Below are 72089 nucleotides of genomic sequence, written 5' to 3'. Positions count from 1 at the left end.
ACTTAATCTAAGAAATAATATCTTGCATAATCTATAATCCTAGGAAGTATTTCATCTCTCCTATCATGCTCATTTCAAATTCCTTCTTAATTTCTTCTACAAACTTGTAACTTTCATCATCATTTCCTCCAAATATGATATCATCAACAAATATTACTAGAATCATTAATCCATCAACTATTTTTTTTTAGTATAGATTAATGTCTGCTCATTTGGTGACCAATTCCCATGTCTCGTTCTTTACTATCTGATCTAATTCTTCTTTCATAGCTTGCTTCCAATAGTCATCTTTACATGCCTCATTTGCATTCTTTGGTTCAACTTGAGATATCATACATAGTTCTTCATTGATTCTGCTTCTTGTTGTCACACCTTTACTCTGCTTCTAATGATTTGCTATGGTGGATGATTCTTTGTCATATTCTTACTAGAAGTAGGAGTTATTATCTCAAATCTTATCTCTATTGAATGTTCTGAGCTTTGTTCCTACCTTTTCTCACCTTTATTCTACAAATCATTATTAGTCTTAAAGAATATTTCATCATTCCTTGGTTTAGTGATAATATTCTCATCATTAGAATTGTAATCAACTACTCCTTCTTGTATCTTAAATTTCTCATCAACTCTTACATTTTCACTTTCAACAATAGTCTTAGTTCTCATATTATAACATCTATAAGCTTTGTTGTTCAATGAATAACCAAAAAACATACTTTCATCACTTCTAGCATCAAATTTACTAACATTGTCATCTCTTTTGATCTAACATTTGCAACCAAAAAATCTATAATACTTAACTGTAGGTGAGTGACCAAACCATAGTTCATAAGGAGTCTTGGTTTAATCTTTCCTAACTTGCACTTTGTTCATAGTGTAGACTTCTATATTTACAGATTCTCTCCAAAATATCTTGGATACAACATTCTTAGATAACATAGTTCTTGTTGCTTCTATTACTAACCTATTTCTTCTCTCTGCAATGCCATTTTGTTCAAAGGTTCTTGGAGCTAAAAACTATATTTTGATTTCATTAGCTTCACAAAAGATGTTAAACTCATTTGAAGTAAACTCTCCTCCTCTATCTAATCTTAAACATTTAATCTTCATACCTTATTCATTATCAACTCTATTCTTGAATATCTTGAACTTGTCAAATGCTTTAGATTTTTCTTTAATATGTGTGTACAATCTCTAATTTTTCTGCAATACAATCTCTAATTTTCCTATAGTAGTAAACTTCTTGCTAGGAAAAGAAGTTCTAGTATGCTTTGCTAATACACATTCCTTGCAAATTGTGTTAGTAGGCTTTACAATCTTAGGCCAATCTCTAACTGCAAACATACTACTATTTTTCATGATGCTATCAAAGTTTATATGACAAAATCTCTTATGCCATAACCAACTGTCACCTACTTTTGCAACCAAACATGTCATTTCAATGGGATTCAACTAAAATACATTACCTCTAGATCTAGTTCTTGTTCCAATTACCTTTCCATCTTTGTCTCTAATCATGCATGTCTTCTCTATGAACCGTAACTAATAACCTTTATCCACTAGTTGTCCAACACTCAAAAGATTGTGTTTCAAACCATCAACAAAATATATATCCTTAGCATTAGTCTTACCATTGAGATTTATATATCCAATACCTTTAACATGGCAAGCTGCATTGTTTCTGAATCTAAAAATGCCTCCATCATGACTTTTGAAATCAACAAACTTGTTCATATCACTAGTCATATGATGTGAACAACCATTGTCAATTATCCAATTAAATTTCTTTTCAACCTATGATACCAAAGCCATTTTCTCTGGACTTTCTTCTTTAATAGCTACAAATCCTATTTCATCATCACTAGCACTTATTGCTTGTTCATCAGAATATTCTTCTTCATTTGCATACAAAAAATCTCTTTCTCTTCTAGGTTTTAACTTTTCTTTATACTTGGTATGCTCATGATGGTGAGCAGAAGTGGAAGTGGCATGAAGGGATCGGGCAGGAAAGTGAATTTCAATTCTGTGGGATCTATGCCAGGACTGCGATCACTATCAGCTAGTGATTCCTCTATTTTAGGTTTTGTTGCTAAGGATGGAGGTACACTAGACCTAGGAGGAGGCAAGCTTTTGGAGAACTTGGGAGGAAGTCCCAAACTGATTAAAAAATGGTCAAGCTTTTTTGGAGTATGACCTACAGGAAAATCGAGCTTTTTGCCAGTTAAAGATACGTCAACTAAGGATAAAGATAAGTTTTCCATTGAAACCCCTGACCATATCATTGATAAAAAAATTGCGAGCAAGGATTCGACTCTGGTTGGGAGTTTTATTGGGGCTAGACCCAACATTAATGATTGTAAGGAGTTTTTTGCACAAGAAATGGAGCTTGAAAGGTCAATTTGATGTCTTTGCGATGGCTAAAGGGTGTCTCTCTTTTTGTTTTTCTTGTGATGAGGATAAACGGGACATCCTTTGCAATAGTCCTTGGGTGATGGGGAAGCATACTTTGGTTCTCCAGAAATGGTCCCCTAATCTTTATGCTATGGATGACTCTACTATTCAAGCCCCAATTTGGGTTTGATTACCAGGACTCCTCCTTGATTTTTGGGTGGAAGATGTTTTTCAGGGCATAGCCAATACCTTTGGTGAGCTCCTTTCCTTAGATCCAGTGACAGTGTCTCGAAAAAGGATGAACTATGCTAGATTCTATGTTGGAGTTACACAAGGAGTGGATATGCCTAAATCTATCTCATTAAAATCCAAACTAGGTATATGGGATCAATGCATTGAATTTGAATCATTCCCCTTTGTTTGCTTTCACTGTACGAAAGCTGGGCATTGGGCCAAAAAATTTCCCTCTTTAAGAGAGAAGCCCAAAAAGAAAAATAAAGTGTGGTAGTGGAAGGTTATGAATAGGATGTGGTAGTCAAAGGTTATGAATAAGGATGTTGGTTCTATGAAGGGTGATGAGGTTATTCCAGATGGGGCCATTTCCTCAAAGGAATAGCACAAGGTTGTTGTGGTTGCTAAGACAAATGGAGAGGTAGTAGGTAGTGGGGGCGTGTAGTTGGAACCTCCCATTCAAAAGCAACATGTCAGTATTCCATCAGAAGTTTTGGTGAGAGGCTTGGAGATTAATGCTCAAAATAGGATAGAGATATCCAATATAGATGGGTTGAAGAAGACCCCTATTAATAACGATGGTATTCCTAAGGATGAGGAGGCAGGTCTTTCTAGGCAAGTTCCATTAGAGTCAATGGAGAGTGACTTAGATATTAATGCTCAAGACATGTTGGATAATTCTAAAAGAGATAACCTGAAGAAGGCCCTAGGTGATAAGGATGTTATTCCTAAGGATGGTATGGCTCTTGTGGGAGAGGGGACCCAATTGGTGTTTGTTCTGCCTTCAGGTCCTGTTGTCAAGGAATCTTTAAAGAAAGGAAACTTTGTTAAAGGAGAGGTTGAGGACTTGCTTTCTATTTTTCAAGATGAGGAAGCTTAGTGAGAAGACGAGGCCTCTACTGCTAAATGGATTCTGGTTGATAAAAAAAACCAAAGGTAGAAATAAGGGCAAGAAAAATGAAGGGGAGAAGGCACCTTCTAAGAAATCAAAGAAAGGTCCCAAGCCAAAGGGGGAGATCATATAGAGTGGGTCAGAAGGTCCCTCTTCTAGTCTATTGGGACTACTCTTAAGAATGGGGATGTTGGGTCTTCCCTTTCTCCAGTTGGTGAACCCTCTAACCAGTAGAAGAGAATAGCTAAGACCATTAGGAGCATTGCTGATGGTAGTCAGAGAACCATCCTAGAAGAAAAAAATTTCCATAAATTATGAAGATAATTTCATGGAATATTCGAGGGTTAAACAACCCTCATAAATAGGATATATTGAAGAATATGATCAGAGATAATAGGCCAGATATTTTGGTTATTCAAGAAACTAAGATGCTTAAAGATAAGGTGGAATGTCTCTCAATTTTTAAGAATGGAAAGATTCTTGGAAATGATTCAGAGGGAGCTTCAAGTGGTATGGTTTTTTTTTGGTCTAATAGATGGATTCAAGGGGAGATTATCTCCCAAAACTCTAATTTTATGAATATTAGATTCAAAAATTTGAAAGATGACTTTAGCTGGGTCCTCACCAAAGTCTATGCTCCTAACTCTAAATGGGGTAGGAAGGCATTATGGACTGAAATCTCTAATTAGAGGACATTTTTTGTTGATGAGAATTGGATTGTTACTGGGGACTTCATTACTCCGCTAAAAGAAAATGAAAAATGGGGGGGCAGTCAGACTAATCTGGACAATAGAATTGATTTAATGGAGTTTATTGATCAGCATCTCTTTCATGATATTGATTTACATGGGATTGACTTTACCTAGACTAATTAAAGGTCGGGTAAGGATCTAATATAGGTCAGGTTGGATCATGCTCTCATTAGCAATGACTGGCTCCTAAAGTATAAATGTTACCTAAGTGCTCAAGTGAGGGTGGGATCAAATCATTACCCTATTGTTCTAGTTGCTGAAAAGATTAATTTTCATAAGAACTTCCCATTCAGGTTTGAAAAACTGTGGATTCTCCATTCAAACTTTGAGTCTCTTATTAAGGAGTGGTGGGATATTCAAGTTGAAGGCACAACAATGTTTAAAGTGGCTGCTAAACTGAAGAATGTTAAGAAAATAATTAAGATATGGAACAAAAATACTTTTGGTAATATCATTGAGAATAATAAAAAAGATCTTGGAGGAACTTAAGGACATTCAAGATAGGATTCAGACTGAGGGCTATGAGACTTTTTCTAGGGAAGAGGAAAGTGGCAAATTGGTTGAACTACATGATATCATCTCTAAAGTGGAAATTTTTTGGAGGTAGCATTCTAGAAAGGTCTTTTTAAAGGAAGGTGATCATAATACAAAGTACTTTCATGTGACAACTCTCAAGCATAGGATGGCCAATAGGATTTGCAGACTTAATACAAATGAGGGACCTACTAATAATGAAGAGATCATCAAAAGGAAGGTAATGAATTTCTTTAAAACTTTGTTACAAGAATCTGACCTGGATCTAGAGAAGCAGGATTTGTTTCTAGAGTGCATCCCTTCTTGTGTCTCTGAGGATCAGAACATGTTTCTCACATATATTCCTTCATCTGATGAGATTTATAACATTGTTTTTTCCTTTGAAGGAGATAAAACCCCTGGTCCTAATGGATTCTCACTCTTGTTCTTTCACAAGTATTGGCATATTATTGGGGCAGATATCTGTAATTGTGTGAAGGAATTTTTTGGATCTAGGAACATCCTTAAAGAGCTGAATGGTACCTTCCTTGCTCTTATTCCTACAAATTTGGGAGCTTATAGCATGGACTTGTTCAGTCCCATTAGTCTATGTAACTCATTTTATAAGATCATTTCTAAGGTTCTTACTTTGAGGACTTTGTCACTTCTTCATAACATTATTTCTAGACATCAAAATGGGTTTTTTCGTGGGAGACAGATTGTGGATTCCATTATTTCAGTGCATGAAAATATTCATTCTCTCTCAGTGTCTAAGAAGGAAGGTTTTTTTCTTAGATTGACCTTTCTAAAGCTTATGACAAAGTGGATTGGCACTTTCTTCTCTGTGTTCTAAAAGCTTTTGGTTTTAATAAAAGATTTTAGGATCTAATCTTTATGCTAGTATCATCGGCATCTTTCTTGGTGCTTGTGAATGGTTCCCCCTATTGGAAAATAGAGATGGAGTAACTGAGAAGGGAGGGTTGAATCAGTTACCACAAAAATAAATCCACAGATCCTAAGATGTCTTAAAATATAGTTGTTGCTGATACTCGGTAACCACACAAATGAATGCTAAAACTTGATAGATGTTTTGTTAACTTATTGAGCATTTAAAGTGATTAACATGCATGCATAAAGAAATAACATGAACACAAGAGACACCAGATTTAACGTGGAAATCCAATTTGGGAAAAACTACCAAGTAACTAGTTACCAATTTTCACTCTTCTGAAGTGAGCCCTGTTAGGAGCCAACCCTATTAAAGGTTACAAAACACACTGTTAGGTGTGACCCTTTTAGAGGATTTAATCACCCTGTTAGAAGTGGCCTTGTCAGAGGTCTTTAAAACAATTCAACTAAATTGTCACCTTGTTAGAGGATTTACAAAATGGTTGTCAAACCAACTCTGTTAAGAGGTTTTGAATCAATGTTACAATGATTAGAAAGAAAAAATGAAGTGATCTAAAATATATACAACTTATCTTTGCTGAATACAGATCTCTGTTCTGCTTCACTAGATCCTCACTGATCGAATACAACTTTGCAGCTCCATAAGCATATCTAATCCTTCTTCAACATTTGCTCATATATTCAATATTCGCTCATTCCATATCCATACATTCGCACTCTTATTCATCCACACTCTTACATCTTATAAATTCACATCTTGACCTTTCATATATACCTTACAGATTGTCAAGTCAGCTCAATTACAAGTTACAACAACTGAAAAACATTAAATCAGTCGGCTGCACAAAACAATTAAACTTAATTTTTTAGAACAATAAAATTCTTCGTTGCCCGACCCAGCTCGGTGACCACTGCACCAGAATGGTTTCCCTAGTATTAACCAAGTGAAGCTCGGTAAACACTACAAACCTTGCAACTTCCTTTGAAGACCGAGTTAACTTGGTAAACATTGACCTTCCTTTGCTTACCGAGTGAGCTCGGTAAAAGCTAACCTTCCTTCGCTTACCGAGTGAGCTTAGTAAAAGCTAACTTTCCTCCGCTTACCGACTGAGCTCATAAAAGCTAACTCTCTCTTCGATAATCGAGTGAACTCGGTAGACGTTGAACTCGATAAACATTGAATTTTCCTTTGTTAACCTTGGGAGCTCGATTAACATTAACTTTTTGCTACAAGATCCTTTGATGCCCGATTGAGCTCGATAAGAGCTAACTTACTGTGTAATGTTCAAGAACATTCAATAGACATTGTAAATTGCTTTGTTGACCATCTGAGCTCGGTAGACTCTGTCTGATGGCTGATATGACATTTGTGTAATATCAAAGATAATACACAATTAACAATTGTATCCAACAATCTCCCTCTTTGGCATTGATGGCAACACAACACGTCATAGCAGAAATGAAATTTGAAAACAGGTCTTTCTCTTATATGGAAACACAACATGTCAACATAACAATTCTCCCTCTAAGATAGAAAACTCTCCCTTTTACAGTAATCTCCCTCTGTGAAGGAATTACATAGCAAACTCTTTATATTTTGAAGAAATTTCAAAGAGATATGACAATAAAACTCTCCCTCTTTGACAACACATGCCAAAGACAACTCAACTCAAATGAATTTTAGTGTACCTTTAGTACTGATTCATATGCTATATTTCCTAGTTATGTTGTATCAACTGATAGATCTTCAATCTAGTATGAGTTGATGCATCACTAAAACTTTATTTTAGTGAACTTCAGATAGGGGAGTGACCCCTAACTTACCTCTTAGATATAAGAATGCATCCTTAGGTAATGGTTTTGTGAATATGTCAACAATTTGTTCCTTTGTATGAACATATTCCAATCTAATCTCCTTATTTTGCACCAATTCTCTGACAAAATGATATTTTATTGCAATGTGCTTAGTTTTGGAATGCATCACTGGATTCTTAGATATGTTAATTGCACTTGTATTATCACAGAACATAACAATTGGTTCTTTGATTTCCATCTTCATGCCTTCCAACAACTATTTAAACCAAACAATATTAGAACAGTTTACTACTACAGCAACATACTCTGCCTCTGCTGTAGATTGAGATGTACAATTTTTCTTTTTTCTTGTCCAAGAAACCAACCTCTTTCCAAGAAAGAATGCACCTCCACTTGTACTTTTTTTGTCATCAAGGTTTCCTACCCAATCAGCATCAGTAAACACTTTCAAATCCAAATTTCCTCCAAACTTATACCATAAACCATACTCTTCAGTTCCTTTCAAATAACTTATTATTCTTTTGATTGCCATCATGTGATTTTCTCTTGGTTTTGCTGAAAATCTTGCTACAATACCAACTGCAAGGGCAATATCTGGCCTAGTATGAACTACATACTACAACTTTCCAATCATAGATCTATACAACATTTGATCTACGTCTTTTGATTCATCTTCCGTGATAAGTTTTAATCCGGTACACATAGGAGTCCCAACTGGTTTACAATCTTCCATTCCAAACTTTTTCAATATCTCCTTGATGTATTTTGATTGAGTAATGTAGATACCATTTTTATTCTGTTGAATTTGAAGACCAACAAAGAATTTGATCTCACCAAACATAAACATTTCAAATTCCTTGTTCATTTGTTCTAAGAATTCTTTGCACAGATCATCATTCCCTGTGAACACAGTATCATCTACAAATATTTCTTCCAAGACAATCTTATTATCTTGTCCTTCCTTAATATACAAGCTATTGTTATCATTAGTTCTTTGAAAACCAATCTGAATAAGATAGTTGTGCAATCTTTCATACCATGCTCTAGGGGCTTGTTTCAAACCGTACAATGCCTTGTGTAATTTGCAAACCATGTTCTTCTCATCTGGATCAACAAAACCTTTAGGTTGTTCAATGTAAACCTCTTCATCTAGTATACCATTGAGGAATGCTGACTTGACATCCATCTAATAAACTTTGAATCCTTTGTGAGCAGTATATGCTAGTAAGGTTTTGACTCCTTCCAATCTTGAAACAAGAGCAAAAGTTTCTCCATAGTCTATTCCTTCTTCTTGAGTGTATCCTTTGCATACTAGTCTAGCTTTTTTTCTTGATACCTTACCATCTTCATCCAACTTGTTTCTGAATACCCACTTGGTTCCAATCACATTTTTATCTTTAGGCCTGGGTACAAGAGTCCATGTCTTGTTTTTCTCTATTTGCTCTATCTCTCCATTCATAACCTCAATCCAACTATCATTTTCCAATGCATCTTTGACATTTCTAGGTTCAAAATCAGCAAGTAAACAAGTACCTTTCAACTTATTTCTTGTCATGGTTCCTTTAGATTTATCTCCAATGATCTGATCTGCTGAATGATGTCTCCTAAAATACTTAGCTACTACAGGTTCCTTGCCTTTTGAATGGATTTCAATATTATCTTCTTGCATTTCAACTCCAGGTTCTATCTGTTCTGGCTCAATAGATACTTTCTCGGTAGACACTGAATTTAACTTGGTTTGCTGTGGCTCGATTTGAACTTCCTGTAACTTGGTTACAGATGACTTAGGAGTAGAAGTTTCCTGATTCTCTGATGTAACTGGTACTGTATTAGGTTCACTGAAGACAAACCTTTTATAATCTTCTGGTTCCCTTTTGCTTTCTTCTTCAGTCCTTTCTGCAAACTCATCAACTTTCACATGTGCACTTTCTATGACTTTGTGACTAGACAAGTTCAAACATCTATATGCCTTACTTTTGCATGAGTATCCAAAGAATATACCTTCATCACCTTTCACATCAAATTTTCCTTTTCTAGATTATTTCAAAATGTAACATTTACTTCCAAATACTTTAAGGTAACTTATATTAGGTTTATAGCCATACCATAACTCATAGGGGGTTTTGAATGAGTCTTTCTTCAGCTGTACTCGGTTCAAGGTATAAACTGCAGTGCTGATAGCTTCCTTCCAGTATTTGATAGCAATGCTCTTTTTAATCATTAAAGTTTTTGCACAATCCATGATGGATCTGTTTCTTCTTTCAGCTATTCCATTTTGCTGGTGTGTTCCAAGGGCTGATACCTATCTTTTGATTCCTCTTTCAATGCAAAAGTTATTAAACTCATGTGAAATGAATTCCCCACCTCTGTCTGACCTCAAGCATTTTAATCTTTTCCCTGTTTCCTTTTGTACTCTAGCCAAATACCATCTGAACTTTTCAAATGCTTCTAATTTGTTTCTTAGATACATGACTGTCATCATTCTTGAGTAATCATCAACAAAAAGAATGAAGAATTTTTCTCTAGTATAGCTTTCAATTCCAATGGGTCCACATAAATCAGTATGCACAATTTCTAATATATTTTTAGACTGATATTTTTTACTTTTAAAACTAGTCTTTCCCATCTTTTCAATTTGACAATTTTTGCATAGACCAACCTCAAATTTTTTATGTTAGGAATGCCTCTTACTTTCTTGAATTTGCTTATTTTTACCAAATTATCAAAATTTACATGACACAACCTTTTATGCCATAACCAACTTTCTTCTACTTGAGCAATGAAACATGAACATTCACCTAGTTCAAGATAGAACAAGTTACCTTTAGTTTGAGTACCTAATCCAATCAGCTTTTCATTGCCATCCAATAGTATTTCTTTACCATGCATGAATTCTACTTTGAATCCATTATTGAGTAGCTATGTCACACTTAACAAATTATGCTTTAGTCCTTCTACCCAATAGGCATTATCACATATAAGTTCTTGGGTTAGAGAGATTCTTCCTCTTCCTTTTATACAACAAGGTTCATTGTTATCAAATCTTACACTGCCACCATCGTAGTCTTCGAAGTATTCAAACTTAGTTTTTCACCAGTCATGTGATGAGAACAACCACTATCTATGATCCATGTATCATTTTTGCTCATATGAGAAATGAGTGTCATTTCCTCATCATTATCAAATTCATCTTTCATAACAATGTAGACAATTTCATCTTCTTCTTCATCATTAGAATCATTAGAATCTTTAGCCATAAAACATGTTTTCTTACCTTTATCCTTGAATGATTTAAAATCTTTCTTGCCATTCCATTTGTGATCTTTCTTTTCATCTTTATTCTGCTTGTTTGGACACCTAGCAGCAATATGACCAACTTCTTCACATGAAAAATAGATTAGGGGTACTTTACCTTTGTATTTTCCTCTGCCTCTAGAATATTTCCTTGCTAGAAGGGCTTCAATTACTTCAAGATCACTGTCTGAACTTTGGTCTTATTCATCTTCACTTTTTGACTGAGATTCCTTTTTCTTTTTGCCTTTCTCCTTGAGTGAAAGTTTGGCTTCAAATGATGATTCAATGTTCTTGGAAGCTGGAACATAGTTATCAAAGTTGTCCAGTTCAAATGCAGTCAATCTTCCAACTATAGCCTCTAGATTTATCTTGTGATTTGCTTCACATCTTCTTTCTTGAATTGTAGAAACTCTGATTGCATAAATGGGAAGTAGAGTTTTGAGAACTTTACTTATAACTATCTCTTCACTGATATCTCCTCTAGAAGCTTTGATTGCATTGACACATGCTTTAACTCTTTCAACATATTTTTCAATATTTTCATCCTCTCTCATCCTCATTTGATCAAATTGTCCTCTCAAACTTTCTACTTTGGCTCTTCTAACATTATCATCTCCTCCATAGATCTCTTTCAGCCTTTCCCACATTTCAAAGGCAGATTTGCAATCCTTGATATCATCGAATTCTTCATAACTTAGAGCAGATGCTATATCTATCATCATAATATTGTGAGTCTTCTTTTTAGTAATATCATAAATAGATAGTGTACTAGCTAGTTCTGCATATTTTTCATCAAGGTATTTTAGTCCTGTGTCTCCAATAGAAGCTAGATGAAGTGTCATCAACCCTTGCCATGCTGAGAAGTTATTCTGGTTAAGCCTTAGAATTTTCCTCTTGTAAGACATTCTGATCTTTAGCTTAGATCCTTGAAATCTTTCCTACAAGAACCAAAAGCTCTAATAGCAATTTTTGAAAAATAGAGATGGAGTAACTGAGAGGGGAGAGGTGAATCAGTTACCACAAAAATAAATCCACAGATCCTAAGATGTTTTAAAATATAGTTGTTGCTGATACTCGGTAACCACACAAATGAATGCTAAAACTTGATAGATGTTCTATTAACTTATTGAGCATTTAAAGTGATTAGCATGCATGCATAAAGAAATAACATGAACACAAGAGACACTAGATTTAACGTGGAAACCCAATTTGGGAAAAACCACCAAGTAACTAGTTACCAATTTTCACTCTTCTGAAGTGAGATCTGTTAGGAGCCAACCCTATTAAAGGTTACAAAACACACTGTTAGGTGTGACCCTATTAGAAGATTTAATCACCCTATTAGAAGTGGCCTTGTCAGAGGTCTTTAAAACAATTCAACTGAATTATCACCTTGTTAGAGGATTTACAAAATGGTTGTCAAACCAACTCTATTAAGAGGTTTTGAATCAGTGTTACAATGATTAGAAAGCAAAAATGAAGTGATATGAAATATATGCAACTTATCTTTGTTGAATACAGATCTTTGTTCTGCTTTACTAGATCCTCACTGATCGAATACAACTTTGCAGCTCCATAAGCATATCTAATCCTTCTTCAACATTCGCTCATATATTCAATATTTTCTCATTCCATATCCATACATTTGCACTATTATTCATCCACACTCTTACATCTTATGAATTCACATCTTGACCTTTCATATATACCTTACATATTGTCAAGTCAGCTCAATTACAAGTTACAACAACTAAAAAACATTAAATCAGTCGGCAGCACAAAAAAATTAAACTTAATTCTTTAGAACAATAAAATTCTTCACTACCTGACCCAGCTCAGTAACCATTGCACCAGAATGGTTTCCCCAGTGTTAACCAAGTGAAGCTCGATAAACACTGCAAACCTTGCAACTTCCTTCGAAGATCGAGTCAACTCGATAAACACTGACCTTCCTTTGCTTACCGAGTGAGCTCGGTAAAAGCTAACCTTCCTTCGCTTACCGAGTGAGCTCGATAAAAGCTAACTTTCTTTCACTTACTGAGTGAGCTCAGTAAAAGCTAACTCTCTCTTTGATGACTGAGTGAACTCAGTAGACATTGAACTCGGTAAACATTGACTTTTCCTTTGTTAATCTTGGGAGCTCGATTAACAGTAACTTTCTACTACAAGATCCTTTAATGCCCGAGTGAGCTCGGTAAGAGCTAACTTACTGTGTAATGTTTAGGAACATTTGGTAGACACTATAAATTTCTTTACTGACCGTCTGAGCTTGGTAGACTATGTCTGATGGCTGATATGACATTTGTGTAACATCAAAGACAATGCACAATTAACAATTGTATCCAACACCCCCTCCTCTTTTTTCAAGGCTTCCAAGGGCCTCAGACAAGGTGACCCTATTTATCCTATTCTCTTTATCATTTTGGCTGATTGTTTGGGAAGATTTATCAATCGAATGGTTCTTAAAGGGGATTTTGTGGGCCTCAATCCTTCCTCTTCGGCTCTAATGTGTTCTCATCAACAATTTGTTGATGATTCTATTGTAATGGGAGAAGCTTTGGTGAAGAATGCTAGGAGTATTAAGAAGGCTTTGGTGGATTATGGTAATGCTACTGGTCAAATTATTAATTGGAATAAAAGTCTAATTTATTTTATGAATGTCAGTGTGGAGAGGCAAATGAAGATAAAAAAGATTATCGGCTACAAGATAGGCTCTTTGCTTGGTTCTTATCTATGATTACCTTTGGGATTATCTCCTCCTAACAATTTTTGGAACTCTTTGATTGAAAAAATCCATTTGAAACTTGCGAGATGGAAAGGTTCCTTGCTTAGTCAGGCAAGTAAGGTTGTTGTTCTTAAATCTATTTTGCAAAGTGTACCACTTTATGCTTTGAGTCTTTTTAAAATTCCTAGAAAATATGTTCTTGCTATTGAAAACATCAAAAAAAAATTCTTATGGACGGGCATCGAGAATTAAAAAAGACTCCCTCTCATTGCTTGGGAAAATGTTTGTATGCCTTATAAGAAGGAAGGACTTGGTTTACGAAGGGTTACTTCTATGAATGATTTTTTAATGGAAAAATTGTTATGGAGATGGCACAAAGAGGATGGGGAATGGAAGGATATTTGCAATGATAAATACAACTTTGATAACTTGACTTTTACCATTTCCTTAACAATAATGTGAATCAATGGGGATCTATGATCTAGAAATATTCTCAAAAACTTAAAGATATTATTAGAAAAGGGATTAAATAGAAGGTTAGTAATGGTAGGAGAGTTCATTTTTGGGAAGATGTTTGGATTTTGGATCACCCCCTGTGTGATGACCTAAGATGGAATAGGCATATGGAGCTTTGCAAGACCCAGATTGGAACTCTTGTGGCAGACTATTGGAAAGAGAATGAATGGATGGACCTCTATAGAGTGGACCCCAATTTGGTTGAATTAAGGAAGTGCCTAAATGTGTTCTTCTTAAACCAAAATGAGGATGAGTTGATTTGGATAAATGATCCTAGCGGTGTTTTCTCAATTGCCTCAGCCTATGCTGATTCCTTTGATGATTTTGAAGAACCGTGTTGGGCTAAAGCTTGGATGGAGGGGTTGACACCCAAAGTCAATATTTTCTTTTAATCCTTTTGCAGAATATAGTTCTCACTCTGGATAATCTTAAAAAGAGAGGGATTATTATTATTAATAGATGTGTTCTCTGCAAGAATGATGGGGAATCAATTGATCACATCACCTTGCATTGTCCTTTTTCTAAGAAGATTTGGCATAAAATATTTTTCTTATTGAATGTTGAATGGGTGTTCCCTTCCACTATTCAGCTATTCTTTACTAGTTGGAAGGCTCCTTCAAAGAACACTCTAATTAGTAAATTTTGGGACTTCATTTTGTTGTATGTTGGATGGGGTATTTGGAAGGAGCGTAATGACAAAATCTTTAGAGATGTAGAATCTAGCCTAACTTAGGTCTTTCATAAGATAAAGACTATTTTGATAGAGAATATTAACAATATGGGATTTGAATAGCAATTGTGTAATGAATGGGAAACCAATGTTCTTCTAAATTGGAATTTGAAAAGCAGGACTATGGATGATTAGAGATCTAATCCTAGAGAACATGCTAGATGGGATTGTCCTCTTGACAATTGGTTTAAAATAAACTTTGATGGGGCCTCGAAAGGAAACTTGGGTAATACAGGGTGTGCTATTGTGATTAGAAATTCTAATAGAGATAATATGGGAATTTTGGCTATACCAATTGGAAATCAATCTAATCACATTACTGAAGCCTCTACTGGGCTTCATGGTCTTATTTTTGCCAAAAAATTGAACTTGAATAATATTTGGTTGGAAGGGGATTCACTCAATATTATTAATTGTCTTAACAAAAAAACCATACCCTCTTGGAAAATTAGTAATATAATTTATGAGGCAATTAAAATTATAAATTCCTTTGATAATTGTGTTGTTTCCCATAATTTCAGAGAGTCTAATGGGACGGTTGACTGGGCAGCAAATGTGGCATGTGGGAATGATCACACTATCATTTGGGAAATTCATGACCCCTTACCTCTGGAAGCTCAATAATTTTTTACTATGATAAATGGAGGTCTCAAAAAATGGTTTTTTAATAATGACAATGTTAGTACAGGGGCATGATGTGGAGTTGAGAGGCCGCGGGTTTTTTTCTTTAATTCCCAATGATTTGTGCCTAGCTTCACATAGATTTTGGATCTATTGGGCCATTGTTATCATTGTATTATGTGAGATTTTTTCATTTGGAGGTTGCAGACAAAGAAGATTGGGATTTTTGATGTGAGGAAAATGGGAGGAAAGAGGAAACAAGTTGAACCAGTAAGTTGTATGGAGTGGATGAAGAAGGAGGAAGTTTGGGATATTCTAAGGAGGGGGAATTTTACTAGATTCATGGAGAGGCTTAATGGAAATAACTCGACTATCACACAAAAATTCATTAAAACCTAGAAGGAGGGCTTGGTGATGGTGGGCAATCAGTGTATGGAGATTTTGGAGGAGGTGATCGCTAAGGCTATGGGCTTGGAGCTTGAGGGTATCAATTTATATAGGGAGAAAAAATTGCCAAACAAACTTATTGAAGAATTTGTTGAATCCGAGCTTGAGAAGAGTCGTCTAGTCAAAATTGGTAAGTCTTATATCAACTTGGCTTCAGTCTCTCGACCTTGGCACTTCATTCTGTTTGTGATTATGGAGTATTTAACCTTGGATGGGAGATTCATGAAATTCTATGGATATCATTTTATGCTTGCCAACCACTTCAGGCACAATGTCAAAATCAATTTTCCCTACTATCTGAAGCAATCACTTAGTGTTTCTATTCAAGCTATCTAGAAACACTTGAATGGCAAACATGTCTTCCATGAGGGTCTCGTAGTTCTTATTATGAATGTCCTAAAATCTAAGAGAATAGTGAGGAACAAAGGTCACATTAAGGATGTGGATTATGAAATAGAGAGGAACATTTAGGAGAAGGGTTATGACTCTAAAACCCAAGATGAAGCCAAAGGAGGTGAGGTGAATTTGAACAAGGGCACTGGGAGTAGGTCTAAGAAGAAGAAAAGAGCAGTCGATCACTCTAATTCTAAGAAGGAGAGTGATTTTGTGGAGGATTTGGTGAGGGATTATAAGAAGAAAAGTGAGGTTAAGGGAAAGAGGATTAAGGATAGTCTGATGGTGAGGGCTTCTTCTCCCTTAGATGATAAGACCCTTGCCCATAGATTGGAAAGGAAAATATATCCTTCAAGACACCTGGAGAAGCAATTTGGGTATAAAGGTGAGTTGGCTAATGAGGGTTCTCAGGAATAGGGGATCCAACTGAATTATGATGAGAAGTATGATGGTTCTCCAGGGTTTTTTAAACAAATGCATGGAAACCCTGGAACTATTTTGAAAGAAATTGGGGTTATGAAAAGTCAAATGAAGATGTTTGGTAGGGATATGCAAGCCTTAAGGAAGGAAGTTGGGCATGCTAGTAAAATTTCTCGTTATGAGCATACTCTCGGACAACATATTGACAGGTTAATGGAGGTGGTTGGGAGTGTTGAAGATGTCAAAAACTTAATGTAGAAGATCTCGCAATTGGAGGCTAAGAATAGGGCAATGGATAGAGATTTCAATGCTAACCAGAGCAAGGTCACAATGATGGAAGCAACGATGAGCAACCTGGAGAAACTGATCAAACACATGGTTGAGAATGTGAGTACTCTACTGAAGAAACTAGAAATGGATAAAGGTGAGGATTCCCCTTAGGTTGTTGACAGCCAAGGTCCCAGCCAATGCACTAGGGCTCACTCAAAGAAGATTGAAGACATGGGCAAGAAGGACAAGGTGAAGGCAGTGGCTGAAAACATGTAGATTCTGGCGAATTAGGTATTGGACCTGATCAAGGCTACCTAGCTAGTTCTTTGTTGTCTCTGTTGCTATCTTTTTTTTGTCTTTGTGCTATCTTTTTGTTGTCTCTTTCAGCAATTCTCTCTATGACCTCATCTTTGTTCTTTTTGGAGGTCTGTTTCATGTTGAATTTTTTATGCTCTATCTATTTCTTAAAATACTAGTTGTAAAAAGGTTTCGGGTCCTTTAAAACCTACTTTTACTTAATCAAAACTTTTCTTTATACTTTTTCTTTCTTTTAGGACACTTAGATGCATAATGACCAAACTCTTTACATGTCCAACAAACAAAAGTTTTCTTTCCTTCTGGCTCTCTTTTCATAAATAGATCAATACCTTCCTTTATCTTCATGTCTTCTTCAAATCTAAATTTATCTTTGCTTGTGCTTCTATTCTTTTGTATACAACATAAGGATTTTGGATTTGAAAATTCAATGCTCTATTCTTTACACAAATCTAATAACTCACCAAGAATTTTCATCATCTGGTGTCAAAATTTCCTCTATCTAACTTAGGACTATCCTTCCTAAATATGTTTGCCATGGATCTCCCAAAGTTGTTAAACTTTGTCTTTAAGGACCTAATGCTCTGATACCAATTGGAAGAAACAATAGTCCACCAAGATAATTGAGAAGGTGGGGGGGTGAATCAGTTATCCAATTAAAACAATTATCAACCTTAATTAATATTAACCATTCAATCAAAGTAAATAGCAACCATACCTAGATGCACATACAATTACACTAGATTTGTTAACTAGGGAAACCCTTGATTAGAGGGAAAACCCTGGTGGGAATGATGCCCACAAGATGATGTACTAATATACATATTCCTTATTAGAGGATGGACCCTGTTAGGAGTCTATTACAATATTTAGTACATATGAGTTCCTGTTAGGAGACTTTGAATCCTTTTTAGGAAATTCCAGCCCTGTTAAGAGTTGTGCCAACCCTATTAGGAATTGTAGAGGGCAGAAGGACCCACTATCCAAATAGCTTCTAGGGCAAGACCACTGAACTCACTGTCCAACTGATCTCTCAACTATTCCTTGTAGAATAATTGTCTATATTATACTTTAACCTCTTTCCTTTGTCCTGTCAACCAAAAAAATCATTGTTAGACCTTGTAGACCAGGTCATAAACCTCAGATCCAAATATCAAAACTTGGATCTCACAATAAAACCTTGGCAACGAAGTTCTCCCACCTTTGCTTTGCTCTGCTTATCTTTGCATTCTACTCTCCATGCTTCTTGCAATTATACATACATTCCTTACATGATAAATGAAAATGTCCTTCCTTTATACTGAATCTGTAAAAAAATTCCCTAAGTTGGCTATTATACCTTCTCAATTAATTATTTAGGACCTCATTAAGAACATGTTACACTTAGCGATAACATTAATCTTCCGTCTTGTAACTTGAATAACTTTTTGTATGTGTAACATCATGACGAGAGAGCTTAGCCATGTCATCACCAAAATGTCTTCTATACATCTTTAACTTTGGCTTCTTAGAATATCAATTATGCTAAGATATATAACAAGTTTACCGAAGCATGCTTATGTCAACTCTATCTCAGAACAGTCTTCACCAAAACTTGCATAACTTCTTCCAAACTTAAATATCTTATGTTTACAAGGCTAGCTTCATATACTAGACACTTAGTAGTATCTCCCTATAACCTCTCTTAGTGAAAATGCTCAATGATCTTATCATACCAACTTGATCTTAACCATTGTTCTTTTGTCAAATACCACAAAAACTACTATGTTGACATCAATGACAAACATATTCATGAATGTAACATATGATCATGATAATGATCTAATAATGTTTCTACAATACTCCCCCATAGAAGTATCATTAGTAGTCATGCTTCCAACAGGGAAGACCCTCTAAAAATTATGACAAGGCATGAATTTGTCAAATTCAAAGCCTTAGCCAAAACTTGAGAGGTCAAGGCATAGGCTTGGTCTCACCAAGCCTATCCCAAACCAAAATCTAAGGCAGGAGAAAAAAATCTCGCCCCATGTTGTAAGAAACGGGCACAGATTATTTGAAATTAAAAAATGGATGCCTATTTTGAAAAAGTAAAATCAACATTTAAAACACATCTAAAATCCCAAAAAAAAAAATGATTCTTCTAAAAATAGGCACCCAATTTTTGAAAAATGGGTCCCCATTTTTAAAAAATTCAAATTTTAATTTTTTTCAAAAATGGGTGCCCATTTTTTAAATTTTAGATCAAGCACCCGAGCCTAATACGGGTGCCCATTTCTAAAAGATCATGATCTCAATCCATGGATTTCTGTGGAATTGAGACCCAACTTCTTGCTTCTACCTAGGATCTATTACTCTTGATGGTAAAACTAACATTGGTGATGTTTATTTTGTTGATGGACTGAAACATAATCTTCTAAGTTTGGACAGTTGGTTGACAAGGGATATCAATTGCAGTTTACAGAGAAGACATGTAGTATCAAGAATAAAAATGGTAAGATGATTGGTACTGGCACAAGATCAAGAGGTAATGTTTTTCAGTTGAATCCTATAGAGATGACATGTTTGGTTGCTAAAGTTGATAATAGTTGGTAATGGCACAAAAGGTATTGTCAAAGAAATTTTGATAACATTGTGAAAGTAAGCACTATACTTGTTGTTTGAAATTTTCCTAAAATAGTGAAGCCTACTAAAATGGTATTCAAGGAATGTGTTATGGAAAAGTAGAAGAAAAGTTCTTTTCAAAGCAAGAAGTTTAGTACATCAGCAAAGTTGGAGATAGTACACATAGACTTGAGTGTGTCGGTTACTGATTTAACAGATTTATACTTATAACTAGGGAAACAACAAATAGTATATTGCCTAGGGTTTAGCTATTCCCTATGTTTGGCATAGTTCATTCAGTCCTAGACCAACTTAAAAAAGTAATAATGTTTTCTACACTTTAGGTTTTTCTAAACCAAGGTGGCTAAACCTGAGGATTTGATAATTATTCATGGATAATGCTATGTAATGCTTGAATCCTTAACAACAAACTTGGTCTTGAAAACTTCTTTAGATTGCAAAATGAATGAAAAGCTATTTAGAGATAATAATGAACTTGTTTGAGTTATGCAATAAGTAATGACCAACTTTATACTCCATTGTAACATAAATTCTTTAATGATTTTGGTTTATAAATTTTTTCATGCTAAGACAATATTACTATTGCTTGATTCCTTCAATTTAAACACTATTGCCTTAATCCATTGTCAAAAAGTAGATGTTGGATACAATTGTCCAATTGTGTGTTGTCTTTGATGTTACACAAATGTCATATCAGTTATTAGTCAAAGCCTACCAAGCTCAGTTGGTCAGCAAGGCAAATTTCAGAGTCTACCAAGCATTCTTGGAAATTACTCTGTGGAATCAGTTTCTACCGAGCTAACTCGGGCGTCAAAAGATTTTGTGGCAGAAGTCAATGTTAACTGAGCTTATATAGTTAATGAAGGAAAGTCAATGTTTACTGAGTTCACTTAGTCTCCAAAGGATTTTGTAGAGTTCACAATGTTAACTGAGCCTCTATTAGTTAACATAGGAAATCATTTCTAGAATAGTGTTTACCGAGCAAGGTTGGCCAATGAAGGATTTTGTTGTTTTGGGAAATAAAGTTTAAATGTTTCATGTAATGATTGTAGCCTACTGATGTAATAATTATTGATAATTGTAACTTTTAATTGGGTCGACTTGATAATTTGTAAGGTATAAATAAAAGGTCAAGTCGAGAATTCTAAGATGAGAAATGAGTGAGCATGCAAGTGTATTGATTGAAGAAGAAAGTGTGAGCAAAGTTTGAAGGATGGTCAAATATACTTGAGGAGTAGCAAAGTTTTATTTGATCAGGAAGGATCTAGTAAAGTAGAATAGAGATTTGTATCAGCAATTTAGTTGCATCTCATTCAGGTCATTTCATTGTTACTTTCTCACCATTGTAGCAATGATTCCTAAATCTCTTAATAGAGTTGGTCTAACAGCCATTTGTAAATCCTCTAAAAAGGTGATAGTTCTATTGAATTGTTCTAAAGACCTCTAGCAAGGCCACTCATAACAGGGTGATTAAATCCTCTAACAAGGTCACACCTAACAGTGTGTTTTGTAACCTTTAACTAGGTTGGTTCCTAACAAGGCTCACTTCAGAAGAGTGGAAATTAGTAGCTAGTTACTTGGTGGTTTTTCCCATATTGGGTTTCCACATTAAATTTGGTGTCTCATGTGTTCATGTTATTTATTTTATGGTTGCATGTTAATCACTATGAATTTTTAAAGATCAGTAATAAGTTAACATACACTGCATCTACCAAGTTATAACATTTTTCTGTATGTTTAACAAGTGACAGTAGTAACTAGTTTATCAGACATCTAAGGGATCTATGGATTTGTTTTTGTGGTAACTGATTTGCCCACACTCTCAGTTACTCCATCTATATTTCCAAAAATTGGTATCAGATCTTTTGGTGCTTGCAGGAAGGATTTCAATGATCTAAGCTAAAGATGAGGATGTCTTACAAGAGGGAAATTCTAAGGCTTAACAAGGATAACTTTTTAGTATCGCAAGGACTAATGAGACTTCATCTGGCTTCCATTGGAGATATATGATTGAAATACCTTGATCAAGAATACATAACTCCTTCTGGTACACTATCTATTAATGACATTACTAAGAAGAAGACTCATAACACCATGATGATAAACATTGCATCTTCCCTAAGCTATGAGTAATTTGATGATATCAAGGACTGTAAAATTTCCTTTGAAATGTGGAACAAGCTGAAGGATATCTATGGAGGTGATGGCAATGTAAGGAGAGCCAAAGCAGAAAGTCTAAGAGGACAATTTGATCAGATGAGAATGAGAGAGGATGAAAACATTGCAAAATATGTTGAAAGAGTCAAAGAAAGTGTCAGTGCAATCAAAGCTTCTAGAGGAGATGTCAAAGAAGAAACAGTTGTAAGTAAAGTTCTTAGAACATTGCTTCCCATCTATGCAATTAGAGTATCTACAATTCAAGAAAGAAGATGTGAAGAAAATCATAATGTAAATTTGGATTTCATAGTAGGAAGATTGACTGCATTTGAGCTAGATAACTATGGCAATTATATTTCAGCTTCCAAGAACACTGAATCAATATTTGAAGCCAAGCTTTCACTCAAAGAAAAGGGAAAGAAGATAAAGGACTCTTAGTCAGAAAGTGAAGAAGAATCAGAAGAAAGTTTTGACAATGATCTTGAAGTAGTTGAAGCTCTACTTGCAAGGAAATATTCTAGAGGCAAAGGAAAATACAAAGGTAAGGTTCCCCTAATCTATTTTTCATGTGAGGAAATTGGTCATATTGCAGCTAGGTGCCCAAGCAAGAAAAGTAAGGATGAGAAGAAAGGTCATGAGTGCAATGGCAAAAAAGATTTCAAATCATTCAACAAAGGTAAGAAAACATCTTTTATGGCTAAGGACTCTAAGGATTTTGATAATAGTGAAGATGAAATTGTTTACATTGATGTGAAAGATGAATTTGATAATGATAAGGAAGATAAGATGGCACTTATCTCTCATGTGAGCAAAAATGATATGTGGATCATAGATAGTGGTTGTTCTCATTATATGACTAGTGACAAAACTAAGTTTGAACATTTTGAAGACTATAATGGTGGTAATATAAGGTTTGGAAATAATGAACCTTGTTGCATAAAACGAAGAGACCGAATCTCATTAACCAAAGAACTTGTATGTGATAATGCCTATTGGGTTGAAGGACTAAAACATAATCTTTTGAGTGTGGCACAGCTAATCAATATTGGATTCAAGGTGCAATTCATGCATAGTAAGGCAAGACTACTAGATGACAAAGGAAAGCTGATTGGATCAAGCATACAAACAAAAGGTAAATTGTTTTATCTTGAACTTGGTGAGTGCTCATGTTTTATTGCTCCAGTTGAAGAAAGTTGGTTATGGCATAGAAGGTTATGTCATGTAAATTTTGATAACATGGTAAAGATAAGAGAATTCAAGAAAGTAAGAGGCATTCCTAGTTTGAAGAAACCTGATGTTGGTCTATGCAAGAATTGCTAGATTGGTAAGATGGGAAAGACTAATTTTAAAAGAAAAAGCTACTAGTCTGAAGATATTTTTGAAATTGTGCATACTGATTTGTGTGGACCTATTGGAATTGAGAGCTATACTAGAGAAAAGTTCTTTATTATTTTTGTTGATGACTACTCTAGAATGATGATTGTTATGTATCTAAGAGAGAAGTTAGAAGCATTTGAGAAATTCAAATGGTATTTGGCCAAAGTAGAAAAGGAAACAGGGAAAAGACTGAAATGTTTGAGATTAGATAGAGGTGGTGAATTCATCTCCCATGAATTCAATAACTTTTGCATTGAAAGAGGAATCAAAAGATAGTATCAACTCCTAGAACTCTCGAATAGAATGGAATAGCTAAAAGAAAGAACAGATCCATCATCGATTGTGCAAGAACTCTAATGATTGAAAAGAACATTGCTATCAAATACTGGAAGGAAGCTATTAGCACTAAAGTTCATACCTTGAATTGAGTATAGTTGAAAAAGGACTTATTCAAAACCCCCTATGAATTATGGTATGGCTATAAACCCAATGTAAGTTACCTTAAAGTATTTGGAAGTAAATGTTGAATTTTGAAAGAAACTAGAAAAGGCAAATTTTATGTGAAGGGTGATGAAGGTATATTTTTGGGATATGCTTGCAAGAGTAAGGCATATAGATGTTTGAATTTGTCTACTCACAAAATCATAGAAAGTGCACATGTGAAAGTTGATGAGTTTGCAAAAAGGACTGAAGAAGAAAGCAAAAAAGAACCAGAAGATTACAGGAGATTTATTTTTATTGAACTTGATACAGTGCCAGATACATTTGTTAATCAGGAGACTTCTACTCTCGAGTCTTCAGTCACTAAGTTGCAAAAAGTTCCAACTGAGTCACAAGGACTTGAGTCATAGTTTGAAGCTACCGAGCCAATGCATACCAAGCCAGAGCAGCCAGAACCTGAAGTTGAAGTGCAAGAGGATGAAAATGCAATTCGTTCAAGAGACAAGGAACCTATATTGGTTAAGTATGTCAAAAGAAATCATGCACCAAATCAGATTATTGGAGATAAATCTAAAGGTACTATGACAAGAAGTAAGATAAAAGGTACTTATTTACTTGCTGGTTTCTAACCTAGAAATGTCAAAGATGCATTGAAAAATGGAAGTTGGATTGAGGCTATGAATGAAGAGATAGAGAAAATAGAGAAGAATAAAACATGGACTCTTGTACCTAGGCCTAAAGATAAAAATGTGATTGGAACAAAATGGGTATTCAGGAATAAGTTGAATGAAGATGATAAGGTATCAAGAAAAAAAGCTAGATTGGTGTGTAAAGGCTACTCTCAAGAAGGAATTGATTATGGAGAAACTTTTGCTCCTATTGCAAGATTGGAAGGTGTCAGGACCTTATTAGAACAAATGATTTAAGGTATATCAGATGGATGTCAAATCAGCATTTCTCAATGGTATTCTTGATGAAGAAGTCTATATTGAGCAACCTGAAGGTTTTGTTGATCTAGACAAGAAGGGCATGGTCTACAAATTACACAAAGCATTGTACAGTTTTAAACAAGCCCCTACTGCATGGTATGAGAGATTGCATAACTATCTTATTTAGATTGGTTTTCAAAGAACTAATGATAATAGTAGCTTGTACATTTACGAAGGACTAGATAACAAGATTGTTTTGGCAGAAATATTTGTGGATGATACTTTGTTTATGGGAAATGATGATCTATGCAAATATTTTTCAGAGAAAATGAACAAAGAATTTGAAATGTCTATGTTTGGTGAGATTAAGTTCTTTGTTATTCTCCAGATTCAGTAAAGCAAGAATGATATCTACATCACTCAATCTAAATGCATCGAAGAGATACTCAAGAAGTTTGGTATGGAAGATTGTAAACTAGTTGGAACACTCATGTGTACTAGACTAAAGCTTACCAAAGATGACAGATCAAAGAAGGTAGATTAAACCTTGTATAGATCAATGATTAGAAAGTTATAGTATGTGGTTCATACAAGACCTGATATTGCTCTTGCAGTTGGTACAGTAGCAAGATTTTTAGCAAAACCAAGAGAAAATCATATGATGAAAATCAAAAGGATCTTGAGGTACTTGAAAGGAAATGAAGATTATGGCTTGTGGTATAAATTTTGAGGAAATTTGTACTTGAAAGTGTTTACTGATGTTGATTGGGTAGGAAACATTGATGATAGAAAGAGTGCAATTGTACAAAGTGTGATATGGGTAAAAGCACAGATCTGTGTCACTATTTATGATACAAAAACCTATTTTGGTCAAATCTCATTTCTCTATCAAAACTCAATTTAAAAAAAAAAACTAAAAATACCCTTTTATAGATCTCAAATTCAATATCATCATTATATAAATTTTTGAGTGTTTTGATTAGTTATAATATGTTATAATCTCAAAATATTATAAGCCGATATTTCAACATTTCAGAAGATGCTCTCCCAAAAAATGAAAAAAAATAGTAAATCATATTAAAAAAAATTAAAAATTATATTTATCACTAGAGGAGAGAATCCTCTTCATGAATAAGTAATTTTTTTTCATGAAGGTATAAATTTGATAGGGAAGTTTTGACGAGAGGAAAAAATTGTTGGATTCTGACAAGGTCGAACTTAAGTAGTTATAACAAAGAAAATATACATCAAAAATAATTATTTCTTTTTTTGTTCACTAGCTATATATGTCATCTATAAAATATTTTCAAATCAAAACAAAAAAGATGATTTGCAAATACTTGTTTGACGGGAACTACATCCTATATTTTTTACAGTTAAAAAAGAGACTTCAAAATAAAGTAAAATGAATAAATTCTTAGTCAAAAAAATTATAAAAAATTATAGGCATAAAATTCATACAATTCTACACATTTTATCAGTTTACATCATCTTCATATTTTAAACACAAATACCATTTTCTTTGTCATTAATGTTGAACTGTCACATTCTGATATCACGTTTCTTTATAAAAGATGACACGGGTTTGTGCTTTTACCCATATTAATATCAGGATTTAACTGTGTGATTTTGAGTCAAACTCATTGACCCATGTTTCATGAGTAGTGATTCAACATGAATCCATCTCTCATGATAATAAATGGAATGCTTAACACTCATTGGATCTAGGTGATGCTCATAGGGGTGAAGCACCGAGACTTCCCGGGAGGTCACCCATCCCAATACTACTCCAGCCTGAGCACTCTTAACTATGGAATTTCCTCCATGATTAAACCCAAAGCTTGCAACCCCATTTGACAAACCTTCACCAAGTGTTGTGCCTTATGGACCATTCATTAGAAATCCCCTTAAGCTCATTAATTGATAGGTAGGAGATAATTTCCACAGCAAGTCAAATTGTGATATCAATATCGAGATTTAACCGTGTGATTTTGAGTCAAACTCATTGACCCATGTTTCATGAGTAGTGATTCAACATGAATCCATCTCTCATGAGAATAAATGGAACACTTAGCACTTATTGGATCTAGGTGATGCTCATAGGGGTGAAGCATCAAAACTTCCTGGGAGGTCACCCATCCCAATAGTACTCCAGCTTGAGCGCACTTAATTACAGAGTTTCCTCCATGGTTAAACCCAAAACATGCAACCCCATTTGAAAAACCTTCACCAAGTGTTATGCCTTATGAACCATTCATTAGAAAGCCCCTTAAGCTCATCAATTGATAAGTAGGATATAATTTCCACAACAAGTCAAATTGTGATATCACCTAGATCCAATGAGTGCTAAGTGTTCTATTTATTCTCATGAGAGATGGATTCATGTTGAATCACTACTCATGAAACATGGGTCAATGAGTTTGACTCAAAATCACACAGTTAAATCCTGATATTAATATCACAATTTGACTTGCTGTGGAAATTATCTCCTACTTATCAATTGATGAGCTTAAGGGGCTTTCTAATGAATGGTTCATAAGGCACAACACTTGGTGAAGGTTTTTCAAATGGGGTTGCAAGATTTGGGTTTAACCATGGAGGAAACTTCATAGTTAAGTGCGCTCAGGCTAGAGTAGTACTGGGATGGATGACCTCCCAAGAAGTCTCGGTGCTTCACCCCTGTTACCATCACCTAGATCTAATGAGTGTTAAGTGTTCCATTTATTCTCATGAGAGATGGATTCATGTTGAATCACTACTAATGAAACATGGGTCAATGAGTTTGACTCAAAATCACACAGTTAAATCCTAATATTAATATCACAATTTGGCTTGATGTGGAAATTATCTCCTACTTATCAATTAAGCTAGAATGTTATGGAATGAGAGAATGAAGACAAGAAAATAGAAGCTCTCCACAAAGCTCCAAAAAAATCTGTTAGAAAACCTGCAAAATAATAATATTCAAAAGGTGGATGGATTCTTTGATAAGGGGAGAGCTCTTTCTTTTAAAGTTGTATGAACGATAGAGATCAAGGTCAAGATGATGGATGATCAACGGTGGAGTTTGAAAATAGGAGTGATCCATGTGCACAAGAAAATTAGCCAATGAAATAGAAGTTGACTCCCCATATAAGACAAAAGTCAGAAAGCCTTTTCATTTAACTTGAAAAATAGAAAAAAAGACTTCATGTGTGCACTTTAAGTGGGTTAGAAGAATGGGGTCCTTTATTTAATTAAAGGGGACATGTTCTTCTAATCAAATAATGAACTTAAGATAGCATAGTCAAACTATAGGTTATAACCAAATTAATTGATTATTAGCAATTTGGTCTAGGTAAATGATTAATTAAATTAGCCAAAATGTTGAGGAGGGGGCTAATAGTCTAGATGACCATTTTTAGGTGATTACAACATGCAAAGTACTATTATTATGACAATCCAAAGATATATAAATTCATACTTGCTTTAATATATTAGCTACATATAAATCAAACAATCAAATGAGTGACACAAGGAAAAAAGGCTTCACTTATTATCATTCATAGGCCAAAAGAGATATAATGTAGATTATAGATATCCATAGTACATCGAAGAGAGGTAGACAAAGCTTACATAGTACATCGGTGTCTGAAAGAGATATGACATGATGCCATATAATTTAGAGGCAAAGAGGGAATTTACAATAGCATGTTGGGGCAATACTAGAGAAACAGAGAAGATCCAACCCTAAGAAACAATACAACATCTACTTTTATAGTGTAAGCATAACTCAAATAGCTTCCACCCTAAGACAAAATTCAACCACTACATCAAATTTTACAGAGAATAATTACTACAAAAACTAAAAAGATCTGATCACAACACAAATCTAGATGTGAGAAGATTAGGAATGGCAGTCATTAACTTATGATTGAATAGATGGATCCATATCCGACGATGGAGTATTTGTTTGCATTTTTTAGACCTAGGGAATGATGGAAGTGGTTGTAGGAGATCGAAAAGATCGGATCCATCATCAAGGAGTTGCTTCCTTTGTCATCAACTTACCAAATCAGCCATGTTATTTGGTCAACTGGAGTCAACCATCAAGCCTTGCCCCATGGACCAGACATTTCTTACCATTCTACTACTCTGTCAACATTCAACCTTATATCTTATGTTTGACCGCTTGTGATCGCAGCTTTCCCACCACCTTTCTTCAATAATAGTTCTTGCTTGTGAAACCATGACCAATTGATTATCATTGCTTCATTATTTTCCCCTAACATTTTTCATTAACCACTGTGACCCTATGAAGACTGAGATCTTGACCACATCTACACCGTCACCACCTTGACTCGAAGTTCACCCTCTAGCCTTGTGACCAAGTGAAACAAGGGACATCATTTGATTACAACTCTAACCTTAGCTTCTTCTTAACTTGTTGCAACCATGCGCTAGCCATTAGATTTGAAAGATCTAACAGTGCAAAATGTATCCTTAAAACATTGAAGACTTGCCCTTTCTCCATTGTCATGACTTAAACCACAGTATGTCAATATAACCTTATGACCAGGAAAAATAATATGATCATGCCTTCGCCATCTTAACGTTGGTTGAGCCAACTAACTCTATGATGATGCGAATACAAAGCAATCGTGCCTTTTCCATCTTGACCTTGGTTGAGCCAACTAACTCTGTGATGATGCAAACACAAAGTAATCTTGCCTCCACCACCTTAATCTTGTTTATGCCAACTAACTCTCCAACAATGTGAACACAAAGCAATCGTGCCTCTGCCACCTTAACCTCGGTTAGCACTTAACCAACTGCGATTGTGTGAATCACATGGTCATGACTTGAAATTTTCTAAGGCATAACATGAAATAAAGGATATAGTTAATTTTAAATTATTTCATAAAAAAAAAACCTAGGTGACTGTTGAATAGATTATCAATTTTTTTGATTTTTTGGTGGGAGGGCATTTTTGGCTAACATTTTCAGCAACTCAGAAGGGATGCAAGATTGCTTGGCATAAGACTAGTGACCACTAAAAGATCCATTGGGCTATGGAGTCTTTGAATTTAAAAAACTTATCCATTGCATCATCTTTGTGGCATTTGGAGCTATAAAACATGCCCTTCTACCTCTAGAGCTTTGCAAAAAACTAGGACCAAAACTCTCTGCTACAAAAAACAAAACATGTGCCCATGCAATTCTTCAAAAATAGGAAAGAATAGGAAGAAAACTAACCAACTATATACATGAACATTTATTCCTATTAGAAATAGGGGTTGAGATGTATTCCATTGACTAGAATAGGAAAGATTTCACCATTAGGTTTGCTTCACTCGAAAGCATTGGCTTGCTTGCAACTGATGATTACATAGGGAGCACTCCATAAGGCATCAAATTTTGAGTGTCTCCCTACTTTTTCTCTGTCTACATCCCACTTTAGCACAAGATCACCCTCTCTAAAAATTCTAGACTTAGCCTTCTTATCAAAGTTCCTCTTCATCTGTTGTTGATGTATTTCTAATGTCTATGCGGCCTGATTTCTTTTCTCCTCTAGCTCCATCAAATCTATCATTCTTGCAGACATAGCATCATCTTCAATTAGTTCCAATTGATGAGCTAGCTCAAGGGTAGGAAACTCCAATGAGATATGAAGTCTAGCTTCCTTTCCATATAGTAACATGAATGGAGAATTTTCAATAGCCCTCTTAGGCATTATTCTGTCAGCCCGCAGGTCCATCTTCAATTTCTGCTACCAACATCCTTGGTTATCCTCAATAGTCCTCTTGATGATTCTAATCAAATTCTTATTGGATGACTCGACCAAACCATTACCCTAAGGGTAGTAATTAGAAGATGCGTTCAAGTAAATTCCATGATCAATTGCCCATGCACAAATCTGAGCTCCTACAAATGATTTGGCATTATCTGATATTATGGTGGAAGGAGCACCAAACCTTGTAACAATTCCATTAAGGAATTCCACAACCGAATCTTCTATAGAATCCTTCAAGGCTATTGCCTCTGTCCACCTTGTAAAGTAATCTGTTGTAGCCAAAATCCACCTGTGACCAAAGCTGGAAGGTGGATTAATAGGACTAATAAAATCTAATCCCCACTAGGCAAAGGCTTGATCGACCTAGATGGGTTTAAGTGGGAGGGTTGCAAGTCTCTGCTTACCTAAGAAGAAAGAACACTTTTCACACTTCCTTACATGTCTGTGGCAGTCATGGAACAAGGATGGCTAGTAGTAACCAGATCTCATGATCTTCATTGCACTGGCTAAAAGTGACTACCATCAGGACCATCATGAAGCTCCTTAATGATTCTCTCTACTTGATCTGCATCTTAGCAAGGCTCCATTGAAGTCCTTCCTAAAAAGAACATCATTAACTATAGCATAAGGAATAGACTACAATCTGAACTATCTTCTCTTAGCTTTATCCAACCATTGAGGATATCCATTCCCAGCTAAGAAGGTCTTCATGTCATCTATCCAACTTCTTGGGTTATCATTCCTCACCTCCTATTATTTTGCCAAAACCAAGACAACTTCCTCATTAGATTCATGAGATGAGATCATATATTTTCACAACCCTTTCCCTCTTACTAGTTTGGTAATTTGGATGTCCACATTACACTCCATCACCTTAGTGATCCAACTTGCCCTTTTCCCACTAATATCTTTTCTCAATGAGAAATCTTTAACACTTGTATGAGGGATCAATAAGTGGATCCTATTGTGGGATAGAAGATGTCTAAATTTCTCCAAAGATCTTATAACTACACGAGCTTTCTTTTCCACATATTGTACTTATTTGCATACTCTTTTAACCCTTCACTAAAAAAAGCAATAGGTTGCTCTTCATCCTTCTCACTTAATTGAGTCAAAATCGCAAAAATACTTGACTCACCTCCTAAGGTGTAAAGAATGAAATCCTTATCAAAATTTGGATTGATGAGAGTAGGTGCTGAAGATATGGCTACTTTGATCTCTTCAAAACTTTCTTTCCCTTCCTTGTTCCATGAGAAGACCATATTCTTTTTAAGAATGGTTGTAAAAGGTTTCACCATGGTAGCTAAATTAGGAATAAATCTCCCCACAAAATTTATTCTACCAAGAAAACTTTGCAAACCTTTCTTGTGACTAGGAAGGGAAAGTGCAAGTATTTCCTTTGTTCTTTCTAGATCAATGGTTAGACCATCCTTAGATATAATGTGTCCTAATAATTTCCCTTGATTAGTGGCCAAGACATACTTGTTTGGATTTAAAGATACTCCATACTCTCTACATCTTACAAACACTTGTCTGAGATGACCAAAATACTCTACTACATCTTTTGAATATACTATGATAACATCAAGGTAGACCAACACAAACCTTTCAATCATGTTTTTGAAGTCCATCTACATCGCCTTTTGAAATGTGGCACCTGCATTTGTTAGTCCAAAAGGCATTCTACTATAGGCGTAGGTGCCCCATTTAGTGGTGAAAGCAATCTTATATCTAGCAACCTCTTTGACTAACACCTTATTATAACCTAAGAATCCATCCAAGAAAGAGGAACTCTTTGAACCACTAACTTTGGACAATATATGTTCCATGTAAGGAAGGGGATGATGATCTTTAAGGGAGGCTTGGTTAAGATCCCTAAAATCTACACATAGTCTAATTTCTCCATTATTTTTCCTAATAGGAACAAGGTTTTCCACCCAAGAGGAGTGCTTAATAGGGAAAATGATATTGGCCTCAATTAATTTGCATAGCTCATTTCTCATTAGTGGCTCAATCTTGGGATTTACTAGTCTTTACTTTTTCCTAACAGGCTTGACATTGTCAACTAGATCTATAGTATGTTGAAATAGACTAGGGTTGAAACCCTTTAAATCATCATATGTCCAAGAAAATACATCATTAAATTCTTGACATAGATGAATAAAACTTTCTTGCTTAGTTTCAGAACATACCTTCCCCATGTTTAGCATCCTTACATCAACAACTACAACTAGCATACAATCTCCTTTGTTTGCAGCAAGATTCCAACCTCTATCCCTTGCTTAATCATCAAGATTGAAGATGCTCTCTAAGGTAATAAGACCCTTAGGAAACTTATTGGAGCTAAGGTTGATGATTTGATCACCATAGTGGTCATGCAATCTTTATTGATTTTTATCTGAGAACTCTGCTTCATTCTACAAGAAACTTACAATTTATGCATCAGATTCAAAGACATTCCAATTGAATTATTATCTGGGACAATAGGTCTAACCACCACTTTAATCTTATACTTCTAATCATATTCAAGGCTCCTTGGGGCACCATAAGATGCACCCACTACCGCAAGTCTATTAGCATGTCTATTTCCTTTTCTAGGGATTATCTGAATATTAAAGGCATCAAAATTTTCAAGCAAGTCCCACACTCTATATTTATAAGACCTAAGAAAACCATTCTTAGTGATATTTTGATTCCTTGACTGATTGACCACCAACTCACTATCTCCATATACACTTAATTCTTGAATTCCTATTTTTTCAACAAGTAAGAGACCCTGAATCAATGCCTCGTACTCAGCCACATTATTGGTACAACTAAATTGAAGCCTAAATGAGAAGTGGTACCTTTCTAGTGTAGGAAAACCCAACATCACACTAGCCCCTAATCAATTTTTAATTCTAGATCCATCAAAAACCATACTCCATGTCCCAATTATGTCTTCTTTGATTTTCATTAAGTTGGGAATAAGAGCATCCTTTTTTGATATATAATAAGTGCCCAAGACGGACTCCAAGGTTTCTATATAGGATCAAATTGATATGCATTAGCTCATTCATCTAGGAGGAAATACCTCACTTTGATTAATTTCACCTATAAACACATATCAGAACCTCCAAGCAAACTTACTTTTCTACAAAAAGGTGCTGGAATGAGATAGAAAGACAAGGAATAATGAAAACATTCACAAGTTAACCCATCAAATCATTCAAAGACGCACATAGAATTGCAGAAAGGAAAAGGCTTAACAATTAACTCCATAAAGCATTATCACACTGCTATCACTGGTATTATATCTCCAAAATGTTGAATTACAGACCCTATAACAAAGCTTAGGAATTAGAAAGATGTCTCAAAACTCCATCATAAAATAATAACTCTATGCTAATGAGTTAACAAACTCAATAAGTACAATACCCAACTCCTTGGGTCGTATGCAGAATAAAAGCCCCAAAAAGAGGACTTAATAACTTACATAATGAAGTCCTACCCCTGAAAAAACTTCATTATCTCATAAAGAACCCAATGACTCATCTTCCACTATCAATAAAATGCTCAAACTAGTCATAAAGACCCCCAAACTGACTTGGAAAAGTCAAATTCGACCCCCTATATTGTCTCCATATGTTTCCCAACTAATTTTAGACTTTAAGACCATAATGGGAATATAATGACTCATTTTTTTCATTAATAGTATAAAGGAAAAATATTAATGATTCATAATTACATCATTGAATATTTTCCTCTTTACATAAAAAATAACTATGCAAAAAAAACAATGAGCCTCTTATATTTTGTATTTTTACTAAGAAATAATATTAAATGATAATACATCATTATCATATTATTTCTTTACAAAAAATGAATTTTATGCAAAATATAAGATATTCATATAACCTTCCCATATTTATTTCATTGCGAAATATGAAAAGGGATAAAAATCCCATGACTTCGTCCATGGACTTCAAAGAGACATAAAATATGAAAAAGTTATGAATATATAGAATACCCTAAATGTTGTCATTTTCATCTTCATTTGCTTTCTGGAGGCTTCAAGTAGTGGAGAAGAATGATGAGGGTTTGTGGAAGTTTGCAGAGTCGACATACCTGGATTCGTTGCTCAGTTCTTTGCTTGGTCTTTGAATCATTTTCATTTTTCTGTGACTATGCACCATCCATTGTAGTCGTAGAGGTAAGAATTTGGACTTTGATGAATCTAAATTTATCTGATGTTGCCATGAAATGAAGTCTGTAGTTGTTGTTCGAGTTTGTTGCTTGTTTCCATAACATATTGTTTGCAAAAATGGATTTTAACAGTTATTTTTGGTAATAACCCGAATGGGTTTTCTTAAAAAGACATGGAATTCCTTTGTGCTTCGGCTTCTTTTGAACATCTGATGTCTTTCATCTCTGCTATCATGGCATTAACACATGTGACTTACTATTAAAATTTCTCCTCTTTTCTATGTGAAAACTCGATGCATCGAGGGTTTATTACGCGCTTTTGCTGGTTATTTTTAAAGCTTCTTTCATGCATGTGAAAATATTTATGAAAAAAACTTACTCTACTCCTCATGCTGATACTCAAATGACATAACTGTTGGTAAGGGTTTTTCATATCCCATGACACATAAATTACTACATTTTGAATGGATTTGAAAGTTGAAGGTTTTAACAGCTATGTTTTATACAAACCCAAATGGGGTTTTATTGTATTTGTAACAACACTTAATTCTTCCCCTTTTTGCTGATAGAACTTGATCTTGTACATGAGCTTTTATGCTAGAACTTGAAGTTGAATACTAGAACCTACTATTTTGTTTTGATAGAAACCCAAAAGCGGGTTTACTTGCCTATAGCTCTTACAGTGATATGAGTTTCACTGCTGTATTTTGCACTCATCTGACCTTTCATATATCTCGTGTGCCACATACAGGTTTTATTCTTTTGTAATATATCGATTGCAATGGTCAACATTTGAAGGGTCTTCAAGTTCTTTTTGGTTTGAGCTTCTTTGTTCTGATGCTCTAGGTAGTATACTGCTGTCATTGCTTCATTTTGATTTTGCCAAGGTTATAGTATTTTCCTTGACCAATTGTCATGTAGTGCCTCTCCCATTTGAATTTTGTAAGTCTTCCTAATGGATGCAACCTTGATGACCTTTTGTTGTGATGGGATCATGATTGTGACCCTGAGTGGTCTACACCATTGAGGTGTTTGGATTTATGTTTATGTATCAGTTGCTTTGTTTATGCTTTTGACTGATCTATGAGATTATGATGTGATTTTTGGTTCACTGAGGTTTGTGCCAGTGGTTACCAGGATCGATGTGGTATCATGAGGTTGTTCCATGATTACCTTGAGATGTGTGCAAAGATTGCATTGTGTACTATTACCATGCTACACTGGACTAGGTTCCTGTAGCAGTGGTTAGTCATGTTTATGACTATGTTTGCTTATGTTTTTTAAATGCCCTTTTAATGCTTAAGTAATTAAATGGATTGTCCATGTTGATTTATTGGGTTATGTGATGAGGCATTTACCTTGTTATATTTCTGATTAGAGAGATATTTGTTACTCATGTTATGTTTACATTTGAGAGGACCCGAGGGTCAGATGCTACACTTTGATTCCAATATCATGGATTTTAGACTACTATGCTGTTCATTTAATCATATTGCATGATGATGCCATTTTGAGATGACAGTGTGTTTTGTGATGTTATCTGGTATTTGGACATATCTCTTATTATGTTGTGTGATGGATTTAATGCTATGGTTATTTACTTCATTCCTGTGTTGTTATGCTTTATGCGAACGTGAGTGATGTAAATAGATTATTTTAATCTAATTAAATAAATGGTTAAATTAGGTGATTTAATGCATTATTTCTTCGGCTATGTTATTATATGCAATTGCACTTGATCGTGTTGTTTAGTGTGCAGGATTTATATCCCTAGCAGTGGCACATGGAGTTAGTGATTCAGCCTTTCATATTTTACCAATGTCGCCCTTATATGGTCGACGTATCCTTAATTAAATGTTTAAATTAAACCTTTCGGTGATTATTAAATCCGAACTCATTTGCATTATGTGATTAGACCAGTAAGCATGTTTGTGCATTTAGAGGTTCGCATTGTCGCGAAAGTTGTTTAAGGAGATTTATGTGTTTTTGAGTTTTTGGGCTTTTTAATTGTTTTATTTTAATTTCTAGCAGCTTTTCCATAGATGAATTCCTATTTATAGGAATATCCTGTTTTCATTTGGGTCGATTCGGGGTTTTACTAGATTGGTTGGTTAAATGCCCTAATCGATTATTCACCCGAAAAGTGAATAAGTATCCAATGAGGAATTTAATTCCTCACTTCTCACTTTCAAATTGGAAAGTTGGAAAGAAAAACCCAAAATCCTCTTCATGAGGATTTACTATTTTGTTCATTGTGGGAGCTACGGGCGTGGGATCGTCGCGAGGTTGGGCTCGTTGCATCCAGCTCGGGGAAACCTTGGATTGTCGCGATTTTCAGCTACTTCTGCGAGATATTTATTTTATGGTTCAGATTCCCGTTTTGCCCTTTTGGCTGTGAGGTAGGGCTTTCCCATTTTATTGTTTCTGCTTCGTTTCAGCTTTTGTTTTTGGTAGCCATTTGTTTGGAGGCTGAGAACTAGTGTTCCCCTCCGTTTCTGTATGCTAGTTCTACTCGGTTGGGTGGGTATGAACGTTTCCCTATTTTTTGGGATGAGGGTTTGGGATTTTACGCCGTTATGCTGGCCGTTTTTGCATATGGTGTCCAATTCCATTTATTTTTGGATTTTTGGGGTTTTTCAACCCAAAGGCCAAATGGGTTTTAATTTTGTAGTTTTCCAAATTTTTGGGGTTTTTACCTCATTTTGCGTGCCGCCCTATTTTCTTGAGTTTTCTTGGCACAATGTGGGTCGTGGATCTTGATGATCTGTTTGGATATCAGTCAGACCACTTTTCTACCTTTTTGTTGAATTGGGATGCGTGTTGCATCTGTACTCTCGACGTTGTGTTCGGTTGAGTGATTTTATACTTGTTATGGTTTCTTTTGGACCTTTGCTTTTGTCTCATGAGCACTAGGATTCGTGTAGAATCCATACTCTCGGATTGAGGCCGGTTGAGTAAGTTCATGGCTGTTGGTCTTATTGCATCATTGGGATTTGTGTAGAATCCATACTCTCGGATTGAGGCCGGTTGAGTGATTTCATGATGTATGATTTTATTGGCTTGGGGATTCATGTAGGATCCGTCCTTCCCATGTTGCTTTTAGTTGGGTGTTTTCTTTGCATTATGTTCTCATTCCTGTCCTTGTGTTATGATCTTCGTGATGGTGGTGCGCCACACACGAGTACGTGTGCGTACATTTGTTAGGTGACTTGCGAGGCCCGATCTTTCGTGGATTTGCTGGAAGTTATGATCATTGGGGTTGGGATGGGAGTATGCATGCCCATGGGCACTTGTTGTAGGATGAGCATGGGTAGGGTAGGGTAGCATCTGGAGGGGGCTTCTATCTCACAGCCCGACGATCATGGCATCATGGGTTGGCAGAGGAAGTTTTAAGCAAGTGATAACTAAATAAAATGTGTGATTGTTAATAAAACTTAAGATAAGTAAAATGTGTGAGCACCCGATTAAGTTCAAGGACACAATGTGTGAGCACCCGATTAAGTTCGAGGACACAATGTGTGAGCACCTGTTTAAGTTTGAGGACACACGATCCGAGCTTAGGCTTTTTGATGCCAAGCGACTCTCCAGGATGTTAGCCCCTACATAGTAGCCTATTGAGTGTCTGACCAGGACCTGTACTCTTTGCATTGTCTTAGGTTCTTGGTTGCAGCCATCATACCGTCTGGCGTGAGTGTTAGCCATGGATGTTCTTTTGTGTGTTTGTGGTTGGATCATTATCTCCATCAGCATGGTGGGTGTGGACCTACGGGTGCCACATGGTTGGGAGGCGTAGCTACCTTCACCACTGCTAGGGACTGGTGTACAGAGACGGTCTCTTATCCTAGTGTGACCATTGTTGGATGTTTTCACTTGGTACTTCGGGTTCTGGAGTATGCTTTCTTGTTATCTATGCTTTCATTGGGATGCTTGTATCTCATGTTTAGATGATGTTATTTTATTTGGCGCATTCCCTTATCATGATGTTTAGCATATGATTAGATGATGTTATTTGATTTAGTAGCATATCTGTTGCTTACTGCTGTTTAGCATGTGATAGGTGATGTTATCTACTGTAGGATTATCCTATGCATTATCACTAACATGTTAGATTTCCTTATGCTTATATTGTTGCATGTGTTTTAGTAGTGACATCCCTATTACGACAGTACTGACGATCTGGTCGGTGGCTTGGGATGTTACGCACGGGGGATGGCTAGCACCCACGATGGTCTTATGATGCTATTGATGGTTGGGAGAAACCGCGTACTTAGTTTGGTTGTCTTGTTCCTGAGATGCATTTCTGTACATTGCGATGTTGCTTTTGTTCTCTGCAATGCTTATTTTCAGTGTGTTCTTTGTTGCTGTAGTTTAGACGGTTTGGTGTTCTTCATTCTGTGTTGTTCTCGCACTCGAGTGTTCATTCCTCAAGCCTTTGTGGATCCAGTACTCCCCGGTGTGGAGGTTCTTTTGTCGATTTTTCCCCATTTTTGAGTTCTGGAAGTGTTTTTACTTTCTATGGGCGACATTTGTTCAGCATTGTGCGACACTGATAAAGTATCGCACGCCCATAGAAAGAATGTCGTACAACACTATAAAGTGTCGCATGCATTACTGGAGAAGTGTCGTACAACACTGGAAGAGTGTCGCACGGCTTTATGAGAAATGGCGTGCAATACTTTTCTAGTATCGCACGCCTTCTTGAGAAGTGTCGCACGTAGTAAGGGACAAGTGCCGCCCTCCCTTAGTAAAAAGTGTCGCACGATTTTTGTGAAAAACCTGCGCATGCCATCAGCGAGAACTTTTCTTCATGATCTGATCTTTTTGAGAGTGGTTTTGGGTTCCCTTTTGGGCATTCTTTGAGCCTATGTTGATGCATTTTGCATTCTGTTGGTTTCAATTGAATGCAATTTTTCGTGTTCTGTTGTTGTCTCTTGGGGTTTAAAATATATCGTTTAAGTATAAAGAATTACATATATTTAATTCCTTATACTTAAGATATATTTTAATATATGCGACAAATCGTTTGAGATAGGTTTTAGACCTCTCGGAGATAAGTTATGGATTCTAGGAAATTTCAGGGCTTCAAAAATCCAGACTTAGCCAATTTTCAAGGCTTCAGGATTTCAGGCTTAGCAAAATTTTGGGATTTTGCATTTTACCCCAGCTTGGTGTTTTGTTGATGAGTGGTCATTTCTTGTGCCCTCATCTTGTTGTGGTGGTCATTGGCTTTTGTTCGTGTTTGTCTTTTGGTAGTGGCGTTTGGAGATTCGTTGGTTGTCGGGATTGTGTTGCAGTCTTCTGTTGCGATCTTTGTGATCCCTGTATGATGTTGTCTTGTGCATTCATACTTGTAAAAAAAAATATATCTTGGCTTGATTTGAATCCTTGTTTCCAAGGATCTCTGGGCGGGGCATTACATGTCATTACACATAGATTGTTAAACCCAAATAAGGTTCCTTCCTTTTGAACATGGATATTAACAAGTATCATTTCCATTATTGCCTTTCTTGCCAAGAATGACACTAACATTTTCATTTTAGTCATATTTTACCATCTTCTCAGGAAGACACAGGTGTAAAAATTCCATGATGATAATTGTTGTAACTGAGGGATTGTTGGTTCTTTGCTACACTGGAAGAGTTTTTTTTGTTTTTTTATTATTATTGATAAATCATGCTTTGTAGGCATAGTTCTCATTGATTTAATGGTCTTCCAGCTATTGTACTTCTCTAATTTTAGGATGATCATCTATTGCAAACTCTTCCTCAACGTAGGAAATTAATACTACTTCTCTGTTTAGAATTTTGTATTATAACTAGAACTCTTTTTAAAATCTCCCTTACAACATTTTATTAGGCCTATTACTTTGAATGTTGGTTGTATTGTACCATATTTTCCATCTACTTCGGCATTGGAATAGTCCCTGTGAAACCTCTTTTGTATGAAGACCATCATAAACGGATATCCTACACTTTTGTTTGTCCTCTCAAATAGGTTCATTCATTACTTGAGTTGCTCCAATTCCCTTCTTAATTGACATTCACTGAATTACGATGGTTTAGGATCTTAATAATGAAAAGCCTAATTGAATGCTCTTTAATCTCTTCTGAAGAATCATTCATCAGTGCATGAGAAAGATGTTCAACTTTCCCTAGACTGCTTTTTGCCTTTATATTAATACAATCTGATGTAGCAACTGCAGCTAAGGCATTTGATTTATCATCTGCTCAATTTAGCAGGTTGTCCACTACAACCTTCCTGTTTCAGTTTTTAAAAAATGTATTCTTATGAATGTTTCTGTACATGTAAGCAACATTTACATCTTGGCATATTAAATGTAGGTCCTCCATTTGCTTTAAATAATAGTCCTTCACTCGTAGGATATATGTATGCTGAAATGATGCTCTCCTGTCTTCTTGTGTTGTAGTTGTACATCCTTTTGCTGAATACATTTGTCTTTGAAGTTTTTTTCCCTTGATTATCTCTCATGCTAGTACATGTTTTCCATCTGTGACATTAATCATTATTTATTTGTATTAATCCTATAGCATATTATTATGTGAAGTTCGAGCACGGGTTCATGACACTCACAAATGACTTTGATTTTCTTCCAGCTTCTTTTCTTTCATAATGAAATACATCAATAGAGAAAATGTATAGCAGTAGAGATAGACCATCATTGCTTAGATCCTTCAGGATCTAACATCAGTTGCTTTCATATTTTTGTAGTTGTTGGAAAGCATGAAGTTTGAAGTTGGATAAGTGTGGTAGGGAAAGATTTCATAACCAGTCAAAGCAATAGGCAATGACTGGTTATCTTTACTCTTTATTTCTTTCATTCATATATATCTATTTATGTATTTCTTTATGAAAGAAATTTAGTACAGTGAGCTACACTCACGGCTTGTGTGAGATCATTTCTTTCCAACATATTAATTCATTTCATTGTTTGAAAACATCAATTTATATTTGAAAGTAAATAAATACAAGGACATTTCTATTGTTTGAATGAAATTAATGGCACTTCTATACTTTTATTGCATGTATACTTAAAATTTTATAGATGTGCAAAATTTTAGTAACATTTTTGGCGACTTCTGTTGTATGTCTACTTGCTTGACATTTGACCAGTGCTTTAGTTTCCTCATTCTTGGGCATAGAGTCTGATTATGTGGTTCCTAGCACCTAAACCTGACACAAAGCGACCTCTAAAGTTGTTGTTTCAGTTTTGAATGTATGTTCATGAATTTAATAAGATTGGAAAATCTTATTAAATTGACAAGTATGCAATGTCAGAACTCAAGTATCAAATTTAGGAGTTGAGACTATCATAGTCGACCATTTGGTTGGCGTATGTGTGGATGTATGGACTTATGTGAATGTATGTATGCAATGTATGCATGGGTATGTAGATATGTATGGTTGGCAGCCAGAAATATTTAGTGTCAGCGATATGTATGTGTGTGTGTGTGTGTATGTTGGATATGTGCATGCATTTAAGCACATTTATTTATGCATGTGTGAATGAAATGGGCGGATATGATTGTTGAACAACATAAACCAGCAACTTGACTAAACTAAACTACAAAACAAAACAGGACAAAAAACAAAACTAAACTAAATGCAAACGCATTTATTGAAAACAAGGGAAACTCACCTAGTATGTACAAAGTAGGGCTAAAACTCATACCTCAAAACATGGTTTGAGGTGGATCCCATTCACAGGGATTGATAGCACGTCTCCTTCGATGGTAGTAAGTTGGTAAGCATTATGTTGTTTACAATCAGCAATTTGAAATGGCCCAGCCCACATATGGTCAAATTTACTGTGTTGGTCTGGCCTACTTTTTAGAACATCCCACTTTAGTACCATGTGACCAACATGGAATTCCCTAGCTCGAGCTCTTTTATCAAAGCTCCTCTTTATCTGCATTTTTTGATACTCCATGGTTTCCATGGCCTTTTTCCTGGTTTCCTCTAACTCCATCAACTGAGCACACCGTACTAAAATTGGGTCACCTTCCTCAAACAAAACTAGTTGTGTAGCAAGATCAAGTGCTCATAATTCTGTCTCAATAGATAATCTAGCTTATTTTCCATATATAAGCCTATAAGGCGAGTTTCCAATAACTTGCTTTGAAGTAATCCTATCAACCCATAAGGCAACTTTCAACTTTGAATGCCAATCCCTCTAACTTTCTTGTAAATTGCGCTTGATGATTCTTATGAGGTTCTTGTTGGAAGACTCTGCTAATTTGTTACCTTGTGGGTAATAATTTGAGCTTGTGTTAAGATATATTCCATGATTAAAGGCCCAATCAGTGACTTTCATTCCAATGAAAACAAGCGCATTATCAGAGATAATGGAATCAAGTACTCCAAACCTGTTCACAATATCCTCATAAAAACTTAGGACTGATGTTTCATTTGCGTCCTTTAACGTTGTTGCTTCAGTCCAGCATGTGAAATAATCAATGGCTGTAATAATCCACTTGTGACCTACACTTGATGGAGGGTTAATGGGCCCTATAAAATCAACGCCCCACTTCTGAAAAGGTTGTTCTGTCTTCATTGGCTGCAAAGGCAAAGCTGGAAGCCTCTCTTTTCTTGCAAACATAGCTCATTTAGCACATTTTCTAACATGGGTGTGACAATCCTTGAACAAATCAGGCCAATAATAGCCTACTCTCATAATCTTATAAGCTGTTGTTCTAGGAGAAAAATGTCCTCTTAAATGCCCATCATGAAATTCATGCAATATTTGAGCAATCTGATCTAAATCAATGCACCTGAGAAGGACTCCATTGAAATCTTTCAAGTGTAAAATGTCATTAATCAACACAAAAGGAATCGATTGCAAGAGATAGTATCTTCACTTTGTTCGATCTAAGGTGGCTAGACATTGCCTAGTTTTCAAAAAATGTATCATATCCTGCAACCAACTTGCTGTTCCATTATCGTTTCCAGCAGCTCCAATCAGCAAAATTATGTTTGCTTGCTCCTCAAGCTCTAAAATATCCTTATCTATTATTTGCTCACACAATCCCTTTCCTCTAGCCAACTTTGTTATCTAGATATCTACACCATACTCCATGACGTGTGTGATCTAGCCAGCTCTTTTCTCATTCAAATCCTTACTTAGGAGGAACTCCTTGACACTTGGGTGTGTGACATGCAAAATGACATTGTTATGTGTCAACAAGTGCTTGAATTTCTTAAGGCTTTTTACAATAGAAAGAACATGTTTCTCAATGAAATTGTACATTTGCTCATACTCTTCTAATCCTTTGCTGAAAAATGTGATTGGTTGTTCCAATCCCTCGACATTTTGCTATACTAGCATGTCTAAAATTACGTCATAGCCCCCATATGCATAAAGAATGAAATCCTTACTAAAATCAGGATTGATTAGGACAAGTGTTGATGCTAATGCATTTTTGATGGCCTAAAAATTATATTTAGCCTCCTTTGTCCATGCAAAAATGGCATTCTTTTTAAGCATAGCTATTAATGGCTTGAGAAGTGCTCAATATCAGGCAAAAATCTTCGCACGAAATTGATGCATCCAATGAAACTTTGAAGACCTTTCTTGTGCTATGGTAAAGGCAACTCCAGAATTGTTGCAACTTGTTCAGGGTCCACCATGATGCCTGACTTAGATACAATGTATCCAAGTAATTTCCCCTTATGCACAAAAAATATACTCTTTTTTGGGTTTAATGATATGCCAAATTCTCTACACTGCTCAAAATTTTTCCTTAAGTGATCAATATGATCTGATGTTTTCTATGAGTAAACTGTAACATCATCTAAATAAACTAAGACGAACCTGTACATCAAATTATTGAAAGCCATCTCCATGGCTTTCTGAAAGGTAGCTCCAACATTGGATAATCTGAATGGCATTCTTTTGTATGCCATTGTTCCCCATTTTGTTGTAAACATTGTTTTATATTGGTCATCTTCCTTTACCAGTATTTGATTATAACCCGAATAACCATCTAATAAAGAAAACCTTTCAGCCCCTGATACACTTTGCAAAATCTCTTCCATGGCTAGAAGCGGATGCCTATCTTTTAGCGAGACTTGATTCAAATCCTTGAAATCTAGACACAGTCATAACTCCCCATTCTTCTTCCTTAGAGGGACCAGGTTAGCAACCCAACTGGTATGTTTAATAGGAAAAATAATTTTACTCTCGATTAGTATGAGAACCTCTTTCTACATCAAGGGTTCCAGCTTTGGATTAATAGGCCTTTTCCTTTACCGCACTGGTTTAGCTGTTGGTTCCAACTCTATTGTATGTTGTGCCAGTCTTGGATTGAATCCTTTTAAATCACTATATTGCCAAGCGAACACATCGCTGAATTCTTGAAACAAATGAAGAAAAGCTTATTTTTCTTCAGCTGAATTTACTTTGCCAAATTTTAGACATTTACCTAGTGCAATTTCCAGGTCTGCATACTAGTTTTCTTTAACCAACAAGTTAGCCTTTCCATGTTTAAGCTGATCATCTAAATTGAAAATGCTTTCTAGCCTTACTAAACCCTTTGGTAACTTTTTTTTTTTTAACTGTATCACCTGATCACTATACTGATCCTTACAGCTTTGCTGATTAGAATTGGTAAAAATGTCTTCTTCCAGCAAAAATTGCAGAATTTGTTCATCGCTGTCAAAAACTTGCCAATTAATATCATTATCAAGAACTGAAGGCCGAGTAATGATTTTGATATGTTGTTGATCAATATGTGCAAACACATTGTTAACAATATCATACTGGGCTCCTATAGCTACTAGCCTATCAGCATGTTGGTTTTTTTTCTAGGAACAAGCAGTATATTAAATGCATCAAAATTTTCAAGTAAATCCCAAACACAATGTCTATAAGATTTTAAAATATTATTTTTCACAGCATTCAAACATCTGATTTGATTTACTACTAACTCGCTATCACCATACACTTTTAAACACTTGATTCTATGTTTTCTCATCCATTCTAACCCTTGGATTAAACCTTCATACTTTGTTGTATTATTGGTACAAGAAAAACTAAATATGAAAGCGGCATAATATTTCTCATTGTCAAGTGAAATCAACATGACACCCCCACCAGCACCTTTTCTACCCCTCGAACCATCAAAAAACATGCTCCATAGCTAATCTTTGGACTCTCTTAGCTAATTTTCTGGTTTGACCATATTGGGAATGACTTCATTTTGCTCATGGATAATATAGGTCCCTAAGTCAGCACTTGTCATATGATAAAATTGGTTTTCATAGGTTTGACTAGATGCCCATTCATCAAGAAGAATAAATGGGACATTATCTAGCTAGGTTTGATTTTTAGCAGCTGTATGACACTCCTCTTCATCAAATGCAAGAAGATTTGCATTGACAGCATTGGGTACATAGGGTTCTATGTGGTTTTTTGCAAGTAACTTAGACTTAATCATTACTTTAGTGCCATATCTAGTCCTAAAAAGCACATTGGACCAATCAGATGACAAATAGCCACCAATCTTAGCAGTGAAGTCCCTAGACAAGCAAATAGCAAAGTACGAGGGTAAATCTATGACATAGATATCCTGCTGAATGGAAAAATTAGGACTGGCATAAAGGGTGACACTTGCATCTCTAATCACACCTATAGTACCTATACACTTGATTTATGTCACACTCTAAACCCTTCTATCCAAACGATTCCATGAGTTTGGAATGCTTGGATGTCGGCTTAGAGCTCCCTATCCACGAAGTGCAAGAGAGTATATTTCAAGAATAAGAAAGCTCTACTATGAGCCTTAGAGATACTCTTCTTGCTAGTAAACCATGCAATGGGAGGTTCCAAAGATAAGATGCAAGAATGCAAATGTCCCAAGGAGTTCTTCAAAGATACAATGCAAATGAAGATTAAGCTAGAATGAAATGTAAAGTGTAGCTATGCTAATCATGTATGAGAGTGTTGCAATCCAACTATTAGACTATATGATTTAAGCTACATGTAAAAATGAAAGCTAAGCTAAGCTAGAATGCCATGGATGAGAGAATGTAGACAAGAAAGAGAAGTTCTCCACAAAGCTCCAAAGAAACCTGTTAGAAAACCTGCAACATAACAATATTCAAATGATGGATGGATCCTTTGAGGGGGAAATCTCTCTCCCTTTTAAAGTCATACGGATGATAGAGATCAAGATGAAGATGGTGGATGATCAATGGTGGAATTTGAAAAGAGGAGTGATCCATGTGCACACACAAGTCAACCAATAGAATATAAGTTGACTTGTCATATAAGACAAAAGTCACAAAGCCTTTTCTTTTAAATGCAAAATAGAAAAAGGACTTTATGTGTGCACTTTAAGTGGGTTAGAAGAATGGGGTGTTTTATTTAATTAAAAGGGGACATTTTCTTTTAATCAAATAATGAACTTAGGATAGCATGGTCAAACTATAGGTTATAATCAAATAAATTGATTATTAGCAATTTGGTCTAGGTAAATGATTAAATTAATTTAGCCAAAATGTTGAAAAGGGGGCTAATAGTCTAGATGACCATTTTTAGGTGATTACATTTGCCCCTCTTTGACTAATGTGTGATCGATCTGGGAACACATTATGTCAAAGAAAATAGAAAGCCAAGTAGGTGGTCATAGATATAGATATCTGATTTTGAAGAACGAAATGTCGAAAAAGATAGCAAGTCCTAAATGTACAACCTGATAGTGGTAGTACTGAACACTAGGAAAAGATGATGTCAGAATTCAAGAACAATGCTAACACTTAGCAAAGTGGATAGAGTGAGAGCAAGTGAGAAGATCAAACAAATGCTCCTAAGCAGTGATAGAGTATTTTTGCCCCCTCGGGATCGAAATCAAAATGAGGTAAGGGGACATAGAAACAAGCTAGATATGAGAAAATCAAAATATAGAAATGTTCAAGATGATAGATAGATGATTAGAACCCAAGAATGACTATAAGAAACTGATAAAATGCCCCAGTTTGACTAGAGTTGACCTTGAATGATATAGCATAAAAATTAGGTCAAAATGAGTAGAAAGGTGATTTTAGACATGAAACAGTAAATTGAAGTAGATATGAAGTATGGAAATGATGAAGACATGAAGAATTGAAGATGCCCCAGTGATGATTCAAAGATTAGACCTCAAAAGGTCAACTAACTGCTCAGAAGAAAGTAGAATTTTAAAAGACAATTTTGACCATCAAGATGAACTCGAATTTGGATTTTGATCTTGAAAATGAATCTAGGACGTTGAAATTATTTAAGAGGTCAAAACTTTATATAATGTGATAATAAGATAGAAAAGAAATGAAGTGAAAGATTAAGAAGGTGAAAAGACATGAACAAGAAGAAAGTAAAGAAATATATGAAAGGAGTTAGCCAATATGTCTGGGAAAAGATAAAGAGAGAGCTTTCTCCATATGCAAGAATGCAAGACTAAGCTAGAAAATGAACCTAAAATGCAAGCTAAAATGAAAAATGGTTTACCAACAAGAAGTGCATAACATTTAGACTCTTAATTTCATCATTGAGCATTTATTAGGGACATCATGAGATCATACAACCATCACTAGTATAACTATGAGGATATGAATATGATCGATATCATATAGGTATGTGGAAATCCAATCTAAGCATCAGAGACATGTAAGTCAAGATATCTACATGATTAGATTCCCTAAGTTTAATTTAGCAAGATTACACCTATATCAAGGCATAAGCGCCAGGATAAACCTTGAGTGTAGTCTTGTAAAATAGTCAAGGATGATACATTTGTAAGTCAATGTGTTGAATAGGACCAGCATAAATGCTTACAACACTATAGACAAACAAAAGTATACCCACAAGCAGAAATCAAGAAAATATGTCCCATGCCCCCAGTCTTCTAGTCAATGACATGCTCGAAAGACTATTAGGGAGGGAACATATGGCAAAGAAATCATCATAGATAGCACACAAAGTAGATAAAGATCAGCATAGCTCAGTTGTTTAAGTGTTAAAGTGCGTGTGTGCAAGTCACTTGGCCATTTCTTCAAGACTTGATTCTGATAGTGAGAAATATCGCGACATCGAAGACCATAGGTAAACTATCTGTAAAGTGTTGAAAAACACTTGATGTCAAAGTGGGTGGGGGTAGTGTTGAGAAACACTATTTTGTGAGTTGTCAAAGAAGCCCTAATGCACAAGAATACCTCAATAGGCTAAGTAGCAATGCCCTTGAGATGAGGACAAGAAACAATTCCAAGCTAGGAAATGTGTAGTGAAATGGATGATTTGAGACTAATAGACATAGGTGTGAGGGTTTCAAGTAGCACCTGTTTCCAAGTTTTCACCACTTGACAGATTTTTTTCATAACTTTTTTCAATTTTTTTTTATTTTTAAATTTTTAAATTTTTTGAATTTTTTGATAATAAATCAAAGTGCCTATTGCTAGGTTTTCACTAAGATGATCATTTTTTTCAGGGCATTTTCTAATTTTTAGGATTTTTTTAGGATCATAGATATATACAAGATAGCTGAGCGACAAGCCTCTAAGTATAGAACTTCTTCAAGTGTAGGATGTTGATAGGCTCTGCAAGTTCTTCCCCCTCTGAAGTAGACAATTGATAAGCACTAGACCCAAATGTTGTTGTGATAATGTAAGGACCCAACTAGTTAGGTTCAAATTTCCCTTTCTGCTCTCGATGTTGCTGATTTTTTGGATTCTCTCTAAGCATGAGTTCACCAACCTGGAACTCATGGGAGTGAACCTTCTTTTTATATTGTGGAGACATGTGTTCCTGATAAGCCCTCATGTGATCAAAAGCAGCCTTATGACGTTCATCAAGAGTCTCTAATTCCTATACTCGCATAGCTCTATGGTCTTCATCGATTATTAACCCATGTAAGGAGATGTGCAAGGAAGGTATCTTGACTTCTAACGGGAGAACAGCCTCAGAGCCATAGACTAGAGAAAAGGGTGTAGCCCTTGTAGGAGTACGAATAGAGGTTCTATAGGCCCAAAGTGCCGAATTTATTTGCAAGTGCCAATCTTTCCCAAACTTGTGAACTGTGCGGTGTAGGATTTTTAGCAGTGTTTTATTAGAGGCCTCAGCTTGGGAATTCCCTTGGGGATAGTAAATAGAGGACCAGTGTTGCTTAATTCAAAAAATTTTGCATAGCTATTTCAAGTCTTTATTCTTGAACTGCCCTCCATTATCTGTAACAATAGAGGATGAGATACCATATCGACAAATGATGTGATTCAGTATAAACAGGGCAACATGTTTGCCTGTAGCAGCAGATAATGGTACAGCTTCAACCCATTTAGTGAAATACTTCGTTGATGTGATGAATTTATGACCGCTAGATGAGCTTGGATGAATCTTTCCTACCAAGTCAAAGGCCCATTGCTGAAATGGCCAATATGTCACAGAAGGGATTAACTCTCACCCGGGAGCATGTATCAAGTTGCCATGGAGCTAACATTTCTGACAGGACTTTGCATAGCGCACAGCATCAGCTTGCATGGTGGGCCAGTAATAACCCATCCTAAGCAATTTTCGGGCAAGTGCAAGGCCATTAGAATGTGCCCCATAAATGCCATCGTGGACTTCGGCAAGTGCCTTCTCGAACTATTTTAGCTCTAAACACCTAAGCAACGTTTCGTCTAGACCCTTCCTATACAAGTCACCAGAGACCAAAGTGTAGTGTGAGGCATTACGAAGGAGTTGGCATTTTTGGTTGCATGTAAGGGTTTCGAGAATAACCTGATCACGTAGGTAGGAGAAAATAGTCACATAGCGGGAGGAATCGTGGCCCACAATAGTGTAGATCACCTAGTTATCTGAGGAATCATAGGCTGGATGACGCAATTCTTCCACCAGGAACTCAAATCATGATTCATGTTCTTGTAATTGGAGGATAGATGCTAAGGTGGCCATAGCATCAGCAGCCTTGTTTTCTGCTCTAGGAATCTGTTAGAATGTTACAAAGGTAAAATAATTCCTTAGAGCGTCTATCAACTTCTTATAAGGGATCAACTTGTCATCCTTTGTTTGATATTCATTATTCACTTGGTTCACAACCAGTTGAGAATCTCCATAGATGTGTAGCTCAGTTATTCGCCATTCAAGGGCCATTTTGATCCCATTTGTTAATGCTTCATACTCTGCAATATTGTTTGTACATGGGAACAATAATTTGTAGGACTTTGGGATCGTATAACCATGAGGGGAAACAAACAACACCCCTGCTCTTGCTCCATTCTGTGTATGGGATCCATCAAAAAACATCTTCCATGTTCTGTCAGTAATGTTCATGATCGAGGCATCTAGAAACTCAATTTGCATAGGTGCTACATCTTCAAGTGGGAAGTTAGCCAACTAGTCAGCTATGGCCTGTCCTTTGATTGCCTTATGTTCAACATACTGAATGTCAAATTCAGAAAGAATCATCATCCATTTAGCAAGGAACCAGTAAGTGCAACTTTACTTAATAAATATTTCAAAGGGTCTATCTTGGCAATTAAGTGAACTGTATGGGCCAACATATAATGCCAGAGTTTTTGGGAGGCAAAAACTACAGCAAGGCATACCTTCTCTATACTTGTATAATTTAGTTCATAAGCCACCAAAGTTCGACTGATATAGTATATGGCTCTTTCTTTACCCGTCTCATCACTTTGGGCTAACAGTGCTCCTAGAGAAGATTCTGTAGCTGAAATGTACATAATCAAAGGTTTTCCCAGAATGGGTGGCATCAAAATTGGAGGTTTTTCCAAGTAGCCTTTGATTTGATCTAAACTTTTTTGACAGTCATTGTTCCAAATATGGGTAGATCCTTTATGCAAATTTTTATTGAAAGGTTGATCCTTGTCAGCTAATTGAGAGATAAATCTTCTTATGGATTGTAGCCATCCTTGTAGACCTCTAAGCTGACTGATAGTCTTTGGTGGAGGCATATCCATGATAGCTTGGACCTTTTCAGGGTCACCCTCAATGCCTTTTGCTGAAATGATATAACCTAGCAATTTTCCAGAAGTGACACCAAAGGCACATTTTTTTGGATTCAGCCTAAGTTGGAATTGTTCCATATGGTCCAATATCAAACTAAGGTCTTTTATATGTGTGTCTCATTTCTTTGATTTTGCCAATGTGTCATCAACATAGTCTTCCATGTTTTTATGCATCATATCATGAAAGATGGTTGTCATTGCTCTTTGATATGTACCGCCAGCATTTTTAAGCCCAAAAGGCATGACATTCCAACAAAAGGTACCCCGTGCACATGTAAAAGCTGTCTTTTCTTGGTCTGCTGGAGTGATCTTTATTTGGTTATACCCAAAAAATCCATCCATGAGTGAGTACATTTCATAACCCGCAGTCATGTCCACTATCATATCGATGTTTGGTAGTGGAAAGTCATCCTTGGGGCACGCTTTATTGAGATCTCTAAAATCAGTACAAACTCATATGGATTTGTCATGCTTGGAGATAGGTACAATGTTGGAAATCCACTCAGCATAATCAATGGCCCTAATGAAGTTTGCATTCAATAGTTTTTCTAACTCTGTCTTGACCAGTAGGGCCACATGTGGATGCATTTTTCTCAACTTTTGTTTGACAGGCTTGACATCTGGTGAGATTGATAAGTGATGCATGATGAGATCTGTATCAAGCCCTGGCATATCAGAGTATGTCCATGCGAAGTTGACCTTCTTGTCTTGAAAGAATTGAGCAAATTGTGTCTTTTCTTCGTCTGACAAAGATTGAGCTACATGGATAATTTGAGGACATTCTTCTGTTCCCAAGTTGATAGGCTGTGTAGGTTCAACGAGAATCAAAGATCTATCTTGGAAATAGCTTGGCCGACTACCAAGTACCTCATCCATAGGTGCCTTAGAGAGGTTTTCACCATTAGATACGCCTTTATTTTTACTTTTTTGAGGATCAAACACCACCACAATGTGGTTTTCGCCATCTGATCGCTTATTTTTCCTTTTAATTTTTTGACTGAGGTACTTGATATCTAATTCTGTCATGTTAACCGCAGGTTCGCTAGTGGAAGAAACGATAGGTTCAATTGCGTTCAGATAACAAGCGATCTCATTGTCATTTTGGAAAGACCGTATTTCAGGTCTTTGATTTTGGATAGACCAATCTATGAGATTTGGGTGAATTGGCGAGAGTGAGGGAGAAGTTTCAATGTGATTGACATGGAAGGAGTCATCTTTGGTGACCTGTGAAGTTGAGCCTATAGAAAATTTCACAAAGGAGTCCAGCTCAGGAATAGTCCTGGAGGAACTAGCGTGATCCATTGAGACATGTTGTGAGTCAAACTCATCCAACCCCATACTAGACCATTCGAGTACATCGGGTTGGGTTGCATAGGCATGAATGACATCCACCTCTAGCTCGCAAGATGCATCAGAGAGGCTTTCCCACTCATACTCATGAGAATCTATACTTTGACCCCTAGCTATGAGATGAGCAATATTCTGCCTAATTCATCCTCTATTTATGTCCTCAAAAGTAGACCCTTCTTGTTCCTGTTGTTGGGAGGTAGAAGCTTCTTCATTATTAGCAGTCACTATTTCTTCTCCCCAAAGGAGGGAAGTGAGAGGAACAAAGTCTTTATTTTGTGTAGTAGTAGAAATTATGGGAGAGTCATCATCCTCCGATTCACTAGACATGAGCAATCTTCGATCACAGGTTGGTATATTATTGTTTAGCCCAAAGCCTAGACCAGCAGTGTCTTGAGCATCACAACCTTGAGTGTGACTTAAAGGTTCAACTAGAGCGTCCTTAACTGGCCCTGGTAGCCCATGTTTGTCAGAAATTTATAGCCTTTTCCATATTGTTTGGGAGAAATAGGAGTAGTCACTGTAACCTCCTTGTCTTCCTCTTCTCTGTAGATCCAGTCCCTAATGGCATGTTCTTCCTTTTCTACTTCTAGTGGTATGGAAGATTGCACAAAAGCTCCAAAAAGTGTCATAGCAGAAGCAGAAGACTTCTTTGCAATAGTTGGTTTCCCATAAGACCGAGGGGAAATTGGTAAGGCAGCAATAGAGTCCAAAGTGTACTCGCCCATACCAAGGCTCATCATTTTTATTTTTTGTTCACATTCTATGAAAGATGGTGCTAGCTCATGAGAAGAGCGATTGTGCAAGACTAGCGTTTCAGCAGCAGATAATGTGTTGATAGACATGGAGTTTTCACCGGGGACAACTACTTTAGTACCATTAAAAGGGAACTTAATGCACTGATGGTATGTAGAGGGTACTGCTTGCATATCGTGAATCCATGGCCGTCCCAACAACAAGTTGTATGCAAGTGGTATGTCTAAGACTTAGAAAATGACATTCTTCTCAACTGGACCAACTCTAATTGGAAGTACAATTAGACCTTTAGAAGGCCTTTCGACCTCATCATAGGCCTTTATAGTGATCTTGCACTTAGGATCGATGGCAAATTTAGACATGCCCAACTGTTGGATTACATTGAACGAAATGATATTTAACCCTACACCATTGTCTATCAAGACTCGACAGACGTGGGTACAAAAGATTTGAACTTCGATGTGAAGAGCAAGGTTATGGGGATGATTGAGAGCTCAGTCATCTTCTTCAGAAAAGGTGAGATAGTGAGGCAAGGAGATGTGGTTCACCATAGCTAGGGATTGTTCTGCATCAATATCTATGGGAACATTGGCAGAATGTAAAGCTTTCTCAAGGATATCCCTGTGCAAAGGAGATAACTCTAGCAATTCGAAAATGGAAATTTGTGCTTGTGTGCGTTGCAGTTGGCTAGCAAGATCATAGTTGGATATCTTGGAAGTAATTGGTTGCTTAGATGATGAAGCATTTTTAGGATCATTAGCAACTTTTAGGGCAACCTTAGATTGCCCCCTAGTGACAGCGTTAAGTGGTTCACCCTGAGAAGATGAAGACTTAGCCACTCGGAGTACCACCTTGGGTCTAGTATCAGTATGATCTTGAGGAGTGGATCGTGTCCTTAAGACCACTCTTGGTCGTTCATCTTCAGCATCATAATTTGGCCAGTTGTCATTGTTGGAGCTTGCCATACATATGTATTCAACGGGCTCAAGCATGCCTATAACATTATCAGTGTTAGCATAAGCATAACTGATTTTGGCGTCATGATTCTTCTTGGTAGCTACCCTTGAGGTCTCACCCTTTTCGTATTTAGGTAATGGTTTTTGGAAAGCCTTATGATCAGTATTCTTAACAAGGCCATCTATAACAACTTTGCCACCTTCGATGAGGTCTTGAATTACATCTTTGAGTTTGAAGCAATTCTCTGTGTTATGTCCTTTACTTCGGTGATAGCTGCAAGTATGATCTTCTCTCCACCATGGAGGTCTAACGGGTGGATCATAAGGACATGAGTTGTCTGGTAAGGTAACCAATTTGTTTGCAATTAAGGTTTTTAAAACCACTTCATAAGGTTCGACCATAGGTGTGTAAACACGTCGCTTCTTTGCAAATTTAGAGCCTTTGTCAAAGGGTTGTGGTTTTGAACCTTCTTGTTGCTTTGCTGCATAGATGGCATTGGAAAGGTTAAACGTAGGCTCCTTAGTCTTAGGAGTGTCCACTACTCCGTCATTGACAACATACTTGTTTTTGTTCCAAGGTTTGCCTTTGTCTTTACCATTTCCATTGTTAATTATATCCTTGTTTATGGCAATGTCACCTCTTTTGATAGCAACATCCTCAATGCGATATGCACTTTCTACCATGGCGTTGAAGGATGTGAATAATTGCTTTCCTAGATCAAAGTATAATTTGGGTACAAGCGTATTGACAAAAATGTAAATTTTTTCAGCCTCAAGCACTTGCCGAGGATACCGAGAGTATAAAGATCTCCATCGTTGAAGGTATATTGCAAAATATTCTCCTGGTTTTTGTTTGATGTTGCATAAGTCTAGCATAGTCACAGGATGTTGAATGTTGTATGAATATTGCTAGATGAAGCGTTGCGCAAGTTCGTCAAATGTTTTAAGAGGAGGACTTAATTTTGTGAACCATTCCATAGCTTGTCCTCTTAGACTTCTAGGAAACAAATGCATAAGAAAGGTGTCTTCATGCATAAAGTTCATGCTAATAGCATAGAAATGTCTCACATGGTCGTGAGGGTCACCATTTCCATCGTATTTGTCATACTTAGGAACCTCTATATCCTTAGGAAATGGCAGCATGTATAGACTCCTATCAAATGGAAGAGCGCAAGTTGATTCAACAAATGATGTCTTAGGTGGCTCTTTTGAAGTTTGCAGTTGTGCAAATTGTTTCCTTAGTTCCTGTATTTCTTCCCTTAAGATTTCAGCCTCAGTGGGCTCTCATTTTGGAATAATATGTTCAACATTAAAACCTTGAGGGAGTTTCCATCCCCTAGCGGCCATGTATTGGAAGTATTGGTCTCCATTTTCCTCTAAAGCTCTGAGCATAAGTTTTTGGGCGAAGCCATCTTGTTGAAATTTGATCACGTCTTCGCTAGTTACTTCTTCATCACTATCATGATGAGATGGTTTAGGTGAAGGACATGTGCCAGCGGCAGCTCTAGGAGTCCTTGGACGCGTGTGATTACCATCATTGTTCTCAAAAGGATTTCGAAGACAAGTTCCTTTATATCCTTCATAGCGTGCCTGATTGTCAGTTTCAACTTGTCGATTTTCTCTCTCCATAGCGTATATAGCCTCCAAAGTCTTTTGGGTTTCACGTTCTTGTTCTTCTAAGCGGCGTTTAATTTCATTAGGGTGCACCATAGTGACTATTGTACACTTGATTTGTGTCACAATCTAAACCCTTCTATCCAAACAATTCCATGAGTTTGGAATGCTTGGATGCCGGCTTAAAGCTCTCTATCCACAAAGTGCAAGAGAGTATATTTCAAGAATAAGAAAGCTCTCATATGAGCCTTAGAGATACTCTTCTTGCTAGTAAACCATGCGATGGGAGGTTCCAAAGATAAGATGCAAGAATGCAAATGTCCCAAGGAGTTCTTCAAGGATGTAATGCAAATGAAGATTAAGCTAGAATGAAATGTAAAGTGTAGCTATGCTAAGCATGTATGAGAGTGTTGCAATCCAACTATTAGACTATATGATTTAAGCTACATGTAAAAATGAAAGCTAAGCTAAGCTAGAATGCCATGGATGAGAGAATGTAGACAAGAAAGAGAAGTTCTCCACAAAGCTCCAAAGAAACCTATTAGAAAACCTGCAACATAACAATATTCAAATGATGGATGGATCCTTTGAGGGGGAAAGCTCTCTCCCTTTTAAAGTCGTACGAACGGTAGAGATAAAGATGAAGATGGTGGATGATCAACGGTGGAATTTGAAAAAGAGGAGTGATCCATGTGCACACACAAGTCAACCAACAGAATATAAGTTGACTTGTCATATAAGACAAAAGTCACAAAACCTTTTCTTTTAAATGCAAAATAGAAAAAGGACTTTATGTGTGCACTTTAAGTGGGTTAGAAGAATGGGGTCTTTTATTTAATTAAAAGGGGACATGTTCTTTTAATCAAATAATGAACTTAGGATAGCATAGTCAAACTATAAGTTATAATCAAATAAATTGATTATTAGCAATTTGGTCTAGGTAAATGATTAAATTAATTTAGCCAAAATGTTGAAAAGGGGGCTAATAGTCTAGATGACCATTTTTAGGTGATTGCAACTATACCACTCGTATCCTTGGGTGTCTCAAAGGGTGTACCAAATGGATTTTTAAAACTATAAAGTGGGTTGTGTCAAACGTTAGTCGTTTGTGTTTGAGAAAATTTGAGATTCTTATCACAAGGTTGTTTGCGAGGACGTTTGGGTGGTGTTTCCAATTGCTTGAAAATGAAAGGCATGTGGCTACCATTACCAACTTGATATCTAGTTGTGACCGGCATGTAAAGAGTTGTCTTTGTTTAGTAGGACAAGAAAAGCGAGTCGAATTTGAAGCTTTTACGATCAGGACTAGTCACTTGTCAAAATGTGATAGATGGCTTGTCAAACAATGCTCAAGATCTTACAGCATCGCTGACTCGAGCCGAGCGGATGAGCGAGAAGCTCAATAGCGGATAGCTAGAATAAAAAATAGCTGAATTTTGACAAGTGATTCATCAAGATGTTTCAAGACTTACATTCGACGGACTAAACCCATCTTTTCAACCTAGGATGAATTCTTCACACACTGATACGTAGCCAGGATCAAGGGTGACCAACGTGACGCTCCTTAGACCAAATAAATCCAACTGCAAACTCTATTTTTAACCCAAAATGACTCTAGGCGATACTTTCTCAAAAGAAGGGCGACATTTTTTTTAGCAAACAGTGTCATGCGATAGAATTTCAAGAATGGTGTGACACATTTTGTTCAGGCAACAGATTATTATACTGAATGCGACAGAATTTTATTGGCAGTGCGACAATATTTAGAACTGACATGTGATAGAATTTTTGTAAAAATGTCTCGCGATATTTCTCGTGAGGGCGTGTGATAAAGTGCCAGTTTTGTGCAAAAAAAAGTTAATTTTTGGTTTGAAGTTTGTTTTAATTTGTCAATCAGACAGTGTTTTGTTTCAGTTTGTATCAGTAAACAACAAGGTTTGCAAATAGTAAGTGTTGTGACATGTCTCAAAACAATTGATCAAGGGTAAAAACAACCTTGTCAATACGCATTTGGGATATCAGAATGGCCTTCCTAAAAAAAATTTATCAGAATGTTTATGTTGCAAGAATGTTAACACTAGTCAAAACATCGAAAACAATAGCCAAGCAATCTACCTTAAAGTCATGGTTCATTACTCAACAACTTGGCCCACACTTGATGCTCCTTTGCTTCACACCAAGTGGTTTCCCACAAGAGATATTGGCTTTGTCATAGAAGTTTCATAAGCACAACCAAGGGAACACATATGGTGAGTGTAAATCTTGAGGTGATCCGGGTAGTCCACTAGGATCGATCCGTGCACCAAGAAGTTGAGCGGCTAAAAAGGGTAGTTACTAACTTGGGGTTTTTTAGATCGAGCTTCCGTTCATAGTGTCCCTCTTGCTCCCAATTATGGGACACCTCACCTTGCGATGAGTAATCGATCTCGCGATCACAAGAGTACCTTAAGCATTCTTGCCTAGTGATCTCCCTATGGTCGAAATCCCATAAGCGATCACACTAGGCGAAGACAAACACTACGTCTACCAAAGTTTTGTGTCCTTGGTAGCCTTGAGTTTATAGTGGGTTGGAAGAGCCAAGTAATCGGCTTGTCTCCACTTGGTTCGTTCCTCTCAGGTTGTCCGAGAGCAGGCCCTCTAAAAGATTCTAACTACACAAAGTGGATCAACTTTCGAAAGTCAAGATTTCTAGTTCACCACAAGGGTGAAGAGCATACTCTCCTATTCCAATCGTTTTCTCCCAAACACGCCAGGAAGATTCAGTTACCCCTTGCTTTTGAAACTAAATGGCAAGTCAAGATTTTTGATTCACCACAAGGGTGAAGAGCATACTCTCCTATTACCAAAAGACTCCAATCACAAGTTTTATGTGCCTATGAAAAATGAACAATTAGTCAATGCCACACATGAAAACAGAAAAGCAAGAAAGTTTGGGTTTTTATGCTTTGGGCAGCCCTGCAAACAACGTTAGTAGCCCTTGCGCATTTGAAGCTTTGACATGCGTTCTTTTGTATGCAAGGTTTCAATTTTTTTTTTTCACAAAGAGGGCAAACTGCAATTACAACTCGTTAGCCCACAAGTTAGCATGAAATAATCACAAAAACTATGAATTAAACCTCTGTAAAACAACCTAGAAATTTGCTTAAAAACAACAGTCAACCAGCTAAGAAGAAATTTGATCCAATCCCTCAAGGAACGAGCAAAAAAATGCCAAGGGATATTTTTCTTGCTAAACAAATGTCGTGCGATACTTCACAGTATACAAGGGCGAAAGTTTATGTCCAGGCGATAATTTTTCTTCAGCCGTATGACAGAGTTTTGCATAGAGGGTGATAGTATGTAGGCTTCAAGTGTGACACTATTTCCAAAAAAGTGTCGAACGACAATACTGTGAACTATCGCACGATACTGGAAAAATGTCGCCCAACACTGCAACTATAAAAAAAAATGCATAGCATTAAGGGAAATGCAAGTGAAAATAAGAAAATGTAGGGTGAAACATATAGTTCAGCCCCACGGTGGGCGCCAAAAATGTACACTTGATTTGTGTCACACTCTAAACCCTTCTATCCAAACGATTCCATGAGTTTGGAATGCTTGGATGCCGGCTTAGAGCTCCCTATCTACGGAGTGCAAGAGAGTATATTTCAAGAATAAGAAAGCTCTCATATGAGCCTTAGAGATACTCTTCTTGTTAGTAAACCATGCAATGGGAGGTTCCAAAGATAAGATGCAAGAATGCAAATATCCCAAGGAGTTCTTCAAGGATGCAATGCAAATGAAGATTAAGCTAGAATGAAATGTAAAGTGTAGCTATGCTAAGCATGTATGAGAGTGTTGCAATCCAACTATTAGACTATATGATTTAAGCTACATGTAAAAATGAAAGCTAAGCTAAGCTAGAATGCCATGCATGAGAGAATGTAGACAAGAAAGAGAAGTTCTCCACAAAGCTCTAAAGAAACCTGTTAGAAAACTTGCAGCATAACAATATTCAAATGATGGATGGATCCTTTGAGGGGGAAAGCTCTCTCCCTTTTAAAGTCGTACGGACGGTAGAGATCAAGATGAAGATGGTGGATGATCAACAGTGAAATTTGAAGAGGAGTGATCCATGTGCACACACAAGTCAACCAATAGAATATAAGTTGACTTGTCATATAAGAAAAAAGTCACAAAGCCTTTTCTTTTAAATTCAAAATAGAAAAAGGACTTTATGTGTGCACTTTAAGTGGGTTAGAAGAATGGGGTCTTTTATTTAATTAAAAGGGGACATGTTCTTTTAATCAAATAATGAACTTAGGATAGCATAGTCAAACTATAGGTTATAATCAAATAAATTGATTATTAGCAATTTGGTCTAGGTAAATGATTAAATTAATTTAGCCAAAATGTTGAAAAGGGGACTAATAGTCTAGATGACCATTTTTAGGTGATTACAGTACCCACAAATATCCCATCAAGTTGGACAACACCTTTTTCAATGGGCTGGTAGTTTAGTCCTAATTGGTCAACTATCTTTTTTGGCATTACCAAGCTTGTAGCTCCACTATCTACCATACAGTTATGGACTAATTTGTTGCCAATGATCAAAGAAAGGTAGAAAGGAGATGGTTTTATTACCTTATTTGATTCCTTGGCAATTTTCTCGCTGTCATCCTTCTTTTCATCAGCGTTGGTTAACACTGCCTTTGTTGGTTCATCCATCACCTTTGTGGAATTTGCTTCATCCAAGAGAGCCTTTTGCAAGATATATGTTTGACCAGGAATAGCCAAAGTCTCCCACCTTGACATAGACACGTTCATCTTCTTCATATTCTCCACTATGTTGTATGGTACAACAAAGTGTGATTTCTAATGTGCTTTAATAGCACCATGCTCCGCTGGCTTGTGAACGATTTCCTTGGTGATAGGGACGTGAGTGTCTCCCACCGTGTTTGTAGCACTTGATGATGGCTCAGTTGTATCAAGTGATTTACCCTTGTTTGTTATTTGCTTTGTTTCAAGAGCTCTTTTCTTAGCTCAAGTATTTGTTGATAGTGGTGAGTCATTATTGACTACACAAAATTCATCTCTTTGCCAGTTGAGGAAAGTGGTTTCAGGAGTAGGTGCATCATGTTGTTGTTCAGGTGCATCATTAGTGACATTTTTTTGTCCCACTACATATTTTGCACCATTAATGCCTGATTTATAACTCCATTTGTGCACGTGGCCTTATTATGTGGCTCATTACAGGGATAACACCACTCAAAGTCTGTTGTAAGATTATTTTGCATGGGCATAATGTCTCTAACTAGATTAGCAGAATTGAGAGGAACTAGATTATATGGCCGGAAAGGTCTTTGATTAATATTTTGCATGTAACCCATCGCATTTCCTTGAAATGGCAACCTATTTCCTTGAGGTTGGCCTTGATTTTGCTGTTGGTAAGGCGGACTTACAGCTGGACTTTGTTGTTGGTAAGATGGCCTAGGCTGAAATTGTTGTTTTTTAAGGTTAACCAGCTCATTACTAAAGGTTTGCATCATATTTTCAATTTTGAGCTAACTATTCTTAATTTCTTACAGCTCTAGAGAAGGGCCTGTGGTATTTGAAGGACCTGCCATGGTAATTTCTTGGCTAGGAACAACAGGTAATGTGTTAAATGGCAGAATTACCAATGGCATATTGGGCTGAATATCCGAAAAAATGGGCATTGGAGGTCTAGGGGCTATTTTACCAGCCTGGATAAGACTATTTTCAGCTCTAATAGCGATCTCATAAGCTTGAGGCAGTGAAACACCTCCCATAGACTGAATCATTACTGAAATATCACTATTTAAGCTTCTTAAATAATAAAGAAAAGCATGATCTATTGAAGGTCTTACCATATTGGGTATTCTAGTCCAAGTCCTTTGAAACTGATTATTAAAATTCATCATTTGTTCTTATGGTGCACGCTTTATGGTTGTGAGCTGCTCCACAAGTGACAAAAAGTCTGACTTGTCCTCAAAATGTCTTCGCAAAGTGTCTCCCAAAGCATCCCATTAGCCTATAGAACCAACAATTAGGCTTTTGGACCACTGAAGTGCTTTCCCTTTTAACGATGCTACCAGTAGCTTGGTAGCAACATCTTCCTTTGTAACATGATGTACGTTGCACAAAGTAGCAAAATCCCTTATGTGCTCATAAGTTGTAGTCTAGTTCTCTCCAATAAAATTCGGAAAACTCTTCAATGCAGCCAATGGTATGTCATGATGTTGTGCAAAATTCAAGGGACTCCCTTGATTAAAAGGCACAAAACCATATGCCCTCACCATTGGTGGAGGTTTCTATATAGGTTGTTGTATTGGTTGCTGATGTACAGGTTGTTGTTGAAAACTTGTATTTGTTGTACCTCCTGGTATAAAACTAGTACTTGTTGAATTTGCAGTTGAATTAGCAACTATGTCAAATGATTCAGCTCTTACTAATGGACTTGTTGAATGTCTAACTTTCCTTTGACGTGTTTTGCTATATACATGAAGACTAGGGGCAAAAAGTTTCCTCCTTGATGCTAGCTTTTTCTAGCAAGACTCCTTCCACATCTTTTTGGAGTTTCTAACTATAAATATTCAAAAGAAGTGAAACTTCATGTTTGAATCTTTCTCATAAATCTATCATACCCTACTGGCTAGTTGAAAAATAACTTTCAGTTGTACTAGCACAATTGAACAATGTGCTTATGTCCCATCAGGCGTGCCAAAACTGTTAAGTTTCAGGATTTGCACCCTTTACTGAACTGAAAACGTTCAATAACCCTTACTTAACATGGGATTCATTTCACTATATGAGACTGGATAATGAAATGAAACCTCCGGATTCTAGGTTGGCTCCTATTGGATCCTTTAGTGATAATCTCTAAAAATCAATGAAAACTTGTAGGGAAAAGGTAAGAAACTACTGAAAACAAACCTAAAAACCTAAAGCTTAAACTAAAGAGGTGATACGCCAGAAGTTATTATGAGGACGTAACACACATGTAACAAAGAGGATTATATAGCTCTATGAAATACACATAAAGCACAACTTCCTGTAAAGGCTTGCACAAGTGATTTATGATAAGGTTTCAATACTGAAACTACAAAAGGAGGATAAACTAATACCTCACTTTGATTAATTTCACCTATAAACATGTATCATAACCTACGAGAAAACTTACTTTTCTACAAAAAGGTGTTGGAATGAGACAGAAAGACAAGGAATAATGCAAACATTCACAAGTTAACCCATCAAATCATTCAAAGACGCACACAGAATTGCAAAAAGAAAAAGGCTTAACAATTACTTCCATAAAGCATGATCACACTACTGTCACTGGTATTATATCTCCAAAATGTTAAATTACAGACCTTGTAACAAAGATTAGTACTGAAAAAGATGTCTCAAAACTCCATCATAAAATTAGAATTCTATGCTAATGAGTTAACAAAATCAATAAGTACAATACCCAACTCCTTGGGTCGTATGCAGAATAAAAGCCCCAAAAAGAGGATTTAATAACTTACATAATGAAGTCCTACCCCTAGGAAAACTCCATTATCTCATAAAGAACCCAATGACTCATCTTCCACTATCAATAAAATGCTCAAACTGGTCATAAAGACCCCAAAACTGACTTGGCAAAGTCAAATTCGACCCCCTATATTGTCTCCATATGTTTCCCAACTGATTTTAGACTTTAAGACCATAATGGGAATATAATGACTAATTTTTTGCATTAATAGTATAAAGGAAAAATATTAATGATTTATAATTACATCATTGAATATTTTCCTCTTTACATAAAAAATGACTATGCAAACAAAACAATGAGCCTCTTATATTTTGCATTTTTACTAAGAAATAATATTAAATGATAATACATCATTATCATATTATTTCTTTACAAAAAATGAATTTTATGCAAAATATAAGATATTCATATAACCTTCCCATATTTATTTCCTTGTGAAATATGAAAAGGGATAAAAATCCCATGACTTTGTTTGTGGACTTCAAAGAGACATAAAATATGACAAAGGTATGAATAGATAGAATACCCTAAATGTTGTCATTTTCATCTTCATTTTCTTTCTGGAGGCTTTGAGTAGTGCAGAAGAACAATGAGGGTTTGTGGAAGTTTGCAGGGTTGACATATCTGGATTCGTTGCTCAGTTCTTTGCTTGGTCTTTGAATCATTTTCATTTTGCCATGACAGTGCACCTTCCATTGTAGTCATAAAGGTAAGAATTTAGACTTTGCTAAATCTAAATTTATCTTATGTTGCCATGAAATGAAGTCTATAGCTATTGTTCAGGTTTTTTGCTTGTTTCCATAACATATTGTTTGCAAAAATAGATTTTAACAATTATTTTTGGTAATAACCCGAATGGGTTTTCTTAAAAAGACATGGAATTCCTTTGTGCTTCAGCTTCTTTTGAACATCTGATGTCTTTCATCTCTGCTATAATGGCATTAACACATGTGACTTACTATTAAAATTTCTCCTCTTTTCTATGTGAAAACCCGATGCATCGAGGGTTTATTCAGCGCTTTTGCTAGTTATTTTTAAAGCTTCTTTCATGCATGTGAAAATATGTATGAAAAAAACTTACTCTACTCCTCATGCTAATACTCGAATGCCATAACTGTTGGTAAGGGTTTTTCATATCCCATGACACATAAATTGCTGCATTTTGAATGGATTTGAAAGTTGAAGGTTTTAACAGCTGTGTTTTATACAAACTCGAATGGGGTTTTATTGTATTTGTAACAACACTTAATTCTTCCCCTTTTTGCTGATAGAACTTGATCTTGTACATGAGCTTGTATGTTGGAACTTGAAGTTGAATACTAGAACCTACTATTTTGTTTTGATAGAAACCCAAAAGCGGGTTTGCTTGCCTACAGCTCTTACAGTGATATGAGTTCCACTGTTGTATTTTGTACTCGTTTGGCCTTTCATATATCTCGTGTGCCACATACATTTTTTATTCTTTTGTAATACATCGGTTGTAATGGTCGGCATTTGAAGGGTCTTTAAGTTCTTTTTGGTTTGAGCTTCTTTGTTCTAATGCTCTAGGTGGTATACTCCTGTCATTGCTTCATTTTGATTCTGCCAAGGTTATAGTATTTTCCTTGACCAGTTGTCATTAAACATAGATTGTTAAACCCGAATAATTTTCCTTCCTTTTGAACATGTATATTAACAAGTATCATTGCCATTATTGCCTTTCTTGCCAGGAATGACACTAACATTTTCATTTCAGTTGTATTTTACCATCTTCTCGGGAAGACACAGGTGTAAAACTTCCATGATGATAATTGTTGTAACTGAGGGATTGTTGGTTCTTTGCTACACTAGAAGAGTTTTTTATTTTTATTTTTATTTTTTTGATAAATTATGCTTTGTAGACACAGTTCTCATTGATTTAATGGTCTTCCAGCTATTGTACTTCTCTGATTTTAGGATGATCATTTGTTGCAAACTCTTCCTTAGTGTAGGAAATTAATACTACCTCTCTATTTAGCATTTTTTATTATAACTAAATCTCTTTTTAAAATCTCCCTTACAACATTTTATCAAGCCTATTACTCAGAATGTTGGCTGTACGGTACTATATTTTCCATCTACTTCAGAATTGGAATAGTCCCTGTGAAACCTCTTTTGTATGAAGACCATCATAAACAGATACCCTACACTTTTGTTTGTCCTCTCAAATAGGTTCATTCATTACTTGAGCTGCCCCAATTCCCTTCTTAATTGACATTCACTGAATTACAATGGTTTGGGATCTTAATAATGAAAAACCTAATTGAATGCTCTTTAATCTCTTCTGAAGAATCATTCATCAGTGCATGAGAAAGATGTTCAACTTTTCCTAGACTACTTTTTGCCTTTATATTAATACAATCTGATGTAGCAACTGCAACTAAGGCATTTGATTTATCATCTTCTCAATTTAGCAGGTTGTCCACTACAACCTTCTTGTTTTAGTTTAAAAAAATGTATGCTTATGAATGTTTCTGTACATGTAAGCAACATTTACATCTTGGCATATTAAATGTAGGTCCTCCATTTGCTTTAAATAACAATCCTTCACTCATAGGATATATGTATGCTGAAATGATGTTCTCCTGTCTTCTTGTGTTGTAGCTATACATCCTTTTGCTGAATACATTTGTCTTTGGAGATTTTTTTCCTTGATTATCTCTCATGCTAGTACATGTTTTCCATTTGTGACATTAATCATTATTTATTTGTTGTAATGTTGTAGCATATTATTATGTGAAGTTCGAGCATGGGCTCGTGACAGTCACAAATGACTTTGATTTTCTTCCAGCTTCTCTTCTTTCGTAATGAAATACATCAACAGAGAAAATGTATAGCAGTAGAGATAGACCATCATTGCTTAGATCCTTCGGTATCTAACATTAGTTGCTTTCATATTTTTGTAGCTGTTGGAAAGCGTGAAGTTTGAAGCTGGATAAGTGCGACAGGGAGAGAGTTCATAACCAGTCAAATCAATAGGCAATGACTGGTTATCTTTACTCTTTATTTCTTTCATTCATATATATCTATTTATGTATTTCCTATGAAATAAATTTAGTAGAGTGAGCTACACTCAAAGCTTGTGTGAGATCATTTCTTTCTAGCATATTAATTCATTTCATTGTTTCAAAACATCAATGTATATTTGAAAGTAAATAAATACAAGGACATTTCTATTGTTTGAATGCAATGAATGGCACTTCTATACTTTTATTGCATGTATACTTAAAATTTTACACATGTGCAAAATTTTAGTAACAGGGTTCATATTTCACTTCTAAAATATCAACAACACATTTGGGCATTACTCAACTACTAGCCCTTGAATCAATCATGCAATTGTGGACTAGCTTATCTCCTATAATCAGAGAAACATAAAATAGAGGAGGTCTAACCTTTTTACTTGTTTCTACCTCTTTTGATGGTTGTACCAAACTCGTGGCATTCTCCATGCTAGGTGGTTGATCTCTGAGTTCAATGCTTTCCAACTCCTATTGCAACAACCTCTTTTGTGATGGTATGGTAGCAACAATGTCCCACATAGAAATGTTCATATTTGTTCTCTTCATCTACTCTACCACACTAAAAGATGCATTAGATTTCTTAGTAGAGACCCTAGATGTAGAATATTGAGATGGAACAGCTTGAGGGTCATTCACATCTCTTCTACTTTCATCTTGTCTTCACTGTTGAGGGACATTAGCGGGCTGACTATCATTGTGTTGCTAGGAAATTTTTTGTACATGAGGCATTGCACTTGATGTTGAATCTTGATTAAGGGGAAGAGGAGTAACCTCTTCCACAGCTCTTCTCTTGCTCCTAGTATTGTAAGCACAAGAATCCCGGTTTACATTACAATGCTCTTCCACCAAATGGTTCATGAAGGAACAACCATCCTACTAAAAAGTATGAACAGGTTGATTAGCATTGTGTTGCTAGGAAACTGCTCACTTTGGCATAGTTAAAGCCAAGTAAGATTTTTCCTTCTAAGACATGCAATATCCATAGGAGTAGTTACAAGAAGTACAGAAGTCTTGGTCTTGGGCAAGATTGTTCTGAGGGACTAAAGCCCTATTTAGGTTGGTGTTTGAAGTTTGGGGGTGGTCAATAGGTCTATTATGATTGTGAGGGTGGTCGATAGGTCTATTTTAATTTTAGGGGACATGACTCTAGTTTGGAGGTCTACCATGAATGGGACCTTGACTCTAGAGTTGGGGAGGCCTATTATTTTGAGCTTTCTACCTCTTCATAGTTACCGACTCATTTCCCATCTTTTGTACTACTGCACTATTGTCTTCCATCTTCTTTTCTTGATCCTACATCCTCCTATCCACATTCTGCATTAGTGTCTACATCATGGCCTCAATCCTATCAAATCCATTAGAGGGTGTGGAGGCTATCAGGATCATAGCAAGAGGGTGACTTGCAGAGGAAGTATGAATAGGGGTTACAGTAGGTTGATGATTGGGCATGTTGGGGAAGAAAGGCATTGGGGGTCTTGGAGCTAACTTTCCTCCCTGTATCAAAATATTTTCTGCCCTTATGGAAACCTCATAGGAATTTGGTAGAGTGTCTCCTCCCATAGATTGTAGAGTGGTAGAAATATCACTATTGAAGGCTCTAAGATAATACAAGAATGCATTACTCGGAGAGGGCTTCACCATAGTAGATATTTTGTCCCATGTCTTCTGAAGTCTATAATTGAAATCAGTCATACATTCATGGGGTGCCCTCTTGATAGTTATCAGTTATTCTAAAAGTGATAAGTGATCACTTTTGTCCTCAAAATGCTTGCGTAGGGCTACCCCTAACCCATTAGTAATAGAGTTATGAGGCAAACCTCTATACCATTGTGGTGTCTTCCCCTTCAAGGATGAGGCCAGAAGCTTAACTACTACATCATCCTTAGTGATGCTATGAATATTACAAACGTTAGACACCTCTTGAATATGCTCGACAGGGGAAATGGAGGTTTCACCAGTAAATTTAGGTATACTTTTAAGAGTTGATACTAGTATGTCATGCCTTTGGGCTAATAGGAGGAGACTTCCACCATTAAAGGTGGTGAAAGCATGAGCTCTAGCCATGTAACCATGTGATCAATTGATATGAGCATATGGTATCTTAGGCAAAGACCTAACAACAAGAGGAGCGGAGATGGATCTTGCAAGGGTATGTGCTACTACTGTACTCCTGACTGGTGATAGAGATACCCTAGCCTTTCTTCTTGGATTAGAAAAAGAAAGCTCTTGGTATTGGAAATTACCTTTGGAAGATGCCCTTATATGTGTCTTGGTCATGAATCACAACAGATTTGGTCTAAAACCAGATTGTGTTTGAAGTTTGGAGTCACCAAGTACTTTGAATGAATGAGCCTCTTGAAAGCTTTATACTAAAGGCAGTACTATCTCATCAACATGAACATGAAATCTCTCTTTGATGCTAGTGAACTTTAAATGTTTTAATATGTGGTCCCACCAAGCATGCCAAAAACTATTGTCACAAAAGCTTGCACCCTTCTCCAAATTTTTTACCTAAGGACAACCTTGTGAAACATGGAAACAAGCTCCAAGTTGTGGGACTTGAACTATGAGGTTGAGTCCCTAGAGAAGGCTAGCTTCCTCTACTATCAGGATGCACTTAAACTATTCTTGAAGAGAAAAGGGAGAAGGAACACATGAAAGTGACTACCTAATCTATTCTAAGGAGGTGATGCACCAAAATAGTGTGTTCAGGCCAATATTTGCCCATACATGCACAATACCATTATTATGACAATCCAAAGATATATAGATTCAGACTTGCTTTAATCTATTAGCTACATATAGATCAAACAACCAAATGAGTGACACAAGCAAAAAGGGTTTCAATTCTTATCATTCATAGGCCAAAAGAGATACAAAAATTTAGATTATAGATATCCAGAGTACATCAAAGAGAGGCAAACAAAGCTTGCATAGTACATCGATGGCTAAAAGAGATAAGAGAGGATGTCATATAATTCAGAGGCAAAGAGGGAATTTACAGTAGCATATCGGATCAATACTAGAGAAACAAAGAAGATCCAACCCTAAGAAAGAGTACAAAATCTACTTTTATAGTGTAAGAATAACTCAAATAGCTTCCACCCTAAGATAAAATTCAACCACTACATCAAATTTTACAGAGAATAGTTATTGCAAAAACTAAAAAGATCTAATCACAACACAAATCTAAACGCAAGAAGATCACTTATTCACCAAACAAAGCTTTGAGAGGTCAGGAATGACAGTCATTAACTTCTAACTGAATAGATGGATCCATAGGTGGCAATGGAGTGTTCCTTTGCATTTATCAGACCCAAGGAACAATGAAAGTGGTTGCAGGAGATCGAAAAGAACAGATCCATCATCAAGGAGCTGGCTCCTTTATCATCAACTTGCCAAATTAGCTGTGTTATTTGGTCAACTAGAGTCAACCATCAAGCCTTTCCACATGGACCAAACATTTCTTACCATTCTACCACTCTGTCAGCATTCAACCTTATATCTTATGTTTGACCACCCGTGATCACAGCTTCGCCACCACCTTTCTTCAATAATAGTTCTTGCTTGTGAAACTATGACCAATTGATTATCATTTCTTTACAACTTGCCCCTAAAAATTTTCATCAACCATCATGACCCTGCGAAGATTGAGATCTTGACCACATCCACACCATCGCCACCTTGACCCAAGTTTCACCCTCTAGCCTTGCGACCAAGTGAAACAAGGGAGATCACTTTATTGCAACTCTAACATTAGCTTCTTCCTAACCTTTGCGACCATGTGTTGGCCATTAGATCTAAAAGATCTAATGGTGTGAAATATATCCTTAAAAAATTGAAGACTTGCCCTTTCCATGCTGTTATGGCTTAAACCATAGTATGTCAATATAACCTTGTGACCAAGCGAATCAATATGATCGTACCTTCACCATCTTGACCTTGGTTGAGCCAACTAACTCTGCGATGATGCGAACACAAGGCAATCATGCCCTCGCCATCTTGACCTTGGTTGAACCAACTAACTCTGTGATGATGTGAACACAAAGTAATCATGCCTTTACCACCTTAACCTTGGTTAGCACTTAATCAACCGCGACTATGTGAATCGCACGATCGCGACTTGAAATGTTCTAAGGCATAACATGAAATAAACGATATAGCCAATGTTAAATTATTTCATTAAAAAAACCTAGGTGATCGTTGAACAAATTATCATTTGAATTTAATTTTTTGGCGGGAGGGCATTTTTGCCTAACAAAACCTATTGTTGAGCAAAAGTAGTACAGATTTATGATTGGAGGTTTGTAATATTTGACTCATACAAGACTAGATATAGCTAATGCAATAGACATTATTATGATATTTCAAGTAGATCCTAGAGAATCACATTATGTAATAGTAAAGAGGATTTTTCAGATATTTGAAGGGTACACCTAATTTTGGGTTGTGGTATGACATATCGAATGATTTTACGTTATGTGCATATACTAATGTGGATTGGGAAGGTAGTATGGATGACATAAAAATTACAAGTGGTAAAGCATTTTTCTTAGGAGGAAGATTCATTTCTTGGCAAAGCAAGAAACAAGATTGTATTTCATAGAGCACATCAAAAGCAGAGTATGTAGTAACAACAAATAATTGCAATTTGATCATGTGGATGAAGCAGATATTGAAGATATTATAGTTAAGTTTATAGAACTTATTATCATACATTGTGATAACACAAGTACATTGTATTGAAAATAATTGTTCAATTGTTTATTGTCTTTGATGTTACACAAAATGTCCAGTCTTTACCAGTTAGTGTTTGTTAAGCTCACTCGGGCGATAAAGAAAGTTTCTAGTATTTGTCGAGCATTCTAGAGAGAATCAAGTTCGAAGAGAGTATCTGTTGAGTTCACTCGAGAACCAAAGGAAGTTTGTAGGAAGACACCGCCTATCGATTTCACTCAAGAACCTAAAGAATTTGGCACAAAACCAATGTTAACCAAGTTCATGTGGTTAACAAAGGAAGTCTAAAGAAAGTCATTTTTGAGTTAGTGTTGATTGAGTTGGGTTGGCTAATGAAGGATTTTTTTGGATCAACATATTTAGTTTGATGAATTTATTT

The sequence above is a fragment of the Cupressus sempervirens genome, chromosome 8, assembly GCF_028749045.1.
Source record: "Cupressus sempervirens isolate cs-2001-9-10 chromosome 8, ASM2874904v1, whole genome shotgun sequence".
NCBI classification, from domain to species: domain Eukaryota; kingdom Viridiplantae; phylum Streptophyta; class Pinopsida; order Cupressales; family Cupressaceae; genus Cupressus; species Cupressus sempervirens.
This window is presented reverse-complemented; position numbering follows the sequence as displayed.